The 72,089-nt window shown below is 37.9% G+C and overlaps 1 long non-coding RNA gene across 3 annotated transcripts; it reads left to right on the top strand.

Annotated features, from left to right (window-relative positions):
• Positions 1-41,889: 41,889 nt before the first annotated feature.
• Positions 41,890-66,288, top strand: LOC132043158 (uncharacterized). Of its 3 annotated transcripts, XR_009411687.1 has the most exons (4): positions 41,890-42,097; positions 54,121-54,341; positions 54,706-54,881; positions 66,018-66,061. It is a non-coding gene; the product is annotated as an uncharacterized LOC132043158 (long non-coding RNA). The 3 variants fall into 3 exon arrangements; XR_009411689.1 differs by lacking the exon at positions 54,706-54,881 and having other exon boundaries at positions 41,895-42,097; positions 66,018-66,062; XR_009411688.1 differs by lacking the exons at positions 54,706-54,881; positions 66,018-66,061 and adding an exon at positions 66,262-66,288 and having other exon boundaries at positions 41,896-42,097.
• The last annotated feature ends 5,801 nt before the right edge of the window (positions 66,289-72,089 follow it).

The following is a 72,089-nucleotide window of genomic DNA, read 5'->3' as shown; positions in this document are numbered from 1 at the left end:
AAAGATCCTAGCTCGAGAAGCTATTAAGCTAACGACGCTCAAATGATATGATTGTGCCAAGTTCCTTATGTGACGAGTGGTACTCCACGGATGGAAAGTAATGAATGACGATAGTAATAAGATTAAGGATAGATATGAGCTTGTGTGTATGTATGCCCATGTGAGGCTATTGTAAACCTCGAGCTTATACGGCCGGGTAGAATATGATAAATATGTATATGTATATATGTATGTGTGCCTATGAGAGGCTATTGCGAACCCCGAGCTTATATGGCCGGGTAGAATACGACGAATATGTATATCTATATATAACGACGCGCGCACACCACTGCAGTTGGGTACGAATAACACTGAGCCTTGGTAGGGCCAGGTACATGAAACATCGAACCTTCGTAGTCGGGTACGCAATATAAAAAGATGTGTACGACATCTATACGAGTACGGTTATGCTATATGTATGACATCTATATGAGTACGAATAAGTTAAGTATATGACATCTAGATGAGTATGAAAGGAGATATGAATATGAGTACGAAAGGTAAATGAGCAAGGATGTGAATGTATGTACGCGAGTACGAAATAGAAATGAGACGCCCCTATGGGAAGCAGGTAAGTGCTATGACGATGATGTTATTATTCCCCAGCTTATGTTATTTCATATGTTACCCATTATGCTTCCATATTGATATTGATCATGCTTTACATACTCAGTACATTCTTCGTACTGACGTCCTTTGTTTGTGGACGCTGCGTCATGCCCGCAGGTGTGGCCGGGGAGACAATTGGACCCGTAGCGGTATTTTCTCGGGGACTACATAGCGAGCTCCATTTCATTCGGAGCGGCTTTTGGTATAGATTCTTTTGTGTATATATTTATGGGCACGGCGGGGTCTGTCCGCCCATATGTTACGATACGATGTACCCTTCTTAGAGGCTCGTAGACATTGTGTATATAGTTAGATATGCTCGGCCTTGTCGGCCTATATTTTGGGATGTTGTTTTGATCGCCTCGTCGGCGTATGTACATTTATATGGGCATAGTTGTTATCGATGATATAGATATGTTGTTTCTCAATAGGATTAGAATGACGAATGAAAAGCATGATATAATTACGTGGCTCACTTAGAATGCGATGTATAAGTATGCTAAGGGGTGCCCGGGCGAGCTAGCACCGGGTGCTCGTCGTGGCCCTCAGGGTGGGTCGTGACAAGGGGGGGGGGGGGTCCGTATGACATGACCCTTACAGAGAGGGACTTTTTCTTGGTGGTATTATACGGTCCACTTATACAGACCATATAATATTATACGGACCGTATAAGTCCATCGGGCATCTTTATTTCTTTTTGTATAAATAGAAGACCCTTGTTCTTTTATTTTATTTTTCCACATTTCTAAGTCTTGAGAGCTCCAAACCCTTCTCCAAGCATATCCCACTCTAAATCAAGAGAAAACAAAGATCAAGAGGTAAGAATTAAGATACCCATGTGTTAGAAGTCTTGCTAGGGTTAGTAGACTACAAGAAATTCTTGGGTATTGAAGCTAGGGTTTTCATATAAGTTGATAGCTGCTCCAAAGATCATTTTTATGAGATAAAAGGTTAGTTTTCATGCTTATTTCATGTTATCATGAATGCTTGGTTGTTGAACAACTTGGGTAGAAGAAGAAAGTAGAAAATGAGGTCTAAATGTACCTTTTATGATGTTTTTGAGTAGTAAGCTAACTTGAGTCATGATTTTTAGTGTGATATGGGTATAATATTGTTATGGAAGGTAATAATAGTGATGAGGAAGCATTGTATGAAAATGTGCTAAGGATGGGTGTGGAGTTGTTAGTATAAGTTGAACATGAGAATGAATTTTGAAGACTTAATGAAATGTGATTACTTGATTATGATATTGTGGATATTATTGTGGTTGTTTGGGAGTTGTTTTGTAATATGGTGGAAGTTGATGAAATAGGGGAAATGATGCCCAATTTTCGTTAGAACACGAATTGTTCTAGTTGTATTTAAGAGTATCATTAAGGCTTAACCATAGCATGAAGCCTTGTAAATATAGATTCTCTAAGCTTCGACGGGGAACGTTAAGTAGTTAAGAAGATGACGAGGTATGTAAGGCTAACCCTTCTTTCATTAAGGCATGATTCCTTTGCTATATACCTTCTCATGGGTTCCAAAATGTTTTCTAAATGACTTCATCCCTAGAATTACTAAAGCACACTATTCTCGATATTTTCACAATGTTATTGCCTCCTTTATATGAGAGTTGATCCTCTAAGGGAAGATGTAATTAAAATGATGTTGTTGATGATACTTACGGACTAGTATGTATACGTGTATAAGTATGAATGTCTATTATGTAACACCAAGCTTCCATGGCCGGGTACGATACCTATCGCGCGCACACCACTGCAGTTGGGTACGGATAATACTGAGCCTTGGTAGGGCCAGGTATGTATAACTGTCACGACCCAACCCCGTAGGCCGTGACTAGTGCTCGAGTTGGGCACTTATACGTACCCGACACCCAAAACTAGCATATTAACTCGCATAATCATAATTAATCACATATAGCCTCAGATATCGCATAATAGTCATCATAGCAAAGACATAAGCCGTTGTCAAAAATGTATAGAATCTCCAAATATACACCGAGGGTAAGCCGCGGCGGTAAACCGCCCAAATCATATAACACATACACATAGTTTTACGTATATAGCCATACCTACGTACATATCCATGACCTCTAAACAGAGTAACAAAATCATATGACGGGACGGGCCCCGTCGTGCCCCCCCGAATAAATATGTACATATGCATCGGAGTAGTATATATATACCAAGTATAGCTCACGACGAAGGAACACTCTCGAAAGCGAACGGGTGTCCTAGGCGGGTGGATCGCAAGCCGAGCGTCCGTACCTACGGCATGAAACGCGTTCCCCCGAAGAAAGGGGGTCGATTACGAATATGTACCGAGTATGTAAAGCGTAAAATACGAATCATAATAACAAATTACGGAAAATAGATATGGTATGCAAAATATCAAAATATTTATCAAAAATATAAATCATGCATAGGCTCTTAGAACGATGGTCGCTCACTTTGTCGATGGCGCCATACCACATCATACTCGAGAAGGTTTCAAATCTCCGACACCCGACATATCATGTCACATCATAAAGCCGTACCCCCCGTAACGCCAAACATACACGGTACCCGACCAAAGGGGACTCGGCGTACCGGAACACATCATACTCCGGAATATATCAAAGTGCGCACGAACATAACCGGCCCGGGACCCGGTGAACGATATCATAGTAACACGCACGAGCAGAGTCGTGAGTAACCACATGCATGTAAACAAGTAATTAAATAAGTTACCTTTCGAAATTTAATGACCAAAAGTGTTTATCGACATTCAAAAGTATATAAACAAGTTTCGGGTCAACCCGAACTAGTATGCGGAAGTTACGAGTTTCTGAAGTCATTTTCGGGTGCCTAAACCTATTACGGGATTCACTAGGATAGTCCACATATCTATCGTTTGGTAGTCGTACAAGGGTCACAAGTTTCCCTAAGTAGCATACAAACTATGTTCAATAGAGCGGTGTAGGAAGGCCTTGGGCTTCATGGGCCCACCTCGGTTGAGCCGAGGCAGCGCACCCAAATTATGATTACTAGACCTTAGGGGCTATTTGTGGAAGTTCTAGCGTTATTCGTTTTCATTTGGGCAAGGTATAAGTGGTTATACAAGTGTTTCAGCAAAACAGAAAATGTTTAATTCAATGTCACTGAATGAAAAAGGGCAAACTTTAGGCTCGGATTCCGAAGAGCAGAGTTGTCCCCAAGGCTCGAATCTTGGCCTAACATACCTAGGACATGCCACAAGAATAAAAACAAGGCTTTACATACCTTTATTCGCTTCTTAGGCTCGTCCAAACTCAACTCCCGTTTCGTCCAAAACCTACAATTGGTCACATTTACCAAATGTTAGCCATTAGCTTCTAGGAATCCCATCTTACCCTATTCTTGTCTACGAAATTTGGGCAAGATCTCCTCTCTACACATACGGATCCCCGAGAATTTAACTCGGCCAAAAATATCAACAACGCCCAACAACAACACCAACAACATCAACAATCATCTTGAAACGCTTTCTAGCGTGAATAGCATTTTTCTTATATAGTGCGACAACTTCTAACCTAACTTCGCACTTCCAATCCAACATTAATATTTCCATGTCTATTCGCTAATTCAAAATCATTCCAAGGCAATTCGGAAGCATCACATGACATGATACCAATTATTTGCAAAACATACAAAAATTCCACCAAGACCATAATTCGTCCGAAACCTCTATCCTTCAGCATAAATATTCATAACGCATTTTCACCTTCCGAATTCATTAACAACAATCATGATTTGCACCTTAACAATTCATTCTCGCAATTACATGAAATTACCATAAATTCACTAATTTTCCTACAATCATTTTTCATCCAATTTTCATGCAAATTATAGCTAACATTCTTCCATTTACTCCACAAAGCCATTACAACACAATTAATATAGCAAATGTAATTTAATCTACTTCCTCCCTTAACCCCATTTTCGGCCACACACCTACACACCTACAACACATAATTGTTTTGTTCTACACCCCTTTCCACTTTCTACAACACATATACATATCTCTTTCAAGATGAAAGGAATGAAATCTTACCTTTTTCTCCCTAACTTCTTCACTTGGCCAAGGCGTCAAATTGACGAAACAAGCGGTCAATCTTCCGAAACAGCTACACCACGTTGAAGAGGGTCCTTCAATTAGTAGAATTACCACAAGAAAATAATTTTGGAAGCAAGATTTAAAGGGGGTGAATTTGGGGGTGTTTGGCCGAATGGTTAAGCTTGTTCTTCTTCTTCTCCTTCTTTTTCTTTTTTTTTAGCTCTTCTTTTTCTTTATTTCTCTTGAAACTTCTATTAATACAACATATTAATCACATGGAAAAATTAATTGAAACATGGGCTTGGGCCAAGGCTTGGCCGGCCACCCCTCTCTTTTGGGCCAAATTTTTTTCTTCTTTTGTTCTTTTGGCCCAATTGATTGTGGATCTCATTTTATAATTCCCGAAATTAATTTCCGAAATTTCCGATTTTGCCCCTCGCCATTCTCACTATTTCCACATTAATGGGTCATGAACAACACGCCTATGAAATAAAATCAAACATAACCTTATTTCTTTCAAGCCCAATTTATTTCAAATTTTTCCGAATAGGCAAAAACTCGGGATATAACAATAACACCGAACCTTATCATGGTCGGGTATATAAGACATAATACTTCTAAATGTATGAATGTATGAAATGGAAGTTTCCCATTAGAAAGAGGGTAAGTAAATATGACGAACGTCGCTAGAGGTATACCTAGCTCTTTCATTTCATAACTCGTCCATCTTATCTTATTCCTTATGCTTTCATTATGTTATTGATTATGCTTTACATACTCAGTACATTATTCGTACTGACGCCCTTTTGTTTATGGACGTTGCGTCATGCCCGCAGATGGACAGAGAGACAGGCTTGATCCTTAGATTTCTCATTCAGGGACTGCATAGAGGAGCTCCATTTCATCCGAAGCTACAGCTGTTGGTATTATTCTTTTGTGTACATACATATGGGCATGGCGGGGTCCTATCCCGTCTATATGATGTTACATAATCTTCTTAGAGGCTCGTAGACAGTTGTGTATGGTTAGATGTCTTGTAGCCTTGTCGGCTCATATTTTGTATATCATTTTGTTAGCCTCATCGGCTTGTATATGGATATGGGCATTGTTGTTGATGATGATATAAATATGTTGCTGCCCAATGAGATTAGTACTATTGATGTATAGAAATTATGAGTAAGCCATGTGGCTCACCTAGATGTGAATAGAAAAGTACGATAAGAGGTGCCCGGGTGGGCTAGCACCGGGTTCCCGTCATGGCCCTCTGGTTGGGTCGTGACACCACCGACTCTTCAATCTGTTCTAGTAGTTATTGAGTTTCCAGATGTATTTCCGGATGAGCTTCCAGGTCTTCTGCCAGAGCGGGAGATCGACTTTGCTATCGATGTATTACCAGATACTCAGCCGATATCTATTCCTCCTTCTAGGATGGCGCCCGCTGAGTTAAGGGAATTGAAGGAGCAGTTGAAGGACTTGCTTGAGAAAGGCTTTATCAGGCCTAGTACATCACCTTAGGGAGCACCAATGTTATTTGTGAGGAAGAAAGACGGCTGCTTGCGAATGTGTATTGATTATAGGCAGTTGAATAAAGTGATAATGAAGAATCAGTATCCACTCTCGAGGATTGACGATTTATTTGATCAGTTGCAGGGTGGCAGATGGTTCTCGAAAATAGATTTGAGATCAGGGTATCACCAGGTGAGGTTTAGAGAGAAAGACATTTCGAAGACAGCTTTCAGAACTAGATATGTTCACTTCGAGTTTCGTGTAATGTCGTTTGGGTTGGCTAATGCCCCGACGGTATTTATGGATTTGATGAACAGTGTATTCAGGCCCTTCCTAGATCTGTTCGTGATTGTATTTATTGATGATATTCTAGTATACTTCGATCAGAGGCAGAGCATGCAGATCATTTACGTGCTGTCCTTAAAGTTCTTCAGACTCGGAAGCTGTATGCAAAGTTCTCTAAATGTGAGTTTTGGTTGAACTTTGTAGCTTTTCTGGGGCATATTATTTCAGATAAGGGTATAAGGGTGGATACGCAGAAGATTGAAGTCGTGAAGACTTGGTGGAGACCCACGACACCCACGGAGGTTCGTAGTTTTCTAGGCTTGACAGGTTATTACAGGAGATTCGTAGAGGGTTTTTCTTTCATTTCTACACCACTGACGAAGCTGACGAAAAAATCAGCTAAGTTCCAGCGGACCGATGCTTGTGAGCATAATTTTCAGGAGTTGAAGAACAGATTGACTTCGGCACCGGTTCTGACACTTTCAGAGGGATTGGAGGGCTATGTTATTCATTCTGATGCTTCAGGCGTTGAGTTAGGCTGTGTGTTGATGCAACACGGTAAGCTTATAGCTTATGCTTCGAGGCAGTTGCGAAAGGATGAAAAGAACTACCCGACCCATGATCTAGAGTTAGCCGTGGTGATTCATGCATTTAAGATGTAGAGGCACTACTTGTATGGCATTCATGTTGATATCTTATGGACAATAAGAGCCTTCAGTATATTTTCAAGCAAAAAGAGTTGAATTTGCGTCAGAGGTGATGGTTGGAGCTACTAAAGGATTATGATGTAAATATCTTGTATTATCCTGGGAAGGCGAACGTAGTAGCCGATGCCCTTAGCTGCAGATCCATGGGTAGCTTATCTTATGTTCATCCAGAGAAAAGGGAGCTAGTTTGTGAGCTTCAGCAGTTAGCTAGCCTAAGAGTTTGATTATTCAACTCGGGCTATACGGGGGTTACTATTCAGGATTCAGCAGTCTCATCTTTAGTAGCCGAGGTTAAGGAGCGCCAGTACGAGGATCCTATGTTAGTTCATCATAGAGATACAACCCCTCAAAAGAAAAAGCCACCATTCGAGATTACTGTAGATGGAGTCCTCAGATATCAAGGTAGGATATGTGTTCCCGATGTTGCAGGGTTACGTCGACAGATTATGGGAGAGGCTCAATACTCTCGCTATTCTATTCATCCAGGAACGACTAAGATGTATGTAATGACCCGTTTGGTTGTTAGCGTGATTTTTCCCTTATTGACCGTTTTCGAGCCTCGTTAGTGTTTATTTTGACTTGTGAGAAATCTTGACCTTAAGTGAGAACCTTTGACCGAGAGTTGAATTGGTCAACGCGACCATATTTGGCAAATCCGAAGCCGCGGGTGAGTTCATAGCGCGTTTTTATGTATATCTGCATATTTTGTTTGTGTGTTTTGGGTCTCGAATGATAATCGAGTTTCGGGGTTGATTTTACAAAAAAGTTGAACTGTTTTTGGTTTCTGAATTACTGGTGTCCACCGCAGCAGCACCAGGACCGCTACAGAGGCACCGGCGGGCGGTGAGAGATGTATGGCTAGACCACCATAGCGGTCTAGGCAACGCTAGTGCGGTACCGCTAGGGCGGCACGATGGCCGTTGCAGCGGTATCGCTGTACCCGAATACATTTATATTTGTAAAAATCGTAGACACTTAGTCATTATTATTATTTCATTCTAAGGGCTAGAGAGAGGCGAACTGAAGGGTTTTCTACCTATTTATCCACTAAGGTAAGGTTCTTGGCTCCATAATCATTTGGCTTCATCTCCTAATCCTTAATCTAGCCATAGAATCCTTAGAATCAAAAGAGGGTTTATGGGGTTTTTCTTGAAAAGGTCTTAAAAACGAATTGGCTCCTAAGTTATGAGTAATTGTTGTTATTCATGCTAGATAATGTTATATCTAGGCTTGCTAATCAATAATCTTCCTTCTAGAGTTGAATTTCTTGAATCAAAGTTTGGGTTCTTAGACCCAAATTTGGGGTTTTTATATAAATGATGATTTTGAGAATTAATTGAGTATTCCTATGATTATAGTAATGGGTTTTGACCTTTTGGTAGTGAATTTAGTATTTTGACCATAAATTCCCGTTTTGGCCTTGAGACCCGTTTTTCCTAAATTAAAGGGTGAAATTTAACCCGAATAGAAAGTAGTCAATATGGATATCATTCTTCATGGTTCTTACATAGAATTTACATGTGAATAGAGTTTGATTATTTGGAGACAATTCGAAAGACAAGGCAAATGTGTGGGTTCGTGGCACCTGTTCGGCCGCCAAGTAGGTTACGGCTTTCCCTTCGGTAGACTCTGGTTAGTTTTCCATATTTGTGTATTAGAAGGAACGGAGAATGCATGTGTAGGAATTGGAGATTCGGGATGGAATCCTAGGATGGTATTGATGTGTGACTTGTATGTTCGGGCTTGTGGCCTATAGATTCTTTAGGATGTTTGATTGGGTTTCGTAAGTACCGGTGGATTTTATGTGACTTAGAAGTAGCGAGTAATACCTATTTTCTGTGTCTAATGATGAGAATTCCCGTAATATATGATTATTTGTGTTATGCCATTAATGGTGAATCTAGTTGATAAATGGAAGGATAAAATGCACCAACGATTGTGACTGAGTTCTAGATCGAGTTGTGACGAATGATTATGAGTGTAGGGTGAGACTATTTGTTATAAGTTAATAGGCTGATTAGGGAAGTGGTAATAATGTATATCGATTTGATTAACCTGTTGTGTGTTTGGGACTAGTCACCCCATTGTATTCTGATTTGATTGTTCTATTGTGCCGACTTGATGCCATGAGTTATTGATAGATATGGGATTCTATTTATCGTCTTGATTACGATATTATTGGCATACCCACTATTGATATTTGTAATTCAGATATATTGTTGGCATACTAACTGTTGGTATTTGTAATTCAGATATGTTGTTGGCATACCTGCTGTTGGTATTTGTGATTCGAATATATTGTTAGCGTACCCGACTGTTGGTGCTTGCGATACTGATCAAACTATTGATGTTGACACATGCATTGCACGCATTCTCATCCATTTATGATACATTTTTGATATCCTGATTATAATGGATAAAACTCTTTTACTTGAGTGACGTGAGATGGGCGATGTCCGATGTTCATTCCGGAATCGTTGATTAAGTGAAATTGATACTTGATCAAACTCTTTTACTTGAGTGACGTGAGATGGCCGATATCTGATATTAGTTCCGGAATTGTTGATTGCATGGCCGCTATCCGATGTTAGTTCTAGAATCGTTGATAGTGCATGGACTCCTCGGGTCCCCCAACGTGGTGCCGGTGAGAACCCCCCGTGGGCAAAGATCTGGGGGCCGATCTATCTGTTGGGCAAAGATCCGGGACGGGTGGCACTTAGACTTCGCGAGTCACACTAGGTTGTGCTACTGAGATGTCGATATTTCCGTCCGGAGCATATGTGTACACAACATTTGCATGACATTACATTGCATTCATACATCTTGCATTGCATTGCATTACGGCTTGTTTAAGATGGTTTGGTGTTTACTTGTGATGTTGGATTCGGATTGATATATTGAGACTTGACACAATTAGGATTAGAGGCCACTTAGGCGATGACGTATACCTGTCTTCGATTATCTGTGACTTTTTGTTGGTTGGTTTATCTTGTGGAACGCTCGTAGGATCAGTTGTATGTTTGGCCTCTAAAGGATGTAGTCTAAAGATAACATAGTGAAGAGTCGACTCCTAGACTAAAACGATTGGTATTAATGATATATGATTTGTTGTGATATTATTGTGGATCTGGCATGTGGTTATTAGCGGAAGGTGAATGAGTTAAGGGTCTGGGAGTCATATTGTGCGGTAAATAGACTGTAACACCCCATACCTTTAACTTAAACTTTGACCATGATTCTAGACTAAGAAAACTAGATAGAGAATGTGGGAATTGGAAATTTCTCTTCAGTTGTCAGATGGGGATTTACGCCCCAGAATATAGGCCGTATTTCAGTTTATAGCATGTATTTCAAATCATAATTTGGCATCGAAATCACTGAGCATTCTGGAATTTGGCTTGAGGGTTATACATTGTTAAATACGTCCCGTATTTTGAAATATGTCCCGTATTTAACAATTGTATTTGGAATTTGGGAAAACTTCCTTGATGAAAGTTGTAGAGCTTTGAAATACCCTGCCAACGGTATATTATGGAGTTCAAACGGACATCTGTGCAAAGAGTTATGATTATTTTACTGAAGAGTCACAGAGCAGTCCAAAATATGACCCGAAATACGACCCATATTATGAAATACGGACCGTATTTAGTGGTCATATAATTTACGACCCAGGACAGTATATATACTCGTCCATATCTGTGCAAATCATTATTTTTCATTCCGTCAAGCCCTAGAACGACCTCCTACCCTCTCCCATCATAAAGAACACTAAGGTAAGCCTATTCTAATAATTCCAAGTCAATTCTAATATGTATCCTTGTAATCTAAACAAGAAATCATTGTTCCTAACCTAGGGTTTTCAAGAAAACCCATCTCAAGGTTCAAGATTCAAGATTTTTGGAAATCTTCTTTAAAGTTCAAGTCTTTAATTCAAGTTTTGGAGTGATTAAGGTATGTAGGGTTGCTATCTACGTATGGAACATCATTGTTCTTCCCCACGCTTCTTCTTCTCTAAAGTATGAGGCTTTACGAAAACTAGGGTTTTTAACTATGTTCATGATAACCCTAGGTCCATGTCCCATCTTATATTATGTATTAAATTGTTACAAATACTTCATTGTGGTCTTGATACATCATTATGATTGTTGAGCATCTGTCTGTAATCCATGAAAACCCATACCTTGCATTCCATGGGTTCTTACATGCAAGTTTATGAACTATTATGATATTTTCAAGAAAAGCTATATATACGTTTTATAAGTTCATGCAAGAATAATATAAAAATGATATCCATGTACATGCAAGTTATGATTCATGAAAAGCCATGGGCAGCAAGTGCCACTTATTTTCCATGTTCATGTTTTTGGGAGTTGCATTAATTATCTAGAAGGCTTCAAACAGCCTGAAACTACGTAGCCACCGTAGGATGAGGATCGCTCCACCCATTCTTAGGACGATCTCTCATAATGACTGGATCCTTTCATAATATTATTAAATCTCATATCCCTGGCAAGGTATGAGTGTTGTATTGGTAGGACGCAAGTACCAGACCATGTTGTTGGTTATATTTACAGCTCTCCCTACTCACGATACTTTACACATGTTATATATGTATATGTACTCATGTTCATGATCATGTTTCAGTTCAGTCTCTATTATGTTATTTCCATGTCTCATGTTAATTCATTCAGTTGCTTTACATACCAATACATTCAGTGTGCTGACGTCCCCTTTTATTTGCCCGGGGGCCTGCATTTCATAATGCAGATTCAGATTTACAGGACGACGCACCTGCTCAGTAGGACTTCAGACTTATCAGCTTATTGGTGAGCCCCATCTCATTCGGGGTTTAGTCAACTCTTTATTTTATGATTAGCTATGCGTTTAAGGTATGTTGGGGGCCTTGGCCCAGCAAGTATTTTTTTCAGTCAGACTCATGATGGAGGTTTCATAGACTAGACAAGTCGGTTATGTTATATCAGACTTTCAGAGTTGGTTAGCCATTTTGGCTCGTTTATGATAGTATCTGCATTCATGATTTAAACAAGTATTTCTATTTAATATTATGCCTTACTATGTTTTACAAAGGCTCACTATGCATTCATGTCTTATTTCGCTTATGATACGTCTCATGATGATTTAGCAAGCCCTGTGGTTTGCTCGATCACATAAGTAAGGCACCGAGTGTCGTGTTTCGCCCAGGCCATGATTCGGGGTGTGACATAGACGTAGGACTTGATTTAGTTGCTGATCATGTTTATTTGTGACTTCTCTTACTGATATGTGTTTCTAACCATTGTTGGCCTATGATACTTACTCAGTACTCGTTGATTGTACTGATACTACTCTTGCTACACCTTTTTCGGGTGTAGAGTGTTTTAGGTGATTAATTGCAACAGGTTCGGAGATGTGCGGTGCCTAATCTGAAGACCTCCTTCCACTTCGTTCCAGGACGGGGTTGGGTCTTATAGTGTAATCCGTATCATTTAGTCGCTCTTGCACTAGTCTAGACCAGGTCGTGGGAACTTGAAAGGAGTCTTTATTTATTTAACGGTTGTAAATATTTTTAACATTGGAGTTTATTAGATAATTGATTTCCGCTGTTAATTGTACTTAGTTATTGGAATATTCAAATTGTCTTACTTGATTAATCTGTTATTGATTGAGGGTTTGCCTGCCGATGAGGGAAAGGTAGGTGCCCGCGCGATCCTAAATTGGGTTGTGACAATGTACCAGGACGTCAAAGAGGTTTATTGGTGGGATGGAATGAAGAAAGACATAACAGAGTTTGTAGCCCAGTGTCCTAACTGTCAGCAGGTGAAGATTAAGCATCAGAAGCCTGATGGATTATTGCAGGCTATCGAGATTCTGACTTGGAAATAGGAAGCAATTAATATGAATTTTATTACAGGCTTGCCCCTTTCTCAGCGTATGTTCAATTCCATATGGGTGATTGTTAATCAACTTACAAAATCAGCCCATTTTCTGCCTGTCAGAACTACTTATATAGCAGAGGAATATGCGCACCTATATATTAAGGAGATAGTACGACTTCATGGTGTTTCGGTATCCATAATTTTCGACAGAGGTGCGCAGTTTACAGCTAACTTCTGGAGGTCCTTCCAGAAGGGTTTGGGGACTCAGGTGAGTCTTAGCACAACATTCCATCCCCAGACAGATGGGCAGGCTGAGCGTACCATTCATACACTCGAGGATATATTACGACCATCTGTGATAGACTTCAGAGGTAGGTGGGGTGATCATTTGCCGCTTATTGAGTTCGCGTATAATAATAGCTATCATTTCAGTATCCAGATGGCCCAGTATAAGGCTTTATATGGGCGAAAGTATAGGTCACCTATCAAATGGTTCGAAGTGGAGGAATCTAAGTTAATAGGGCCAGATATGATTCAACAAGCGGTGGAGAAGGTCAAGCTTATTCACGATCGATTATTAGCTGCTCAGAGCTGTCAAAAGTCTTATGCAGATAATCACCGATGAGATTTAGAATTCCAGGTTGATGACTGGATATTCCTGAAGGAATCGCCTATGAAAGGCGTTGTGAGATTCGGTAAGAAGGGCAAGCTTAGCCCTCAGTGCGTTGGGTTTTACAGGATTGTACGTAGAGCGGGTCAGGTGGCCTATGAGTTAGATCTACCTTCAGACTTAGAATTAGTCTATCCGGTTTTCCATATGTCAATGCTTCATAAGTGTATCGAAGATCCTTCCAGAGTCGTACTCGTTGATGATGTTCAAGTTACCGAGCAATTATCATATGAAGAGGTTCCCATTGCTATACCAGATAGACAGGTTCAAAGATTGAGGACTAAGGATGTAAGTTCAGTTAAAGTCCTTTGGAGGAATTGAAATATCGAGGAGATGACTTAGGAAGCTGAGGAAGATATGAAATCCAGGTATCCGCACTTGTTTCAACCCCCAGAGGAGGTTCAATTTGAGACATCATTACCTTCAGGTGCGTAGTGTTTTATTTCTTACGATTACTGGTCGTGTCAGGCCCTTATTGTTATTGCTTGTTGTGGCCCTGTATGGCGTTGTATATCTTGGGTTGCTGTGTCACAGGTTGGTAGTGGTACAGTTACAGAGGAGACTCTGCCGAAATTTCTATAGGACCCTAAGAGTTCAACATTCGAGGACGAATGTTCTTAAGGGGGAAGAATGTTACATCTCGTCCTTCGTGTATGTTAAAGTTTCGTCTTAAGTCATTTGTCATAGGCTCGTATTGGGAATCATTTAGGAAGTTGTGTATGAGGCCTATGGGTGAATCTCAAAGCTATATGAGTTCTTAGACATGTTTGGAAAAGAGTACGAAGGTTAGACGTCAAACGAATCGGAAAGAATACGTTACATCGAAAAATTGGAATAAGGCCATTCCACGTCTATTTTCACGGATTGTGAATAAATTTACGAACCGTGAAAATGTTGGTTGGCTACCCTGGAATGGGTGGCAGCCTAGTGGCTTACTGGAAGTGTTTCACGGCACCTTTCACGGTCTGTGAAAAATTTCACGGCCGTGAAAGTGAACCGTGAAAATAAGGCGGTGGAGATTTGTCCATTGGCTATAAATTAACTCCCATGACTTGGGGCTCATTTGTTTCATAAAAACAGAACCCTATTGACCCCTTAAGCCCTCTCAATCATCCATAATCTTCCCAAACCATTTCAAGATAAGATCAAGCGTTAAAACCTCAACTAGTTCATAGAAGGTGTTTGTTCTTGCTTCTTGTCACGACCCAACTGGAGGGCCACGACGGGCACCCGGTGCTAACCCATCCGGGCACCTCTTATCATACTCTCTCATTTACATCTAGCTGAGCCACATAGCTAAATCATACTTTTCATTCATCATCATACTAATCCCATTGGGCGACAATTCGTTTATATCAACATTAGCAACTATGCCCATATCAATGTACATAAGCCGACGAGGCTAACAAAATAATATCCCAAAATATAGGCCGACAAGGACAAACACATCTAACCATATACACATATCTACGAGCCTCTAGGAAGAGTATATCATATCATATAGGCGGGACAGGACCCTGCCGTGCCCATAAATATGTACACAAAAGAATCTATACCAAAAGCTGTAGCTCCGAATGAAATGGAGCTCCGCTATGTAGTCCCTGAGAAATAAAGCTATGGATCAAGTCTGTCTCCCTGGCCACCTGCGGGCATGACGCGAGCGTCCACAAACAAAAGGATGTCGCACGAAGAATGTACTTGCGAGTATGTAAAGCATGATCAACATCAATAAGAAAGCATAATAGACAACATGTGAAATAGCATAGGATGGGAGATAATAGTATCATCATCATAACACTTACTTGCTTTTCATAGGGACATTCCATTTCTATTGCGTATCCGTGTACATACATCCATATCCGTATCGTATACGTATCCGTACTTATTTACATTTCGTGTCCATTTTCCTATTCGTAGTCATATTTCCATTCATACTCATATTCATATCATATACATATCACATATATTGCATAAACTTAGCATATTCGTACTCATATTGATATCATATACATAGCATTTACATACCTGGCCCTACCAAGGCTCAGTGTCATATATACCTAGCCCTACCAAGGCTCAGGGTTATCCGTACCCAACTGCAGTGGTGCGCGCGCGTTATATATATATATACATATCTACTATATTCTACCCGGCCATAAGCTTGGGGTTTCATAATAGCCATACATAGGCACATATACATATAAGCTCATAAGCATCTTTAGCATCATTACTATCATCGTTCATCACATTTATCCTTAAAGGATTACTCGTCGTATAAGGAATTTAGTACCATCGTAACATATCGAGGATCATGAGCTTAGTAGCTTTTTAGAGATAGAATCATTGGAGCATATTATAGGCTCAGATATTTGGCCAGAGAACCATGCCTTATGAAAGAAGGGTTAGCCTTACATACCTTTCCGTTCAACTATTCTATCACTTGCACGTACTCCTTCAATGCTCACGTTTCTACCTTCATTAGAGTTATACTATCATTAGGAAATCGATGACTTAGCATACATGACTAAAGCTAGAGAAAATTGGACAACATCTCCTTTATTTATACGACTTCCTCCATATCATATATCAACTCCCAAACATCATTAATAACATTCACAACATCATAACAATAGCCTTTATTCACCTACATTATCCTTACTTCTCAATTCACTTCCAATCATCCATATTCATAGTCATAACACACGATTACGTTCATTCATATACAACGTCTATCCCATGTTCTCAATATCATTTATAACATGATTATAATCATAATGTATCAAGAATCATGACTCAATCCAACTATTATTCAAAAGTGACACTATTCCCACATTCATGACCCATTTTCTATATCCTTCTACAATCCAAGTGTTTCAACTTTCAAATACCTTAAACAACATGGAAATACCATAAAACTTACCTTAGATGGTGTAGAAATGAACCTTGGGTGGAAACACCTCACTTGAACAAAACCCTAGTTTCACCTTCACTTGGATTTCTTGTAGTCTTCTAACCCTTGGCAGTTTTTTTTTTTTTTTTAACACATAAACACTTGATTCTAGCCTTTTGATCTTTGTGTTCTTTTGGACTTGAGTGGAAGGTGCTTAGAGAAGGGTTTTTGAGCTCTCAATACTTGTAAAAGATGAAAAATGAAGTAAAAGAACCCAAGGCATCTATTTATACAAAAACTAAAAATTAGCCAGTCGGGTACTATACAGACACTTATACGGTCCGTACAATATTGTACGGCCCGTATAAGTGGCCGTGGTTCACCAACCAGAAATTCATATCCCTGCTGGGAGTTATACAAACCCCTTATATGGACCGTATAAAGTTATACGGACCGTATAAAGTTATACGGACCGTATAAGTGGTCGTATAACTCCATTTCCCTGAAATGGATTCCGTCGTTTCGTTCGATCTCCAATCCTTATGGAACATTCTTAACACTTGTTTAACACTTCATTAACTATCTAAGGGAAATTATAACTCTTCTTCAAAGCATCATTAAATCATCATTAACTTGGTACTCGTAAATCTTTTCCGATACATAACGTATGCCTTGCCTTCTCTTGGCAAACTTTCTCGTCAAACATCAAATGTCTTTAAGATCTTAATTAGGGTCATCAAATCTCATTTCTTACTTATTGCAATACCTTATACTTCGTGCTCTCGTTAGTCTATTCACTGTGTATCAACGGAAAATTTTCCAAGATGTAACACTTCTAGTTAAAGTTGTGGTGACTAAGTCTTGAAGTAAGTTTTGTGGGCTGAATTTATTCAAGTTATAAGGTAATTTATTCATTATATCTCTTATGTTGAGTTGATTTGAGGGTTTAGCAAGTCTTAAAAGTGGAAAGAGTCATGCCGGAAAGGTATTAAGGTGTTGTGTTGAAGTATTAGTTATAGACTGATTTTGTGTTACACCTCGGACTTTCAGAGCATGAGCACGCCACGTATTTCGTCATATTAATGGAGTATCATAGACATCCCATGAAGTTTTGGAAGGTACAATCCATGGGAAGTACGTAATAATGAAGTAGAAGATGAATTACGATCTCGTAAGTCATCACTGGGAAGGACAACTTTGGAACCAAAGGACATGACCCTTATCAAGTATAATTAATGATAAATATCATGTATGGAGAGTTTCAGAAGATTCTGGGATCAAGCAAATCAAAGAAAATAAGTTTGTTGAAAATTTAGAAAAAGTTGGCAGAATTTTGCACAGAAATTTTGGGTCAACTTTAGAGGGTTATATCTCCTAGTATATCAGGAGTTTTGAAGTAAAACAAAAGCCTAAATTGAAGTTTAGGAAGTCTAGTTTCCAACAAAACAAACCGTTCATCAAAACGACATCGGAGTAGGGAGTTATGGGCATTTCAAGATAAGCCTCCAAGCTGCCAAATGGCTCTCCGCGGGCCCCACTTGGGAAGTCGGTGGAACATACTCTCAAGGGGTATAAATACCCTATTATTCCACTTTTTTCATCATTTACACTTCTTGGGAGTTCTAGACACATCCATATACTTCTCTTAAACACTTATAACCCCTTAAATCAAGAATTCAATAAGGTTACACCAAACTAGTTCATGAAAAGTGATTCTTCTTGTTTCTACTTGATGTTGTGGTGAGTTTGGTCTTGAATAAAGTTGGTGTGGCTAAATTTCTTCAAGTATAAGGTATGTTCTTCATCCTATTTCTTATTTTGAGTTGATTTGAAGGTTTAGCAAGTCTTAAAAGTGAAAATAGTTATGGAGGAAAGATCATAAAGTGTTGTGTTGTAGTTGTTGAGTTTATGGACTGTTTTGAACATGTTGTAGCCGTGTTTTTGGGCTAATTTTCATGTATATGGATGGTATCTAATGTTGGTGGTGTGTTGATGAGATTATTCTCCTTGATTGGGAAGAAAGGAAGTTTATATTGTTATTGTATGTTGATAAACATCGTGTGGGATGTTTTATGGAATATTTTGGTATTGATGATAATGTTGTTGGTGTTAGTGTTGTTGTTGTTGTGTTGGTTGTTAGTATTGTGATTTCGAGCTAGGGATATAAACAGGAGAGATGCTGCCTGAATTTCGCCAGATTCTAAAAGTGTTTAATTTGAAAGCTTAAGATAAGCATATGACGATAAGCCTAACAATAATATGAATTCTCTCGAATGTAGATTTACGAGCTTGGGATGATAAGCGTTAAGTAGTTAAGGAGACCAAAAAGGTATGTTAAGTCTAGTCCCTTTCTTTCTAAAGGCATGATTCCTTTCTTATGAACATATATATGTTTTCCATAACATTCTTATTCCCAAAAGTTAGAAGTTCATGATTCTTAGAGTTTCTTATGATGCTAAAGATAAGTATGTTCCATGATGATAATGATGATGATTCCATTTTTGGAGATTCCAAAGCTTATGGATTTGATGCTATTATGAGATTATTGAGCTTATTTCATGATTTCCTTGATTTTATCCATTGTTGTTGATCTCACCTCATAATAATTGTTCCTTCAAGGTGAGATATAGCGACGATGATAATTCCATTTCCAATGCTATCCAAGTTCATCGTTCTTGATACTCTCATGACATTATTGATCTCATCTTATGATAGTTGATCCTCTAAGGAAAGATGTGGTGATAATGATAATGATGATGATGATGTGTTTTTATTTATGTACTCTTATATATGTATATATATATATAGTCATGTGTGACATCGAGTCCCGAAAGGGCTGGGTACAGATATGACCGAGTCCCGAAAGGGCCGGGTACAGATATGATCGAGTCCCGAAAAGGCCGGGTACAGATATGACCGAGTCCCCAAAGGGCCGGGTATAGATATTACCGAGTCCTATTATGGTCGGGTACCGATATTGTATAAGTATGTATGTGGATATATGAAATGTTCCTTCTAGAAAAAGGTTAAGTAAGCATGATGAATGTCTTAAAAGGTATCATGAGGTAAAAACGGTTCCTTTATCTTACATTATTCTTCGTGCTTTTATCATGTTACTATTCATGCCTTACATACTCAGTACATTATTCGTACTGACGTTCTTTCTTATGGACGATGCGTTCAAGCCCCCAGGTAGACAGGTAGACGGATCTGACCCATAGGAGCTTCATCAGCGGAATCTCAGGAGCGCTCCATTTGCTTCAGAGCTGCAGTTTATTGGTATTACTCTTTTGTGTATATACTTGGACATGGTAGAGTCCTGTCCCATCCTTATGAATTCCTGTATTCTATATAGAGGCTCGTAGACAGATATACGTAGCTAGACGTCCCATATTGTTGTATAACATTTTAGTAGCCTTGTTTGCTGGTGACGATAGGCATAATTGTTGAAGATTATATAGAGATGTGTCGTTATGTTGTGATATATGTCCTTACAGATTATGATATCTATGAGCTATCTTTATGGTCTACCCAAAAATGATTATGAGATGTATGTTTAGAGGTGCTCGGTGTGTTAGCTCCGGGTGCCCGTCATGGCCCTCCAGTTGGGTCGTGACATTTTGAAAGGAAGTTTTAGACTGATTTGAGTCTAGTTTTGTAATCTCTTGGATATGGTATTTTTGATATTGTTATTGATGTTTTGGAGTTGTTTTGGAGTTGGGTGGAAGTAGGTATTATAGGGGAAATGCTGTCCAATTTCCGTTAGCTCACCTATTAGTTTAATTTGACCTTATAAGTGTTTCAACGACTTAACCTTAGTGTGAATCATCTTGAATGTAGATTTGCAAGCTCGGGAAGATAGACGTTGAGTGGTTAAGTAGACAACGAGGTATGTTAAGTCTGTCCCTTTCTTCTTTCTTTTGGCATGATCATATTGATACGAACATATACGAATGATAACCCTAATGACTCCACTCTTAGAAATATTAGGAGCTTATGTTCTTGATCTTCCTATGATGTTATTGATCTTGTGTCATGGTTATTGATCTTGTCTTATGATTATTGATCTTTCAAAATAAGTTACGTTGATGATGTTATCTCCATAAGTGGAAATCGGAGGTATGACGACCTTACGTCACTTCGATAGGGTCGTAACACTTCTTTATGCTATCATGCATGCTTTATATATATATATTTATATATATTTTTTATTTTTTTATGACACCATGCCATGTTATAGTCAGCCGGGTACGACACCTATTGTGCACACCACTACAGTCGGGTACGGTATGATAATGATGTCCCCAAGAATGGCTTAATAATGATGATTTAGCCCCACAAGAATGGCTTAATAATGATGATTTAGCCCCACAGTGTGGCTTATATATATATGTAAATGTTTTTTTTAAAAGGAAAGCATGCATGTCATCCGCCTTCAGATGTACAGGTTGTTTCTCTTTTATCTCATGTTACCTTCATGTCTTTAGTATATTATTCTTCATGCCTTACATACTCGGTATATTATTCGTACTGACGTCCTTTTATTTGTGGACGCTGCGTTTATGCCCGCAGGTAGACAGAGAGACGATTCACACCCTTAGTTGCCGTCCTCGCTCGCCGCTTGTATCGGGAGCACTCCACTTGTCGGGAGTCATGCCTAGCTTGGTATGATACTTTTGTGTACATTTGGGTATGGCGGGGTCCTATCCTGTCCTTGTTATGTCTTGTATTCTGGTAGAGGCTCATAGAAAGATATGTACAATTAGATGTTCTATGGCCTTCTCGGTCTATATCTTGTTGTATCATCATTTTTGATAGTCTTGTCGGCTTGTACATTTTGGTTCAACACGTTTATGTTTGTATATATATCTTTTGGGCTTGTGTCCCTCTCAGCTTATGATATCTATTAGTTAGCAGGTTGTCTCGTGACGACCCTCATGGCCCACACTCAGGTATGACTATGTAATGCATGTATGTCCTGTGGTGCTCGGTAATTCAGATCCGGGTGCCCGTCATGGCCCTCCGATTGTGTCGTGACAATTTCGGCCTTGTATTGTATGCATAGTGCCTTTTGTACACATGACACCAGTCTTGGATGTTATTTCTATTGCGACACTTGTTTATATGTCAAATACTTTGTATTTGGGCATTTGACTTATCGCTTACTTTCCGCATATCTAACTTAATTGAATTGGTAAACGGTTGGGTTGGCTTACCTATCGGGTGAGAATAAGTGCCATCGTGACCTTGGATTTTGATTCGTGACACAAAATTTGTTCGCTGAAACTTCAAGCCAAAATGTCGAGGTTCAGCCAAATATATACCTTAACCGGATGCCAAAATGCCTGAAGTGCGATGTTGCACGTCTGAAGTTTAGCCTTGCCAATGCCTAAACTTCAGAAAAAAATGTCTAAAGTTAGGCCTTATCAAGGCCACGACTTCTATACAATATTACTGAAGTTGGCCTTGAAAAGTCATTATTATCTGAAGCCTTGCCAAGGCAACCAATTTGTCAAAATGTCTGGTTAGGCCTCGCCAAGGCATCAACTTCAGTAAAAAATAATGGTAGAAAACGACATAAATGGTATCTTATGTTTGAGGGTAGGTTCAAAATTGTCTCTTAAGATGCATTTAACAGTTTTGGTCCTTTACGTCTGTCACAAGTTAACAAAAATGGCCCCTTATGTTTGATAGTAGGTTCAAAACAGTCCCTTAAGTAAGCACTTCACAGTTTTGGTCCTTTACGTTTTGCAAAAAGTAAACACTTTTAGTCTCTGGAAAAATATTTTTCGAATTTCGTCTGTTAGATTTGACGGGAATTAGTAAAAAAAAAAAAAAAGGAAATTGGTGAGAACTCATATTTAGAGATACACTACTAAAAAAGGGTCAAATACCTCGGGACATAACCCAAACATCCTTCGGTTATAGGGCAAAATTAGAAAATACCGACGGACTTGAAAATGTCATAAAATAGTACCTCAGAACACAAAAATTGGCTGACTCTGTCGATTAAAATCGAGGGAGTCCATCGGCTAGGTAAAATACACAAATCTCAATTTTTATTGAAAACCGGTATAAAAATAGATACTTCCATTGTAGAGAATTTTTTTACAAAAAAAATAATTTCCACACATTATTGTGTAGAAATCCTTTCGTCGATTTTCATAAAAAATTAAAAAGAATCACTGCCTTTCCGATAGTGTCCCTTGGTTTTGTTCCTCAGTTTTCGTCCATCGGTTTTCGCTAGTTTTTAGTAGCGACTATTCGTGTAGTTTATGATATTTTTAATTATTTCTAAAGTCCAGTATGAATTTTTTAGGTGTAATTTCTGTTATTTTTTTTTTTTTATATATTTTTAATGTCTAGTGTAAGTTTTTCTGTTGCAGATCTTAGAATTTAATGAGACTTTCTTGGTATTTATAATTAAACATTTTCTTCATAGTTCATGTCAAATCTAACAGAGTTCGGTAAATATTTAGCTGGAGACTGAAAGTGTTAACTTTCGGAAACATAAAGGACCAAACATACTTAAGGGACTATTTTGACCCTACCCTCAAACATAAGGGACTTTTTTTTTCTAAACGTGTGGCAAACTTAAAGGACCAATACTAGATAATTTTGAACCTACCCACAAACATAAAAGACCATTTTTGTTATTTCTCTAAAAGAAAATGTCCGAAGTTAGTTTTGGCAAGCCAGGCCAAACATCAGACAAAAATATTCGAAGTTTGGTCTTGATAATGCCATATTTCAGACAAAAAGTATCTGAAGTGTACCAAACTTCAAAACAAAATAAATTTTTTATCACTTCAATCAAAAATGTCTCAAGTACTCTAAAAGTAGTATATATGTAAAAAAAGAACCTCAGATAACCACAAAAGCGAGTATTTAGGCACTTGGGCCCGATCATAAAGGCTAAAGTGAGAGGCCTGAGCTATTAGCCCACCACTTGCTTATTGGCAAGACGTTTTTCCACTTGAAGTCTCAAAAGCCTCGAGTATTTTGTGACTTAAATTGGAAAGGGAAAAAGACATACAATGGCCAACAGGCCAAAGTAATCCCACATTTGGCTCACATTTGGGCCTAATACCATGAGCTGGCCGGCCGACCCAAACTATTCCCAAGCGCTGGCCGGCCCAGCAGCCCAAACGCCTTTAAAAAAAAAAAAGACTTTCTGTGGCGACTATAGTCGCCACTAAAGGTCCGCTGCAAAAAAAAAAAGGACTAAAGTCGCCGCCACTAAAGATCAATTTTTTTTTTTAAAGTGACAATTAAAAAAGTCTCCACTAAAGGTTAAAATTCATATTGAGCCTTCAACAAATGTTTCAAAACATGTATAATATGTGTATACTTATACAGTGATTGAACTTTCAAAAAATATTCCAAAACATGTATAATATGTGTATATTTATACATTGATTGAGCTTTCAAGAAATATCTCAAAACATGTATAATAATACTTATGATACATTTTCTATACGTATACAGTAGGGATACATATTCTATACAATAATGATACATTTTATATACTAAAGTAACCATCATCGAAAACTTAACGAACTAAAACATATCAACTACAAACTAAAAAAATTAGTAAGTATACATTAATTATATATTTATTAAACATAAGTTATACGTTAATTATACATTTATTATACATAAATTATACGTTAATTATACATTTATTATACACATATTATACAATAATGATACAGTTTCTATACGTATGATACATTTTCTATACATATACAATAGTGATATATATTCTATACAACAATGATACGGTTTCTATATGTATATGTATGATACATTTTTTATACGTATGATACACTTTTTATACAAGAATGATACAGTTTATATACATATGCTGAAATTATATATTCACTCTCTATACAAGAATGATACAGTTTATATACACTTTCTATACAAGAATGATACAGTTTATATATTGTATATGTATGATACATTGTCTAGACGTATGATACACTTTCTATACAAGAATGATACAGTTTATACATAAATTATAAAACAATGATACATTTTCTATACTTATGTATGGAATATGTATAATAGGTGAATCATTAGTGTATAACCAATGTATAACAAATGTATAATATATGTATGATTAGTGAGTATACGTTGATGATACATTTATTATACACAAATTACACAATAATGATACAAACCTATGATACATTTTCTATAATATACGGTAGGGATACATATTCTATACAACAATGATAATTTTTTATACATATGAAACATTTTCTATACATAGTTGATCTTTAGTGACTTTTATGAAAAAAAAAAAAAAGATCTTTAGTCGCCACAAATAGTCCTTTTTTTTTTTTTTTTTTTTGTGATTTAAAAGTGCCACAAAATGAAAGATGGATTTTTTACCACACTTCGGGTTTGGAGAAACATGGGCCATCCGGTGGGAATAGTTTGGGCCGGATGGCCCTTTGTGTACTTTTCTGAACAAAGAAAATAATCGAACAAAAAAGAACATAAAACATAGAAAATGATCGAATTTGGAAGATTGTCACATCAACGGGTAGGTTTTACACAAGACGACATTTGCCGACAGGTTCTCCGTTTCATATGGGCCCTCACTTTCTTCCAACCCTTGCCTCTGCTTTTATATTTTATTATTTTTCTTAGTTTATTCTGCAGTCTTTTTAAGTTTAACTATATGGCATATTTCAATTTCAAACACACCAAACTCTCAAATATTTTATTTTTGCATATAAGTTCTCGTGATTTTCCCCATGGACTCAAACTGGAAAAGAAAAGTAATATTTACCAGAAGAACAATTTAAATAAACAGAAATTAGTGGTTTAGGTCAGAAGCGGAGCTAGGTAGGCTCCAGGGGTTCATCCGAATCCCCTCAGCGAAAAATTACAATGTATATACAAGGTTAATTTTTATTTTTTATTTTTATATATAGTAGATGTTGAACCCCCTTGAATTCTTCGTGTATTTACTTCTTCATAATTTTAAACCCCCTAAGTGAAAATCCAGGTTCCGCCACTGGTTTAGGTATAGGAATAATGATGTGAAGATTTTAGCTTCTAATTTTAGTGCACATATTTACGAAATACGAAATATTGTAACAAGTTGTCTGATTTATTAATTGATGTACAAAACTGTAAACCGAACAATAAAGTAGAATCATCCATCCAAATATAAATTAGATATAGAAGTTACAAGTATAAGCAACTATAATATATAACGACTAGCAAGTTTTCTAGGAGTGGTGAGGGAGACATTTCAATAGAGAATTTAGGTGCCTCCATACCAGAATTTTAGTTGAAATATAGAAAAATGTTATGAATCCATTTAATGGTGGATGTCCATAACAAGTTTTGGATGGTTTTGTATCATAACAAGTTTTTGATATGTTGTGTAACAAATGTTAATTTTGGAACGTTATGTAACAGGGTAACAAACCTTTGGTTGCTATAAATAGGTTATTTAATAACCGATTGAATACACCAAGAAAGAAGAAATAAGATTTCTCTCTCAAGTTCCTTGTCTACTTCTCTTACTTTGTTTACAATTTCTATTATTTTATAACACGTTATCACCACGACCACGAGTCTCTATATCATTTCATTTTTTTCAAGTTGAGCTTCTGGTATGTATTCGTAATTCTATTTTATATTCTAAACAAATTTTAAATTTAAGTTGTCTGCCAATTTTACTTTGACGCAAACTTTTGCTACTTAGTACCACAGACCTTAAAGTGTAAAGCTACTCTTTGTGCTACAAACTATTCTACCAAAAAAAAAAAAAAAAAAAAATCTTGGATTTATTTACTTTCTGAAATTGGATAAACCACCTTACTTGTTTGGATTTTTGTGTACATTTGATTAATGAATGGGAACCAATCAATAATGCATACCTAATAATGAAAGTCATATTTTGATTGTTGTTGCTTCCGTTTGTTTCTCTGAGAAATGCATATTTCCTTAGGTGGGAAACTCCTTATCTTCCTTCTACATATTAATGTCTTTTTTAATCGTATTTTGGACTGTGTAAAACAAAAAGGTAGTATTCTTCCTCTAGTCGGTCAGTAACAGATGTATTTTTGTAGCGATCTTAAATCTGCTATCCTAAAACTGATTATGAGCTTCCTCCTGGGTCTTGCTCCACAAAATTGAGAAACACTAAATCTATTTTTTATAGTAAAGGATACTAGTCCTCGTGATGTACTGCCCACAATTTTCAGTTATAATCTTTATTTTTTTTTTTTTTTTTTTTTTTTTTAAAATTTCTAATTCAACTATTTTTCTATGCTAGTTTTACTATATCGAATTTGTCAAAGCTTGAGTTCGTGGCACTTGATATATCTTGAAAGAATTTTTTGTCATAGGTGCTCGATGCTGAAATTCACCTAGTCGCTAAAGGTCTTTGTTTCACTATTACTCAGGGTAATGCAACATCGAACCAGGACAAAGCAAAAGCTATATTTTTCCTTCGTCATCATCTGGATGAAGGATTGAAGGCCGACTATTTGACAGTGAAAGATCCACTTGAATTGTGGACAGGTTTGAAGGAAAGGTATGACCACCTTAAGGCAATGGTATTGCCGAGGGTTCTTTATGAATGGATTCACTTACGGTTACAGGATTTTAAAATTGTATGTGATTAGAACTCTGATGTATGTAGAATTACTTCCCAATTTAAATTATGTGGGGAAGATGTAAAAGATCAGTATATGTTAGAAAAGACTCTTACGACTTTTCATGCCTCTAATTTGGTATTACAGCAGCAGTACCGTGAAAAGGGATTTAAAAAGCATTTTGATTTGATCTCATGCCTCCTTGTGGCTAAGCTGTTATATCTCGCATTTTGTACGTCGGAATATTTTTTTTTAGTTGGTTGCGACGAGTTATGGATAAGGTTATTTTTTTTGACTTTGTTTCAAGACATAAGTGCTTATGAATTTGGTTAGACGGAAAGTTAGATGTTTCATGAAAATTTGGGGCCAAAAGTGAAGTGTTGGAATTTTAATTCATGAAAAAAAAAAGGAGAAGATCATGTGGCCATGCACATGACTTGTGGGCCATAGGCCACATGTATGAAGAATATGTGAAGTATTGGATGACTTATTAAGTCACCTTCATTATTTTCATCTCTTGGAAATTTCTAGCAAATTGGAGGGAAAAGAAAAAGAAAAAAAAAAAAAAAGAAAAGAGAGTGCACATGACCGGTACATATATATATATATATATATATATATATATATATATATATATATATATATATATATATATATATATATATATATATATATATATATGATTAAGTCATGAATTGGAAGACCAATTCATCATTTGTTGTCTAGAAATTTCAAGAGAAAAGAAGAGAAAAAAAAGAAGGAGGAGAACCGGCCAAAGAGGGGCTGGCCGAATCAGCTCCTAAAGTTGATCGTGGAAAAATTATTTCTTCTAGCTTTATTACCAATTGGAAGGCCCTCGTCAACATGGGATAGTTGTTGAAGCAAGCAAGGCGCTCGTTTGTGCGGAATATAGTTCTAGCCGAGTGAAGAACAAGTGGAAAAAGGTATGGTTCAATCCTAGTTTTCATGTTTTATGGATGATTTGTACATGTTGTAGCATGTAGAAACGAATGAAACTCATGAAATTGGGGTGTTGTGTGTGTGGCCGTGTATGTGCTATATGGTGTAGGAATGATGGATTATTGCTACTTAATATTTTGATTGTTGTTGTTATGTGTTCTATGATGAGAATGAAAGTTCAATGACTCAAGCGGAAGTTGTAGCCGTTTGTGGGCTGTTTTGGAGGCTAATGAAATTGTAATATGGTTTGTAGTATTTACGATAAGAATGTTGTCATTGTGCGAATTGTTGACATAGCGTATGAATTTGAAAGAAAAAGAATGTATTGTGTTGCTCTTGCCAAGTTTGGAAGGTTTCGGGTGGAGTAGTACCTTGTTGGAGTTGTTTTGAATATTGTATGGATTACTTGGAACGTTCTTGAATCGTGTTCGAATGGTTTTGGATTATTATTTGAATATGCGATCGTTAATATTAGTTTGAATATATGTAGTTGAATTGAATAGAAATGAATGTCGTCGAATTATATGGAAAGGAGTTATTAATGTTAGAATGTGTTTGGAATTGATTATCGAGGTTGTTATCATGTTGGTTGGTATTGTTGATAATGATTTGGCCGAGTTGAATTCTCGGAGGTGTCCAATTACAGGGGAAGTGCTGCCGAAATTTTTGTAAATAAAGTGTTGGTTTAGTATTGGATTCTTAAATGATTATGATTGATGGTTAATGCTTAATGACATTATTGTAGATTGTTGGAAGCTCAAGACGTAAGTTTGGACTAGCGTAGGAAGCGGATAAGGTATGTAAAGCTCACCTTTCTTTCTTTTGGCATGTCCTAGTTGAAAGTAAGTTATGACACGTTTCTCGAGGTAACTCTATTCCTGCAATCCGAGCAGGTTTATGATTCTTATTTGTTTCTCGATGTCCATATTCTTAATGTAACCAAGATATGGTTTTTATGTCATTAGTAAGATTTGGATTTCAAAAATTGCATAAAAGTTATGTTTCCAAAAGAATGATGTTTTAAATGACTCCGTAACTACGAACGTCCGTATCTTTCATAGAAAGGCTCGGATTGCTTCGATATGTTCGTATGTGATTCCATAATATGTAAGGTCCGTAACTTTCCGAGGCGGGCTCGAATTGATTCGATATATGACCATGATCTCTACGATATTTTGATATGCTCATGATATATGATATGTTTCCGAGTAATGTCCGAAAGTTATTTGGTATAATATTTGTCCGGATTTTCAAGATGCCTCGATATGCTTACGTTATATGATTTGTGTATATTCTGGAATATGATTAAGTGGTTTCAGAGCCGGTGGTGGGGCAAACCCAGTGGCGAGGTAAATTCCGCACTGGTTTAGGCGAATCCCACATTAGTATAGGCGAATCCCACATTGGTTTAGGCGAATCCCACATCGGTTAATGTCGGCACTTCATTGAGTCTCGAGATGGTTTATGTGCATGGTTTCTCATATATATATATATATATATATCTTTCGGCTATATATATATATATATATATATATATATTATATATATGTTCATCGCGTCCCTCCATGGAGGGCGGGGCACGTATATTTACCGCGTCCCCTTGCTAGCGGGGCGGGGCACGTTATATGATATGATGATATGGGGAGGTGGCCGGGATGGCATATGATGATTCCATTTTACCGCGTCCCTCCGTGGGCGGTCGGCACGTTGCATGTTCATGCATATGATGGTTTTATTTACCGCGTCCCTCATTAGAGGGCCGGGGCACGTTACATGTACACGTTATATTTGCATATTATGATTTTACTCACCGAGTCCCTCAATAGAGGGCCGGGACACGCCATATGTTTTTATGATGATTTTGTAACACTGATATGCATGATATATGATTTCAAAAGCAAGTCCTATGATTGTCTGTACTCTTTATTTTGGTATGATCCCGCTTACTACATTTCATGCTTTACATACTCAGTACATATTTCGTATCGACCCCTTTTTCTTCGGGGGGGCGCGTTTCATGCCACGCGAGTACACCCGGTGAGTCAAGATATTAGTAGAAGATGTTCCGGCGGAATTGGCGAGCTCCATTTTCTCCGGAGTCTTTGCCGAGTCGGTTATCATGTTATGGTTTCATGTTCCGGTCGAGACTTTGCGGTGACGTGTCGTGTGGTATTAGATGTCGGTTATGTAAATGGCTATGTAAGCCGGTATATTATTATGCGTGGTGTTATAAATTTCATATGTTGCAAGATTTTATTTGATTTGAGAAAAGCAAAAAGCATATTAATCTCCGATACATTTTTGTTATGTATATTTGTGTCATGACTTGAGCGCCAGCGTGATTGTGAGTATTATGTGAGTCAGCGGGTTCGCTCGACCCTAAATAAGGGTCGGGTGCCCATCACACCTTATCGGATTAAGGGTGTGACAAATTGGTATCAGAGCGGTTCGTCTTGGGGGTTGTCTGCAAAGTCGTGTCCGGTAGAGTCCTGTTTATGGTGTGAAGCGCGCCACATTTATAAACAGGAGGCTACGGGGCATCTAGGATGGTTACTCTTCTTTGACATCTTAGATCGTGCCATAGAGCCAAGTCATAGGAAATGAGATTATTTGCGCTAACTTCCGATTTCTGCAGAGAAATGGCATCGACGGAAGAAAACGACTGGCGACATTGGAAGCTACGAAGTACGCAGGTAAGTAATGGTATGAAAGATATATGCCGGGCAAGATAGTGAAGTACGATTGAAATGCAGGTGAAGGTTAAAAGGAGAAGGTAAACAAGAAAGTGTGACAAGTGCCGATTGAGTTGGGCGCTAAGATATGTTTATTATTTTGTATCGTCAATATATATATATGGGAGCCGCGTGTTGGGACTACGTGATATGACATGAAATGTATATATATATATATATATGTTGGCCAAAGTGAGGCATTGTTGGTATTTTTGTGTACGGATTTGAGATAATAACGATTCTGAGAGGAAACTCTGTCGAAATTTTCCCAGAAATAAAGTAAGAATGAGATATAGATTTGTAATATGTCTCGGAAGGTCGCGCCATTAGCAATGAAAAAAGGATTGATTGACTAAGCTACGAGTACGGCCGACACCGAGAAAGAAGCTAATTATTGAATCGGGGATAATAATAATTATAAGGTCGATGTTGATATAGTACAGAGAAATTGAAAGGATTAAGAAGTGTTATACTATCGGATTGATTACGAACAGGATGTAATATGAATATAGCGAGATGAATCGTTATGGAAATAAGTAAAGCCTAATGAGAAAGCGGCTAAAGCTATGACGTGGTCTACGTAGCTAGAATGTAAAAGTAAGTGTGAAATGGAAAAGTGAGTTATGGAACGAGTAAGCGAGACTTATTAAGTTTTGTAAGGAAAGTACGAAATAAAGGTTATATATAGTGGAAATGATAGCGAGTGTAAGGAAGAGAAGGTAATCGGAAGGAGGAAGTAAGAAGAGAGTGAGACAACGGCATAGTAATAGACCATGATACACGTAGTTAAGGATCCGGTGTCGAAGTGACGGGACGGTAAAAGACTCGAATATAGAGAGGACGAAAAGAATGAGGTAAAATGAGAGCGAAATCAAGGAAGCCGCGTGGCCGGGGATTTATAAGTAACGGCGGTCGAGGTGTGTTCATCGTCATCGAGAATTTGGAAGCCTAGAACGAAAAGTAATTATATCCGCGGTGAACGGCGAATATCGAGGACCAAAGGAGGGGTAAAATAGTAATTATGCTATAAGAGCGCTTCGAAATCCCGTTAAGACTTCGACTTACTCCGGATCACGTGACGGAGGTCATGCGATGAGGTGGACGCGATTATACGGCGTTAAGGCATCATATTTCATCGAAGCTTCAAAGTTAAGCGTGCTGAAGCGAGAGAAATCCTGGGATGGGTGACCCCCTGGGAAGTTTTACGAAGTTCTATAAATTCAGACGCAAGAAGGAAATGAGAAGCTAGAATGAGTCTAAGGAAAATTAAAGTTTGCGAGTGAGCGAAACTTCAGATCGCGCGAACGGGGGCAAATTAGACCGATAAAGAGGAAAAGAGGTACATCACAGCTCTAGAATTAGGGAATTGGAATAGTGTTTGAAGATAATTTGTAAGCAAGATAGTAGGGACTATATGTGTACATGGGTACGCACGGATATCACATATATGGTTAGATCAGCGGATATATGTATTAGGTAATCAACGTGGCGGTATATGGAAGGCATTAATTGGACAAGGTAACGAGGTTCGAAGTGGAGAAAAATATATATATAAAGTACGGATGTTCGGAAGGCAAGTTGATGTTGTTTTCATTACAAGTTAAGTTTGGAAAGTGTTAATACAACGATATTTGGAAAGGAAAGAGAATGAGTAAATGAACGGTAAAGGGATCAAAATGTCGGGATAAAAGTACCGCTTAATTGAGATTGGAAATACGGATGTAGGGCAAAGCCTAAACGGGAAATGGTATAAGCACACCCCTAAAGCGAGGAGAGAGGTGCAAGAAATAAGATAGAAACAATTGACACGGTAACGTGTTTGATATGGATGCGGAACTACAAATGAGACCTTGCATCGAAATAAGCTAGTAAGATCGAAAACCAACGATAAGGGATAAAAGTCGGGATAATAATTAGTGAAGCGAGAAGTTTGCGGAACTAAGTGAATGACAAGACGCTAGGAAATGGAGACTTAAAGAGAAAATATGAGAGACGATATTGTACAACCTAAGAATAGTAGAGATAGTACGAGTAGCTTACGGAGATCATAAATGCGTAACGAGAAAAGTTTTCCTATTGAATAACAACACGGGATAAAATTTTGGGTATGCGTTAAGGAAAGATGTTAGGATGGTTTGAGATAGATTACCCGTGGAACTGGAGTTAGGGAGAACGAACAAGACATGCTTATGGTTGAACCCAAAAATGTATTCCGACACTATGGTAGGTAGAAGAAAGGCAGATAAAGTGAAATATAAGGATTAAAGGTACGTTGAGGTGGTTCTTAGAATAATGCGACCCCCTTTTTGTATATTCGGGTAAAGATTGCAACATTACGTGTGACGGGAAAGTTGAGGAGATCGTTAGGATTCGAGATTAAAGATAAGGTAGTTATCGAGGTATAGAATAAGATAAGACATAAGCTTAATGTGTTGAACCAAAAGATGCGTAAGAAAAGTTGGGGACGATTTAAGCAAAGATCGAAACTAGTTGGCCACAAAAAGGAGGGTGAAGATGTTGACTTCTTGGAATGGTGTTGACCGATAATGGTTAAATTCGGGGAACGACTATTAGTAGCTCAGAAACGACAGAAATCATTTGACGACAATCGGTATCGACATTTAGAATTCCAGACTGGCAAATGGGTATACTTGAAAATATCATCCGTAAAGAACGTAATCGGATTCGACAAGAAGGAAGAGCTTAACTCGAGATGCACCGAACCTTATTACACTAATCGTAAGGCAAGAAGGTTGCGTGCTTAAGACGTAGCTTCCGTTAAGGCACCGTGTTATATAGGAAGGAAATGACCTGCGGACCAGAGGAGGAAATGAAAGAGAACTATGATTGGTAAATGAGATTTCATGTTGTGGCAGTAAAGGAAACCCCCCTCGAGATCCTTAATACCCTATACGACTAGTTGAACATTCGAGGACGAATGTTCCAAAGGGGGGAAGGATGTTATATCTCGCATTTTGTACGTCGGAATATTTTTTTTAGTTGGTTGCGACGAGTTATGGATAAGGTTATTTTTTTCGACTTTGTTTCAAGACATAAGTGCTTATGAATTTGGTTAGACGGAAAGTTAGACATTTCATGAAAATTTGGGGCCAAAAGTGAAGTGTTGGAATTTTAATTCATGAAAAAAAAAAAGAGATCATGTGGCCATGCACATGACTTGTGGGCCATAGGCCACATGTATGAAGAATATGTGTAATATTGGATGACTTATTAAGTCATCTTCATTATTTTCATCTCTTGGAAATTTCTAGAAAATTGGAGAAAAGAAAAAGAAAAAAAAAAAGAAGAGAAAAGAGAGTGCACATGACCGGCCATGTGCACTCATGTATATATATATATATATATATATATGATTAAGTCATGAATTGGAAGACCAATTCATTATTTGTCATTTTAGAAAGTTCAAGAAAAATGAAGAAAAAAAAAAAAAGAAGGAGGAGAGAAACGGCCAAAGAGAATTTGGCCGAATCAGCCCCCCAAAGATTGATCATGGAAAAATTATTTCTTCTAGCTTTCATTACCAATTGGAAGGTCCTCGTCAACATGGAGTAGTTGTTGGAGCAATTGAATCGTTCGTTGTGCAATTAGTTCTAGCCTAGCCGTGAAGAACAAGTTAAAAAAGGTAAGATTTAATCCTTTACATTTTCATGTTTTATGGATGATTTGTACATGTTGTAGCATGTAGTGTGGAAACGAATGAATTCATGAAAGTTTGGGTGTGTGTGTGTGGCCGTGTATGTGGTTTAATGTAGGAATGATGAATAATTTTCTTAATATGTTTGGTTGATGTTGTTATGTGTGTCTATGATGAGAATGAAAGGTTTAATGACTCAAAGTTGAAGTTGTAGCCGTTTGTGGGCTGTTTTGGAGGCTAATGAAATTAAATATGGTTTGTAGTATTTACGATAAGAATGTTGTCAATGTGTGGAGTTGTTGATGTAGCGTATGAATTTGAAAGGAATGAAATGTGTTGTTGATGTCTCTATGGAAATTTGGAAGGTTTCGGGTGGAGTAGCATATTGTTGGAGTTGTTTTGAATATTGTATGGATTGTTGGAATGTTCTTGAATCGTATTCGAATGGTTTTGGATTATTATTTGAATATGCGATCATTGATATTAGTTTGAATATATGAGTTGAATTGAATATATATATGAATGTCGTCGAATTATGTGGAAAGGAGATTATTAATGTTAGAATGCGTTTGGAATTGATTATTGATATTGTTATCATGTTGTTGCCATTGTTGAAAATGATTTGGCCGAGTTAAATTCTCGGGGATGTCCAATTATAGGGAAATGCTCAAATTTCGGTAGATAAAGTGTTAATTTGGTATTGGATGCCTAAGTGCTTATGGCTAATGATCGATACTTAATGACATTATTGTAGATTATGAGAAGTTGAGACTTAAGGTTGGATTAGCTTAGGAAGCGACTAAGGTATGTAAAGCTCACCTTTCTTTCTTTTGGCATGTCCTAGTTGAAAGTAAGTTATGACACGTTTCTCGAGGTAACTCTATTCTTGCAATCCGAGCATGTTTATGATTCTTATTTGTTTCTCGATATTCATATTCTTAATGTAACCAAGATATGGTCTTTATGTCATTAGTAAGATTTGGTTTTCAAAAATTGCATATAAGTTGTGTTTCCAAAGAGTGATGTGTTTAAATGACTCCGTAACTACGAACGTCCGTATCTTTCATAGAAAGGCTCGAATTGCTTCGATATGTTCGTATGTGATTCCATAATATGTAAGGTCCGTAACTTTCCGAGGCGGGCCCGAATTGATTCGATATATGACTATGATCTCTACGATATTCTGATATGCTCATGATATATGATATGTTTCCGAGTAATGTCCGAAAGTTATTTGGTATAATATTTGTCCGGATTTTCAAGATGCCTTGATATGCTTACGTTATATGATTTGTATATATTCTGGAATATGATCAATTGGTTTCAGAGCCGGTGGTGGGGCAAACCTCAGCAGGCACGCTGAGTCCCAAAGTGGGGGGTGAGCGTAAGGCCGCCTTAGGCGAATCCCACATTGGTTTAGGCGAATCCCACATTGGTTTAGGCGAATCCCACATCGGTTAATGTCAGCTTACTTCATTGAGTCTCTGAAATGGTTTATGGGCATGGTTTCTCACTACTCGCTCGTGCGAGCCGTAGCCACTCTTTTTCATTGCGTCCGGGCAGGGCATGTATTCATGCACATTCTCTCGCATTGTTCACCGCGTCCCTCCATGGAGGGCGGGCACGTATATTTACCGCGTCCCTTGCTAGCGGGGCCGGGGCACGTTATATGATATGATGATATGGGGGAGGTGGCCAGGATGGCATATGATGATTCCCTTTTACCGCGTCCCTCCATGGTGGGCCGGGGCACGTTGCATGTTCATGCATATGATGGTTTTATTTACCGCGTCCCTCATTAGAGGGCCGGGGCACGTTACACGTACACGTTATATTTGCGTATTATGATTTTACTCACCGAGTCCCTCGATAGAGGGCCGGGACACGCTATATGTTTTTACGATGATTTTATAACATTGATATGCATGATATATGTTTTCAAAAGCAAGTCCTATGATTGTCTGTACTCTTTATTTCGGTATGATTTCGCTTACTACATTTCATGCTTTACATACTCAGTACATATTCCGTACCCCCTTTCTCGGGGCTGCGTTTCATGCCACGCAGTACACCCGGGTGAGTCAAGATATTAGTAGAAGATGTTCCGGCGGGATTGGCGAGCTCCATTTTCTCCGAGTGCTTTTACGGTCGGATTATCATGTTATGGTTTCATGTTCTGGGTTAGAGACTTTGCAGACAGTGTCGTGGGTATAAGACGTCGGTTATGTAAGTGGCTATGTAAGCCGATGTATTATTACGCGTTGTACTAAAAGTTTTATATGTTACCGATTTTCTTGATTCAAGAAAGGTAAAAAGCATGTTATTCTTCGAAAGATTTTCGTTATGTATTTGTGTCATGATTTGAGAGCCAGCGTGATTATGAGTATTATGTGAGTCAGCGGGTTCGCTCGGCCCTAAATAAGGGTCGGATGCCCATCACACCCTATCGGATTAAGGGTGTGACATAACAAATTATGGACAACATTTCCCTTGTAAGCTTACAACTCTTCAAATTCACATTCCATCCAACATAAACCTCAATATCCACAACAACAATAACAACACTTACATATCAAAATATACTCAAGTCCATCCCCAGTCATCTCTTAAAATAGCCCCAAGTCACTATCTTACCCTTCATCCATTTACCACTTCCATAAATATCCGCTCATCACTTAAAACTACTAAAACACTTGATAATTAACTTAAATACAAGGGTAGAAATCAGTTATATACCTTGAGGGTTCTAAGATTCAGAGGATTAGCTTCAACTTCAACTTCCCAAGCTTCACAGCTTTTATGAAACCCTAGGAGCAACCTTCTTCTTCACAAGCTTGGGTTTACGGGGCTCGGACCATACCAAATCTCCATTATAATGATAGAAGTTGGGAGTAAATATACTAGGGTTTTCTCTGACTTGGAAGAGAGAAAATGAGAAATAAAGTCGTGGGACCATATATTTATACTTGGAACTAAAAAGTTCCAGCGGCGCGGTTTGACAAATGGGTCGACGACCCGTCGACGTGTCGACCGTCCATCGACTTGCTTCGTCGACCTACGCCTGCAGATTCAAGGCTGTGGAACCATAATGACGCCGCACAAAGATGGTCCGTTGACATGTCGACGGCCCGTCGACGATGACTGTTGTCTGCAGATTTTCCTGAATCAGTCAGGTTGCGTCGATTCGATTCGTTCAACTGCTAATCCTGTAAATTGCCAGGAATACCTGCTGGTACCTTTGTACACGGGATAAGATACTTTCTATCTCCAAAACTCGGGCTCGGGTCTTTATTCCAAAGATATACCCGACTAGGAAACCATAGGTTCTCCTACGATGAAAACGAGAGGCGTAACAGCAGCATTACCCTTCCACTCTAAAACTGGCTTGCCTAGGAACTGGAATCGGACTAACTTCGTTCTACAATTGACATTAGCATAGCAAGAAGCCAACTAATCCATGCCCATAATAACATCAAGATCGATCATATCTAAATTAATCAAATCTGCTATGGTATGACGATTATAAACTATGACTACACAACCTCGATATACTCGCCTAGCTATGACCGGGTTACCAACAGGGGTAGACACCTCAAAATGTTTAATCGACTCAGGCTCTATCCCAAACTTACCAGCAACAAATGGAGTGACATATGATAAGGTGGAACCAGGGTCAATCAGCGCGTATACATCATAGGAGGAGACTGATAATATACATGGAACAACATCAGGAGACGACTCATGATCCTGTCTACCAGCTAATGGATAAATGCGATTCTGAGGACCGCTCAAACTAGATGCTCCACCCCTTCATCTACCACATCCTACTGGTGTCTGAGAACCTTGCCCTGCAGGGCGTACAGATAAAGAAGAACCAGCTGCGGATCCTGTAGGCTGAACTATAGCTACACCACCCTTTGACGGACACTCCCTCATCACATGACCTAGATGGCCATAAGCATAGCAAGCATCTGATCCCAATCGACATTGTCCAGCATGTAATCTACCACATTGGGCACTCATACTGCTTAGCTCAATATGCAAGTATCTATCTGCTCAGGCCCGTCGAACTTCTGGCTGTAAGTAATGATGGATAAAGACCTCTGAAAACTCCTGCCAAACTGCTAGAGGGGCATTCTCTCCCCTGGATAACCCCCAAGTCTGGTACCACTGTACCGCAATATCACAAAGCCTGTAAGAAGCCAACTCTACTGACTCGATCTCGTTGGCATGCGTGACACTTGGAGTCCTCTGCATGCCATCAATAAAGTCCTGGGGGTCCATGTTCTACCTCAACCCGGAGAATTTTTGGGGATCTAAACCAAGAAAATCTTTAACCTTCGCACTAACAGCTCGGTCTGCCTGACCAACACCAACTCCCTGACGCCGAGCCTGAGCGGCTACCAATCTAGTCAACAACTATATAGCATCTCGCATATCCTGATCCGGTGCATCTGGCTAAGGAACTGGATGCATTGGGGTAGGTGCTAGAGCTTGGGCTGGGGCTGGCAGCCCCCTAAGCTCCTCTGGTGCAGGCGGAGTATGCGAAGTCTGAGATGGGGTCTCACTCTGAGACTCACTCAGGGCCTTGGTAGTCCGCAGAGTACGTCTAGTAGCCTCTCCAGTCACTGTCTTACCCTTCTGGGCAGCTGTAGCTTTCTTCGGAGGCATCGCTGAAATCAGAACAATTTAATAGAAGGCGAACTCTTACCACATAACTCCATCGCACGATCTAAGATAGAAAGAGCGATAACATCCTAAATGCCCTGCAGCTTCCTGTCTATAAGTATGGTGCACAACACACCCATAAACAAGACTCTACTGGACACGGTCTGTAGACAACCCTAGGACAGAACTGCTCTAATACCACTTCTGTCACAATCCAAACCGATGAGTCATGTCGAGTGCCTGACTTCTACTGACCAGACACCCTTATACTTGTACTTGGATCTTACTGAATAACAGGGTGGCCCATATATGACTAATAACTGAACTATACTGACTCCAGTAAGAAAAACATAATAGACTCTACGTCCAGAACTCACAATCAACATATATACATACGTGCTGAAGGTAATAGTGCAAGTTGAATAGGCCGCTACATATACTGTACAACAAAATAGGAGCCGACAAGGCTACATAATATCCCAACAACACATAACTGTCTACAGACCTCTAATGCAATACAATGCTGTAGAAAGGACGGGACAGCGCCTTTTCATACCCATATATACATATCAAAATAGCATACCAAAATTAACTGCAGCTACGAACCAAGTGGAGCGCACTGACTACTGCTGAGTGGAAGTCCTACTAAGCTAGACCGCCTGTCTATCTCCCTGAACCTACGGGCATGAACATAGCCCCCCGAGCAATAGGGGACTCAATATGAATAATGTACCAAGTATGTAAGGCATAAGAACAACATGTACATAAGAACCATGAAAGACGTCTGAACATGAAAGCTAATCCAATATCTGGAAGTATCTTTGTACTATATATAACTGAAAGTGCCTCTGCGGTGTATGATATGCATGCTTTCTCCCAAAACTATATACATATATCATAGTGTCATTGTTGATGCTATGGAATGTACAACCCGATCCATATATCATGTCATCCCGTGTCCGGGGTAATCTCATAATGTGCCGCCACTGCAAGCGGGTGTGCACATCTACGTGCCTGCCCGATCGACTATAGCGAGGCGCGGTGTAAAAAAATAGTTGTATATATATATATATATATATATATATATATATATATATGCATGAAAGACTCGTAAAAGGATGCTCTGAACTACTTAAGATAACATAAGATCTCCCAGTAACATAAGAAGCTAATATGACAATATAATGGATCTCTGGAAGCTGTAGATATGGAACATATGAAATCAAGGATGCAATGAATCCTATACTATCTAGGATTAGAGTCTTTGGAACTCGCTCGTTTACTTCTTTCGTTCGTATCATAAGGATCATGCCAAAATAAATAAAAGGGATAGCCTTAACATACCTGGAAGTCTATCTAAACGTCCAATGTCTACTTCTCGAGCTCGTAAGTCTACAATTAAGATGACATAAATTACAATCAGGCTATTTACATCTCTTACTATTCAACCCAAGTATGAATAATACTTAATGAAATTTGGGCAGCATTTCCCCTATAATTCTTACTCCAATCATAACTCCAAAACAATCCATTATGTACACAACATCATCAACCACAACAACATCACATATCAACATAAACAAGTGAGAATCTCTCCAAAACCCCAATCAAAAACAGCCCACAAGGCAACCATATCAACAAACTAGTTTACGCCTTCATAGCACAATTTTCGTTTGCTTTAAACTAGGGAATTCTTCCGTAAACAACTTAATTATCCAAAGTAGAGGATAGAACATACCTTAAACTCCATTAAAATCCTAGCTCCAAGCTTCCAAATCAGCCATATAACAAGGCACCGATACTATAGTTCTTTCCTAACTAGTTTCCAATTTTACAAGACTAAGTCTTGATCCAATTTGAGAAAACTCACTTTGAAGGTTTTGGAGAGCCTTTAGGGAGTATATGAATCTGTTTGGATGAAAATATGAGGACGAAATCATGCCCAACTTAATATATTAAAGAGAGAAGGTGGCCACTGCCTCAAAAGGACGATGGCGTCGAACTGCTCGACGACGGCATCGACATGGTCGACGACTGTCGTCCTTCTACCGTCAACCTGCCACAACCCCTAATTCTTAGGTGGTTGGGTGTCAACTTGCCTCTGATCACCATCAACAATGTTGACGACGGCGTCAACATGTTGACGGGTCATCAGCTTGCCTCGTCAAGTTGCATTATGCATTTTTTCCTTTCGTTGTCGATTCGTTTAATCTCTAATCCTTCCAATATTTGTAATACTTAAACTTAGCTATTCATATATGAAAGTTAGGCTTGTCTACTTTTCTATAACCTTGAAGACGAATCACTACAAGAAAAAGGCTTATCTGCGACCAACATTTAGGGACGAGTTAATAATCCCGTCTCTAAAAGTACATTTTTTGGGATGAGATTTTATTCCGGTCCTGAATTCTACATTTTATTGCGACGGGACTAAATCTAGTCTCAAAAGAATTTAGTAACTGGTCCCAAATTGTAATTTATGGGCCATGAGAGGGATAGATGCCAACAAATATAATATTAAAATATTAAAAAAACTACTATTTTCTCAAGAATTTGGCGCCAAATCAAGTGTAGTGAAATAAAAACTTATGTTTTCACCAAAAACAAAGGCGCCAAAACTAATTGAGCTATATATACCGAAATAAAAAATTCCAAATATTAATCAAACTCTCTATCTTTTGAAAACACAAGCACACCTAGTTTCTACACATCGCTCCTGTTATCTGCTCTGCCCTAGTTCTACCAATTAATTTCTTATCTCCTCAGATTCTTCTCTTGTTCATCAAAAACCTCTCAAGGTATTATAGATTCTTCTCCCTCTTCATTTTATTTTCTATAATTTGTGCTATTTGTTCTATTACTTCTTTGTTTAAAATCAGAAAGGTAAACACTCAATATTTTGACTCAGTTTCAATGTTTTGTATATGCTCCAAGTTGAATTTTTGAGCTTATTGTTTTGGGTCTCGTGTTTATGAGGTGAAAAACCCGCTATTTCTATTTTAAAACTTAATCTTCTGATTCTATTTCATGTTTTGTGTATGTACCCGCTGAATTTTTGAGTTTATTCTTTTGGGTATGTGTTTATGATACAAAAAACCTTTTATTTCTATTTTAAGACTCAATCTTGATTTCATTTTATAGCTTTGTACAAGCCGAGTTGGATTTGTGTGCTTATTTTGGTTGTATGAATGTCTCTTTGTTTAGTTTTTGATAATTTGTGCTATCTATTTTATGCGTATGTGTTAGGATCAAGAAGACCTTTTCGGTGTTGTGATTTTTCGAGCCACATAGGGACTTGTCTTGTTACTTCTATTGCAATTTTTCTTATTTTACATCTGTAAAGGTTTAGACTAAATTCATTTATACCTCATAGCCTATCTAATCTCTAATGTCATTTGTATTTAGCATACCTGGAAATAATAGCATATTGCAAGATAGCAATTCCCTTTCGCTGTGTTTAACTCTTTCACTTTCGATAGGAAAAAAATTTGAAAAAGTTATGGAACCCGTGTTTTGAAGCAAGGCCTAACCAAATATGTGAATTTAACTTTTATGGCCAAACTTAAATAAATTTCTACCTCCACTATGAGCATCTGTAAATCCATCACATAAGTTAGCTTTAACGTAAATCACAAAACCATTAGTTCTAAAGAGAAGGTACAATTTGTAAATTGGAACGATTGAATAATCACAACTATGTGAAGGATTTCAAAGAGTAGGATGTCGCTGCTGCTGTTAGATCTAATTATTATAACATCAAAGTTAAAATAAGAAAAAATTATTCCTTTCTTGCATTTTATATGTTATTGAAGAACTATATAGCTTCCATTTTCCCTTTTCTTGACAAATTTCAAATTACTATTAATTGTAAAAACTACTCTCGTTGTTTTAAAAAGAATGAGGAGGTTAAGAGTACATGGTCAAATTCTAATTTTCTAGTATTAGAATAAACATTAATCCTTAAAATAATGTTCTGAGTTTGGACATATAGCCGATATAACATGTAAATCATTTGTTTTGCTACTCAATGGCAAGGGTAATGTTATGTAATGAGATGAATATGTTGGTGTATGTTTATTAATGTTTGTTGTTCTTTCTTCATGTATTAGTTTCGGATCGAGAGTAGCATACGAACTATGGGGAGAAGTTGGATTATGAGCCAAGTAATGTCAAACATACAACTACCAGTGTATTCATAGATATTGTTCTTCCATATAACTAAGCAAGAAAAATATTGGTGCGTATCTTTTAAGAAAAAAGAAATAGCAGGGAGCATGAATCCTGATACATTTTAATAATTTAGGGATTCATGATCTCACATCAACCACCAACAAGCAGTACTATTTAAGGATAGATGTTTACAAAATTTGTACTTCTGGTGTAAAAGTAACTTATAGATAATTTGAACAAATATGTGGTTTTCTTGATATGCTAGGAAGAAGAGTGTAGTAGGCTGTTTTTTCTTTTACGTTCCTGTACTATCTTGGTACTAATTTAATAAAATCTGTACTTCATAAAAAAAATAGTACTCTTTTAGTCGTAAGCGAGTATTTGGATGATCTCCATGAGAAACTTCAAGTAAGGCAGAGTTGTGTTTTTTTGGGTCGTAAAGTATACTGTTTTCATTTTACGTTGGTGTAAGTACTTAACGTGTACATGTTTTAGCAACCAACATTTTAATTAAAAGTTAATTTTTAATCTTTATTCATCTTAGCCCCATCTGATTGTATAGTGCAATGCTTTAACGGATAAAGGAACCTAAATCCACTAGAAAGTACGACCTTAGAGTTCAACTTAGTTGTGTGTATATGATCATAACAAGTTGTGTGCATCTAAGTTATTTTATTATCCTTTTTCTTTTCTTAATCTAATTGTTTTCTACTCTCTAAGGTTATGGCACCTAGTAAGCAATGAATGCAACTTGTTGATAATCGGCTCAATGAAGCCTACTTAATCGGGGTGCAAAAGTTTTTGGATTATGCTTTTTGGAAAACAGGAGAAGAATATGAAATACGATGTCCATGTATCAAATGTTGTAATACAACTTTAGGAACCCGTGGGACAGTTGAGACACATTTGAAAGTTTATGGAATAATTAAAAATTATACTTTTTGGTATCATCACGGGGAAACTTTAGGTGAGCCACAGTCACAATCTGAAGATGAAGACGGTGATGAAGCAGAAGAATGTGAGAGTGAATATGAAGTGCAAGAACTGTTGAGAGATTTATATCCTAATCTTAATGAAGGAACCACACACCCGTTGAAGATGAAGTACAAATGCCAAAGCGAATTTTTTTTGATGAGAGATTTATATCCAAAAGCTTAATCTTAATGAAGGAACCACACAAAAGTATTGTAATGATTTACTTGTTATTAAAAATGTTAAAAGAGAACCAAATGCCAAGCGAAGATAATTCAAGTTGGGTGATGCTTGTCCTAATGATTGCATAGATGGAAAATAGATACACATAGCGGGGAAACAAGGAATAAAAAGGGTAAAAAGATCGCATCAAAGACTTTACACTATTTTCCATTAAAGCCTAGGCTTCAGAGGTTGTTTATGTCTAGAAAGACATCTACTCTAATGACATGGCATAAGGATAAAAGAGTAGATGATGAAATAATGAGGCACCCAGCTGATTCGATGGCATGGAAGTCATTTGATGAACTTCATCCTTCATTTGCAGCCGAGCCTCGTAATGTTTGACTTGGACTTGCTAGTGATGGATTTCAGCCATTTCGGAATTCAAAAATCTCATATAGCATTTGGCCTGTGGTTCTTATTCCTTATAATTTACCACCTTAGTTGTGTATGAAGCAGGAAAATTTTATTTTGTCAATGCTTATTCCTAGTCCAAATGGTCCAGGAGATGCAATTGATACATATCTTCAACCTTTAATAGAGGAACTAAATGAGTTGTGGGATGTTGGTGTTGAGACCTTTGATGCATCATCTAGACAGAATTTTAAGTTGCATGCTTCTTTGTTATGGACCATCAATGACTTTCCAGCATATGGAAATTTATCTGGATGGAGTACAAAAGGAAAATTGGCATGTCCATGTTGCAATAAAGACACTTCTTCATTTCGATTGACTAATAGTAAGAAGCAGTGCTTTATGGGCGATCGGCGTTACCTTCCTCTTAGTCACAAATGGAGGAAGGACAAGGACTCATTTGATGGTACAAAAGAGAAAAGGCTCCCACCAAAAATCCATTCTGATATTGAGATACTTAATCAAGTGCAAGATCTTGAAGGGCTACAATTAACAAAGGAACCAAAGAAAAGGAAGAAGATATCACATGAAAATCGAGAGGATAATTGGAACAAGAAAAGTATTTTTTTAAACTTCCATACTGGAAGTCTCTCTTATTGCGACATAATGTGGATGTTATGCATATTGAAAAAAATATATGTGATAATATTATGGGGACAATCATGAATGTCAAGGGAAAGACCAAAGACACAATTAAAACTCGGTTAAACTTGCAATAAATGAACATTAGGCCGGAATTGCACCCCATCCAAAGAGGGGAGAAAGTCGAAGTTCAAACTGCATGCTATACATTGCATCCCGAAAATAAGCACAAATTTTGCCTTTTCTTGAAGAATTTAAGGGTCTCTGATGGATTTTCATCTAATATTTCTCAACGTGTGAGCCTGAAAGATCACAAGATATCTGGATTGAAGAGTCATGATTGTCATGTTCTTCCGCAACATATACTTCCTCTTGCACTTCGTGGTATGTTGTCCAAAGAAGTATGTGAACCTCTTGTTGAGTTGTCTTTATTTTTTAATGTTCTTGGATCAAAGGAGTTGAGGATTGATGATTTGGAACAAATTGAAGAGCAAATTCCCATAACACTGTGCAAGTTAGAAAAGGTCTTCCCCCCTTCATTTTTTGATGTCATGATGCACTTACCTATTCATTTAGCTAGTGAAGCTAAGATTGCTGGACCTATTTATTATCGGTGGATGTATCATGTGAAACGATGGTTATACTTTTTGAAATCTCTCATTGGTAACAGGGCATGTCCAGAAGGTTTTATTGCCGAGAGCTACATCGCAAATGAATGTATGACCTTATGTTCAAGGTATCTGCATAGGATCGACACTAAATTCAATCGGCCTGAACGAAATTATGATGGGGGTTTAAGAAAATCTAATGGAGGTTTATCTGTGTTTTGTCAACCTGGAAGTGCTCTGGGAGTCAAAGATCCATTCGATCTTGAAGCAAATGAGTTGGAACAAGCACATATATACATACTAAAGAATTGTGATGAAGTCATACCATATCTCGAGTATGGAGAGTACTTTTATATCATCTCATTTTCCTTATTTTCTTTAGTATAATTTTTTTCTACATGACATTTACAGTCCACTTCAATTTTGTAGGGAGTTTGCGCAAACTCATGTGGATACTGTGCAAAGACTTGTCTGATGCAGAATGAAATCGACAATTTATTGAATGGTTTAAAGTTAGGGTAAGTAATACATAAACATTAAATTTGACATTTTAATGTTGTATTACTCATTCTAAAATATTTAACTTAATTTGTTTATAGGTTTCACAATTGTATAAGGAGATAATAGTCGGATCATGGAAGATTTGCTCTCACTTTCATGTGGACCTACTGGATATTTTACACATTGTAATGGTTACATTGTTAATGGATATAGATTTCATGAAGAAGATCATGATAAAAATTAAGGATTCAAAATTGTGGTGTTGTTGTAGTTGGTGAGAATGATAAAGATAGTGAGAACCTTGATGTCACACCCTAACAATGGTAGGGCATGACAGGCACCCGACTCTCATCAGAGTCGAGCGAACCCTTAGACATTCGCTCTATCAAAACCTGTCATTTCAAAAACTTTTAAAAACAAGAAACTTTTCCAAATAGAAATCATTATCTTTATAACGATTATGAAAACTTTCAATCAAATAAGTACTTTAAACCAATTGAAATCATCTAAAATACATACTCTTTTAAAATCCACAAATGACTCAACTGACATCACTTTGTCGACATCTTGTCAAATATACCACAGGACACAGCATCGTGCAGAAGCCTCTAAGAAGTAAACTGAACATTATGAGTCGGACGGGGCCCGACATACCCATAATCATACTTATCTATACATGACTTAGCACGGCTCCGTAACAAGGTGGAACTTGCCAATCCCGGTGACATCAAGCATCCTAGCTATACACTTAACCTCGCCAAACAATCGGCGCGGCGGGCATGAACGCAATCCCCGAGCAAAAGGACGTCGGACGCACAATGTGCCGAGTATGTAAGGTGGTAACGAATCATAATCATAATTTGACTTAGGACAGAAGAAATCACAATCTAACTCAATACCTGCATCCTTCGCTGGAAGAAACATAAATGTGCACACGAAATCTCAAAACAATATTTAAGTAAATAATGCAATCCAACACACATGCCGCTTCCGACATGTTAACAGAATGGTCCCTTCAGACAGCCGCATCTGGCTAGTATCAGAATAGTCCCTTCGGACGGCCGCTTTGGGCATAATAATGATGGCCCTTTCGGGCAGCCGCTTCCGGCTTAGCTAGGGTGGACCCTTCGGGCAGCCGCTTCTGGCTTAATATCACCATCAAATCAACACAAATTTAATCCAAAAATATCAATTTCAAATTCATATCATAAGTCACTAATCAATTCATCACAATCCAGTTATTAGCCTTAGTCTTTATAAGAAGTTATCAAATTTGTATCTCACTAGACTTAGGAGGACATACTTTCAGGTTTGAGGGTAGAATTGTTATGAAATTCTTACAACTTATATTCTACTCAATTTCATCTTATGGCCTTACCCAAAGAATAAATGATCATGTCAATACAAAGGGATGATACTATGGAATGTAAACATAAATCGTAAATGAAATGAAGTAGTAAAATCTCGCACCCCCTTCGGAATGGTTTTGAAAATCAAACTTTATATTTCCTTTAGTATAAAACTCATTTCCTCGAAATCATTAGTAAAACCATATACACAACTCAACGTGGCACCTTATGGGTGTTCCTTCGTAACATAATAGGAGTATAATATCAATAAGCCATCACAAGAAACATTTAAACCTTACTCGTCTAAGAATGGAATCATATGGAGTACATATAGAATGAATAACAACAAGAATCATGCCAACATGAAAGAAGGGATAGCCTTAACATACCTTGTTGCTTACGTGATTAGCTTAACTTATGCTTCCAAACACTTGCCAATCCACAATCAAGGTAAAGAAAATCGTGGACAAGTTGAAAAAGGTTCATATACTTCTCTAAGCTCGTAATTAACTTCCGTAAGTTCGGGCAGCATTTTCTTTGAAATTTTCGTTTCCCTCTAATTCCAATTCAATTTAACAACGCAATCAGCAAACAACAACAACAACAAACATCTCATATAAGCCTCTTTAAACTCAAAACATCAACTCCCAAAGATATACACCAAAACAGCCCAGTATACGCTTTGTATACGATATCTACATTCACTTTATTCTCCCAAATTCAAGAACACCAACTTATCAACAACATCAACAACAATATCAAAAATAATTTTATATCAATATCCAACTAATTCTATCCATTTAACCATACCAAAACAGCCCCCAAGTCATTTGATATCCAAAAATTATAACCAAACTTTCAACGTCATTTTCTCTATTCTAACCCGTCAAATCCATCAATGATCATGGTAAGAACATCATTAACATCTTAAACATACCTTATATGAGCAGCCACCATGAAAAAAACATCCCCAAAGTTTAACTTTTAGCTTAAATGATGATGACAACTCGTACTACACTTTATCCTTCACGAGCCTCGGGATTCGGGGCCTCGAACTTGATCGATTCTCCACTTTCTCTCTCTAACTCTCCTCTCTCCCTCTCTAAAATATTCTGGACCTTTGGTATGAAAATGAGGCAGATAAGGCTGAAAATTTCCCTTAAATAGCAAGGGAAGTGGGCCTGACCCGACTTAGAATCGGGTTGGGCCGAGCCCACTGCCCAGCTTGACCTTTCTGCCTTAAAACGTCCATAACTTTTTATCCCTATGTTGTGTGAAGGCCCACGACCTATGGTTGGAAAGGTATTTCAATTATCTACAACTTTTAGTTTTGGAGTTTGCCCAAATTCCGAAATAATGATGGGGTTATGGCCTCCGAAGTCAGATCACCCGAAAACGTAACTTAAAAACATCTTTTTGGAGGGCTTACACTTGGATTTGGCTCAAGGATCCTTCTTGAGTTGTGTTTAAATTCACATATATTATCCATATAACTTGTCATATGTCCTTTATAAAATTTCAACATGTGGACCCCACTTCGGCTTACGATTACGACGGCTATATATCTTTTAACGTATCATTCCAATCATACTGTACGAATTCTAAATATCATACTCATGCTATCCTCATGCTACTACAGTAGAATTTCATCCTTTGTACTTGTAATATTTGCTCCTCCTTGAGCTCACATTAAGCCGTCTGTGACCTTAGTAACGCGAAATTTTAAAGGGGTGTAACATCCTTCCCCTCTTAGAAACATTCGTCCTCGAATGTTAAATAAAGACTAATACTCGTATCCAATTCCTATGCTTATTAATATCACTTAACCCTTCACAATTCCTAAAGTCCTTTTCAATACTTATCTTTCCTCTATAAGCTTCAACTTCCCTTAACCTCATTGATGCTTTCAGTTATATTGATTTCTATAAGGGACACATTACTCCATTTCCTCAAACACATATAATCATGTTTCTTTCTCTTCCTTGTTTCATTCTTTGCTCGTTTAAGCTAACTCTTTTTTTTTTATACTGACTCACCTCTCGAATGACTCCTTGCTTATCATTGCTTCCCCTCTTAAGTCTCTTCTCATAATCTTATCGCATTATTCGAATCACATTAATCTTAGTTCATCCACTTTACTTCTAATCCCCGAGAGAACGTATCTTAATCCTTGACTCACTTCTATATCCTCGAGTAATTTCAACCTAACTCTCAAACTCATTCTGAACCCATCTTATAACCCTTCTCTGTAATTTGTACTACCCACCTGTATACAGCTAACCAACAAGCCTCAGAGGGCAACAATCAAAATATATCAACTTGCCTCACAGGGCCACAATCAAAATATATCAACTTGCCTCACAGGGCCACAATCATATTACAACACCCTATACATACCTGTACAAATGCTCTTCACAATGACATTCTCAATTCGATAAGAAGCATACCTTTCTTACTGCAATCCTTAACCTGCAGCACTTACCTTAAATAGCAATCATTAATCATCAGAGAACTTACCTTTCTTACGAGCAATTCCAATTTCGCAATCATAGTTGCACTTTACAATCACTTTATCAAAATTCAAATCTTAAAGTTAGCGGCAAGGATTCAAGGCCTATAGCACAGCTCTATAGCATAATCTATGATCTGAATGAAGGTAAACCATCCTAGATGCCCTGTAGCCTCCTGTTCATAATTGTGGTCGATAACACACCCATGAACAAGACTCTACTTGATACGACTTTGCAGACAATCCCTAGAACGAACTACTCTGATACCACTTTGTCACACCCTAACAATGGTTGGGCATGACGGGCACCCGACTCTCATCAGAGTCGAGCGAACCCTTAGGCATTCGCTCTATCAAAACCTGTTATTTCAAAAGCTTTTAAAAACAAGAAAATTTTCCAAATAGAAATCATTATCTTTATAACGATTATGAAATCTTTCAATCAAATAAGTAATTTAAACTAATCAAAATCATCTAAAATACATACTCTTTTAAAATCCACAAATGACTCAACTGATATCACTTTGTCGACATCTTGACAAATATACCACAGGACACTGTCTGCAAAAGCCTCTAAGACGTAAACTGAACATTATGAGTCAGGACAGGGCCCTGACATACCCATAATCATACATATCTATACATAACTTAGCACAGCTCCAGAACAAGGTGGAACTTGTCAATCCCAGCTGATGTCAAGCATCCTTGCTATACACTTAACCTGCCAAACAATCTGCGGCTGCGGGCATGAACGCAACATCCCCATGCAAAAGGACGTCAGTATGGACAATGTACTAAGTATGTAAGGTGGTAACGAATCATAATCAAAATTTGACTTAGGACAGAAGAAATCACAAGCTAACTCAATACCTGCAGCCTTCGCTGGAAGAAACATAAATGTGCACACGAAATCTCAAAACAATCTTTAAGTAAATAATACAATCCAACACACATGCCGCTTCCGACATGTTAACAGAATGGTCCCTTCGGACAGCCGCATCCGGCTAGTATCACAATAGTCCCTTTGGACGGCCGCTTCCGGCATAATAATGATGGCCCCTTCGGGTAGCCGCTTCCGGCTAAATATCACCATCATATCAACACAAATTTAATCCAAAAATATCAATTTCAATTCATATCATAAGTCACTAATCAATTCATCCCAATCCAGTTATTAGCCTTAGTCTTTATAAGAAGTTATCAAATTTGTATCTCACTAGACTTAGGAGGACATACTTCCAGGTTTGAGGGTAGAATTGTTATGAAATTCTTACTACTTATATTCTACTCAATTTCATCTTATGGCCTTACCCAAAGAATAAATGATCATGTCAATACAAAGGGATGATACTATGGAATGTAAACATAAGTCGTAAATGAAATGAAGTAGTAAAATCTCGCACCCCCTTCGGAATGGTTTTGAAAATCAAACTTTATGTTTCCTTTAGTATAAAACTCATTTCCTCGAAATCATTAGTAAAACCATATACACAACTCAACGTGGCACCTTATGGGTGTTCCCTTCAGAACATAATAGGAGTATAATATCAATAAGCCATCACAAGAAACATTTAGACCTTACTCGTCTAAGAATGGAATCATATGGAGTACATATAGAATGAATAACAACAAGAATCATGCCAACATGAAAGAAGGGATAGCCTTAACATACCTTGTCGCTTACGTGATTAGCTTAACTTATGCTTCCAAACACTGGCCAATCCACAATCAAGGTAAAGAAAACCGTGGACAACTTGAAAAAGGTTCATGTACTTCTCCAAGCTCGTAATTAACTTCCGTAAATTCGGGCAAAGATTTTCCCTAAAATTTTCGTTTCCCTCTAATTCCAATTCAATTTAACAGCGCAATCAGCAACCAACAACAACAACAACCATATCATATAATCCTCTTTAAACTCAAAACATCAACTCCCAAAGATATACACCAAAACAGCCCAGTATACGCTTTGTATACGATATCTACATTCACTTTATTCTCCCAAATTCAAGAACACCAACTTATCAACAACATCAACAACAATATCAACAATCATTTTATATCAATATCCAACTAATTCTATCCATTTAATCATACCAAAACAGCCCCCAAGTCATTTGATATCCAAAAATTATAACCAAACTTTCAACGTCATTTTCTCTATTCTAACCCGTCAAATCCATCAATGATCATGGTAAGAACATCATTAACATCTTAAACATACCTTATATGAGCAGCCACCATGAAAACAACATCCCCAAAGTTTAACTTTTAGCTTAAAATGACGACGACAACTCGTACTACACTTTATCCTTCACGAGCCTCGGGATTCAGGGCCTCGAACTTGATCGATTCTCCACTTTCTCTCTCTAACTCTCCTCTCTCCCTCTCTAAAATATTATGGACCTTTGGTATGAAAATGAGGCAGATAAGGCTGAAAATTTCCCTTAAATAGCAAGGGAAGTGGGCCTGACCCGACTTGGAATCGGGTTGGGCCGAGCCCACTGCCCAGCTTGACCTTTCTGCCTTAATACATCCATAACTTTTTATTCCTATGTCGTGTGAAGGCCCACAACCTATGGTTGGAAAGTTATTTCAATTATCTACAACTTTAATTTTTGGATTTTTCCCAAATTCCTAAATAATGATGGGGTTAAGGCCTCCCGAAATCAGATCACCCGAAAACATAACTTAAAAACATCTTTTTGGAGGGCTTACCCTTGGATTTGGCTCAAGGATCCTTCTTGAGTTGTGTTTAACTTCACATATATTATCCATATAACTTTTCATATGTCCTTTATAAAATCTCGACATGTGGACCCCACCTCAGCTTACGATTACGAGGGCTATATATCTTTTAACGTATCATTCCAATCATACTGTACGAATTCCAAATATCATACTCATGCTATCCTCATGCTAATACAGTAGAATTTCATCCTTTATACTTGTAATATTTGCTCCTCCTTGAGCTCACATTAAGCCGTCTGCAGCCTTAGTAACACGAAATTTTCTGGGGTGTAACACTTGATTACTATGGAGTTTTAATAGATGTGATTGAATGACAATTTGTTATGGATAGAAGAGTGAGTTTGTTTCGATGTAATTGGTTTGGTGTGTATGATACAATAAAAGGAGTTAAAAAAGATGAGTATGACTTTGTGAGTGTTAATCCAGGGAGATTTTTTAAAACAAATGAGCCTTTTATTTTAGCGGAGCAAGCATCTCAAGTGTTTTATGCTGATGATAGTTTCAACAAAGGTTGGCATGTAGCAAGGAAAACTCAACCTCGTGATTCCTATGAGATTGTGAAACAAATGGATGATGATATTGTAGAATTAGGAAATCCTTCTCAAAAGAAACGAAAAAGAACTAATGAGGTGAAGTATCTCTTTATGAATTAGTGCATTGTTACACATTCTGATGGAACTTTTCTTTTATTACTACATTGTCACACATTTTCTCTTATTGTTTTTTTTTACTTTCGCTATTTGCAGGTTTAATATGAAACCATCAAAGACTGAAAATGAGGTGGGATCAACTATGAAGACTACTACCAGATATGCATTCGTCGCGCCAAGTGCTATAGGTGCTATAGGAAAGGGACGAGGATGAGGAGGGCTTAGATCTTTGATTGAGAAACAGAATATGCCAACTAAGAGTTTATTTCCTCAATCTAGTGATATAGTTAAGCAATACATCCAAGAAATTGAAACAAGTAAGAATTTTTATTAATCTACTGTTTTAATTTGCGTTACTGAATTTAAATGCTTAAGTATTAGTATTATGATTTCTTTTCCTCAGGTGCTACAGGGAAGGGATGAGGACAAAGGGCTTTAAAGCTCTACGAGGTCTGCTAGTCAAGGAATGGGAATGATACATAAAAATTCCATGGTTCTTGAGAAAGAGTATATGCAATTTGATAGTCCATTGCCTCCATATGCTGATCAAGTTAAGCAATACACCCAAAAAGTTGAAATAAGTATGTTTTTTCTCCAAATTAAATCTGTTGTGGTTTTTAATTGCATATATAACTTAAACTGAATTTCAAAGCTTTTACTAATATGATTTATTTTCCTCAGGTGCTACAGGGATGGGATGATGACAAGGTCCTAAAAACTCTACGGTGTCTGCTAGTCAAGGAATGGGAATGATAATAAAAATTCCATGGTTCTTGAGAAAGAGTATATGCAATTTGATAGTCCATTGCCTCCATCCACTGATCAAGTTAAGCAATACACTCAAAAAGTTGAAATAAGTATGTTTTTTCTCCCAATTAAATATGTTGTGGTTTTTTTTTTTTTTTTTTTTTTTTTTTGTAATTTTTTTTATTCACAATCCAAGTAAGAATTATGTACATGTATCCAAACCAAGGTTTAAAGTTTTAGTGCCCTTGCCTGCAGACTTACTCCTTACTGTTTGCCAACCATCAGTATTTGGTTCAACTATACTCTCAATAGGATGCTCGGGTTCTATGATTTACATCCCTTGTCGTTTAGCAACATGCACCCCTATTTTCCTATCTGCTTGCTCACCTTGTATTTCAGTCACAACTACTAGTTGTACCACTTGTACAATCCACATATGATGTTTCGTCCTGTTGCGTTTAGAAGGTTGGTTTTTAGTGTTTTCTTGGAAAATGTTTCCCAACTGTAGACATTTTGGATAACAAAGTGGCTTTCAATTATACAATGGAATACCCAGTGTACTCCCTATCCTACTCAAAAAGTCAATTCCCCAACAACTCAAAGGTAAATTTGGCAACTGAGCCCCTAGAGGAACTATTTTCAAGACTTTTTTATTGAAATCAAAATCATCAGTCCACATTTTAATAATCATTGGTCTGTTGTTCAGCATATAAGGCCCTGACGGGGGCCTTCCTGTCATGACCCGACTAGGGCCATGAGGGGTACCCGGGGCTGACCACCGAGCACCACTCATTCTATTACTCATCCTGCGTTCATTCATATTTCTTATGCTCATAATCATAGAAAAACTATTTTCATTTGAAACATATTTACCTTTATATACACAAGCCCTTCGGCTATCAAAATAATATATACATACGAGGAGAAACTGTGAGACCATACTACCCACACATACGCATCTACGAGCCTCTACTAGAGTGCTAGACATTGGGACGAGATAGGACCCTGTCGTGCCCAAAATATATATATATATACACAAAATAATAATCAATGGCACCTCCGAAACAATGGAGTGCTCTCAAGTCAGCTAATAGCTCCTAGGAGTCTGGATCACCTCCCTGTCTACCTGTGGGTATAAACACAGCGTCCAAAGAAAACGGACGTCAGTACGTACATTGTACTGAGTATGTAAGGCATGAATGAAATGAACATAATAGAGAAATCATAAGGCATAGGATGAAGATATAACCTGCGTACTTTTTAAGTGTGGATAATTTCATACATGTATCATACATAAGCATATCATATGTATTACCATAGCGTATACATCATCATATTATATATACATCATCATCGTTAACCCCCGTCTGGGTAACCATCATATGCCGCCCACTAGTGGTGATCATGTCCGTCCTTCTAGGCGCAATGGAATCATAAGCAGCCCGCCTTAGCGATGACATGTCCGGCCATTTGGGCACGGTGGAATCACAAGCAGCCCGCATTCGCGGTGATATGTCTGGCTATTTAGGCGCGGTGGAATTACATCATCGTGCATATCATAGACTTATCATAAACTAGCATCATTATACATTTATCCCCAAAACATACATTAGAACTTGAAGGCAACTATAGCAATGTCGGGGTAACATAAGGTCGTAAACCCCCGATTGCATTATGGAGTGATCATAATCGTTATATCTCACCTTGGAGGGACTAACGTTTTAAGGTGAGTGCACATAAGGAAAACATCAATGGAACTATATTTAGGCCAATTAGATTGTGGAAACATCATATCGTATTCATAGGAAGAACTTTATTGAATTAACATATCATGGACTTTAGAACTTTTAGGCTCAACTCATAGTCATCATCATCATGCTCACATCGTATCTCTTTTCTTTATCTTATGAAAATCTCTTTATAACCATAGACTCATAATTTCCGATGAGTAGGAAAGTCATGGAAATGTAGGAAAATTCATGCCATGGAGTCATGCCTTAGAAAGAAGGGACTAGCCTTACATACCTTTTTTGTTTAACTATTCTATCGCTTGCTCGTTCTCCTTCAATGCCCACGTTTCTACCTTCAAGAGAATTCGCATTAACATTAGCTAATCGATTATATGTACGAGCTTACTAATGCTAGCGAAAATTGGGCAGCATTTCCTTTGTTTATACAACTTTCCTCATATCACATATCAACTCCCAATCATCCATAACAACATTCACAATACTATAGGCAACAATCATCATTCATCTACATTATCCACATTTCTCAATTTCACTTCAATTTCTCCATAATCATGGTCATAGTTCACTATTGCATTTTCTCACATATAATACTTATCCCATGTTCTAAATGTCATTCATAACCTACTTACAATCATAGCATGTCAATATTCATGATTCACTTCAAACTACTACTCAAAAATGACACTATTCCCACATTCGTGACCCATTTTCTATATCCTTCTACAATCCAAGTGTTTCAACTTCTCAATACCTTAAACAACATGAAAATACCATAAAACTTACCTTAGATAGTTTAGGAACAAGCCTTGAGTGGAAATACTCTTCTTGCACCAAAACCCTAGTTCACTTCCAATGGGATTTCTCGACTTGAATAAACTCTAATGAATTTCATACACTTAATTTTGTTGGTTTGATGAAGTTGATCATAAGTTTCTCTTGGGTTCTTGTGGATGAAGAGTGGATAGGATTCTAGAGGGTTCTTGAGTTGTGGAGAAGAGAAATGAAATGAATTAAATGACAGAGAGAGTCCTTATATCATTTTAGAATCTGACCCGACACGAACATGCGGACCAACATACTGTCCGTATATTTTATACTGACCGTATGTCTGGACCGTATGTTTGGTCCAGTGAAGACGCTCAATCTTGGCAGAACATACGGTTGGAAATACGGCCCGTATGTTTTATACGGCCAGTATGTTTGGCCGTATAATGCCCAGCTTTCCGAAATTTGTTCTCGTCGACTCGTTTGATCTCCAATCCTTATGGAACCTTCTTAACACTTGTTTAACACTTCAATACCAATCTAAGGGTCATTATCACTCTTCCCCAAAACATCACTAAGCCACCGTTAACTTGACACTCATAAATCTTACCCGACACACAACACATCCCTTGCTTTCATTAACAACTTCCTTCCCTTACCTCAAATGTCTTTAAAATCTCGATTAGGATCATCAAATGCTATTTCTTACTTATAAAAACATCGTATACGTCATGCCCTTCGTTAGTCTATTCACTGTACGTTAACAAAAAATTTCCTTGATGTAACATTCTTCCCCCCTTTTGGAACATTCGTCCTCGAATGTTAAGTCATCGAGGATTCTATAAAAATTTCGCCAGAGTTTCCCCTGTAATATAGCACTACCATCCTGTCACAACAGCCCATAATAACATTGCCTCACAGGGCCACAACACAATAGCAATATAAGTTGGCCACACATGACCCATATGCATAAAAAGAAAACATACATACCTCATAATCTCGATGTCTCATCATGGATCTCTTCCGGGGGCTGAAATAAGTGCGGATATATGGACTTCATCTTCTCTTCCGCCTCCCAAGTCATCTCTTCTCGGTTGTTATTTCGCCATAAGACCTTAACTAAGGCCACTTCCTTATTTCGAAGTCTCCGTACTTGCCTGTCTAATATGGCAATGGGCACTTCTTCATAGACTAGCTTTTCTGTCACCTGAACATCATCTATTGGAACAATCCTCGTAGGATCTCCAACACACTTGCGGAACATTGAAACGTGGAAAAATGGATGGACTGATTCAAGTTCTGGAGGTAAGTCTAATTCATAAGCTACTTGACCCATCTTGCGGATAATCTTATAGGGTCCAATGTATCGAGGACTTAACTTTCCTTTCTTATCAAATCTCATCACCCCTTTCATTGGCGACACCTTCAAAAATACCCAGTTGTCAACTTGAAATTCTAAATCTCGCCAGCGGTTGTCCGCATAAGATTTTTGGCAACTTTGGGCTGTCAACAATCGATCTCGGATCACCTTGACTTTTTCCACTGCTTGTTGGATCAACTCAGGGCCCATTAGTTGTACTTCTCCTATTTCAAACCATCCAATTGGAGACCTGCACTTCCTTCCATATAAAGCTTCATACGGAGCCATTTGAATACTGGAATGGTAGCTATTATTATATGCAAACTCAATTAGAGGTAAGTGGTCATCCCAACTACCATCGAAATCTAGAACACATACTCGTAGCATATCCTCCACGGTCTGAATGGCACGTTCGGCTTGCCTATCGATGCGGATGAAATGTTGTGCTGAGCCTTACTTGAGTACCTAAACCTTCTTGGAAAGATTTCCAGAACTTGGCTGTAAATTGCGCTCCTTTATCTGTGATAATGGATATCGGAATACCATGGAGCCTCACAATCTCCTTGAGATACAACCTTGCATAATCTTCTACTGAGTATGTGGTTCTGATAGGAAGAAAATGAGTCTATATTATATAGTCTGTCCACGATTACCCATATGGAATCATACTTGCTTCGGGAACGAGGTAATCCCACAATAAAATTCATGTTGATCACTTCCCATTTCCAAGTAGGGATCTCCATTGCTTGCAATAATCCTCCTGACTTTTGATGTTCGATTTTCACTTGCTGGCAATTTGGACATTGAGCCACAAATTCTACTATGTCTTTCTTCATTCCATCCCACCAATAAATTAACTTGAGATCATGATACATCTTTGTCGTTCCTGGATGAATAGAATACCGAGAAAAATGAGCTTCTTCTAGGATTCGGCGATGCAATTCTGCAACATTCGGAACACATAGCCTACCTCGGTATCTAAGAATTCCATCCATAGAAGTTTCAAATGGAGACTTCTCTTTTTCATGAAATGTGTCTCTATAATGGCTCAACTGAGGATCTTCATATTGACGCTCTTTCACTTCCATATTCAAGGACGAAACTGTGGGATTATTAATACCAATCCCTGCACTACCTGAATCAATTAAACGTACTCCAAGATTAGCTAGTTGGTGGAGCTCATGAATTAATTCTTTCTTTTCTGGAGGAACTTCACACCAACAACCGCCCATCGATCGACGCGAGCTAAGCGCATCAGCTACTATATTTGCCTCTCCGGGGTGGTATAAAATACTCACATCATAATCTTTCAATAATTCTAGCCACCGCCTCTGCCGTATATTCAACTCCTTCTGTTTAAAAATGTATTGAAGACTCTTGTGATCTGTATAGATATCGATGCACACCATACAAGTAATGTCTCCACATCTTTAATGCATGAATAACTGCAGCCAATTCAAGATCATGAGTTGGGTAGTTCTTTTCATGTTTCCGCAGCTGTCTCGAAGCATAAGCGATGACTTTACCATGCTGCATTAACACACATCCTAACCCAACACCGGAAGCATCACAATATACAACATAACCATCTGGCCCTTCTGGAAGTGTTAAGACTGGAGCTGAGGTTAATCTGTCCTTCAACTCTTGAAAGCTGCGTTCACAAGCATCATTCCACTGAAATTTAGCTGACTTCTGGGTTAGCTTCATCAATGGGGCTGAAATAGATGAAAATCCCTCTACGAACCTTCTATAGTAACCTGCCAATCCCAAAAAACTACGGACTTCTGTAGGCGTCGTAGGCCTTGGCCAAGTCTTCACAGCCTCAATTTTCTGAGTATTAACTCGAATGCCATCATCTAAAATAACATGACCCAAAAATGTCACAGAATTCAGCCAAAACTCGCACTTTGAAATTTTTACAGACAACTCCCGAGTTCGAAGAATTTCAAGAACAATACGTAAATGGTCTGCATGTTCTGATTCTGTGCGAGAGTATACCGTAAATATCGTCAATGAATACTATTATGAATAAATCCAAGAGAGGCCTGAATACATTATTCATTAGATTCATGAACACTGCCGGAGCATTAGTTAACCCAAATGACATCACTCGAAATTCGTAATGGCCATATCTCTTTCTGAAAGCTGTTTTGGGAATGTCTTCTTCTTTAACTCTCACTTGATGATAACCTGACCTCAAGTCTATTTTGGAAAACCACTTGGCACCTTGTAATTGATCAAACAAATCATCAATCATGGGGAGATGATATTTGTTCTTTATAGTCACCTTATTCAACTGCCTATAATCGATGCACATTCGTAAGGAACCATCTTTCTTTCTTACAAATAGGACGGGTGCTCCCCACGGTGATGAACTGGGTCTAATAAACCCCTTCTACAGCAAATCTTTTAACTGTGCCTTTAGCTCTTTCAATTCTGCCAGAGCCATCCGGTAAGGAGGAATAGAAATAGGCTCGGTGTCCGGCAACATATCAATAGTGAAATCAATTTCTCTTTCCGGAGGAAGGCCTGGAAGTTCATCTGGAAATTCATTCACTACCAGAACGGATTGGAAAGTTGGCGACTTTGCTTCGGTGTCATGAACTCGGACTAAGTGATAAATATAGCCCTTAGCTATCATCTTTCTTGCCTTAAGGTAGGAAATAAACCTACCTCTTGGAGATGCGGTATTACCCTTCCATTCAAGCACGGGCTCTCCCAGAAATTGAAATCGAACTACTTTCATTCAGCAATCAACATTAGCATAACATGAGACCAACCAATCCATACCCATAATCACATAAAAATCTAACATTTCCAGTTCAACTAAATCAACTTTAGTCTAGTGGCCACATATCACAATTACACAATTTTTGTACACTTGTCTAGCTATCACGGGATCACCAACCGGAGTAGATACCTCAAAGGGTTTAATTGGCTCGGGTTTTACCCCAATACGACCAGCAACACATGGAGTAATATAAGATAGGGTAGAACCCGGATCTATCAATGCATACACATCATAGGAAAATACGGATAATGTACCTGTAACCACATCCGGGGAGGACTCAAGATCCTATCGTCCGGCTAAAGCATATATGCGGGGCTGAGTGGCACCTAAAGTAGATGCTCCCCCTCGGCCTCTACCTCGGCCTACTAGGATCTGGGGAGTCTGCCCTATCGGGCGTACTGAAGAAGAACCAGCTGCTGATCCTGTGGGCTGAACTCCACCTCTACCATACCTCGAGGGACAATCACGCATTAAGTGTCCAGTCTGTCCACAAACATAGCAAGCATCTGCGCCCTGGCGACATGGCCCCGAGTGTAATTTCCTACACTGATTACATCGTGAGACTGGTTATCTGGCTATAATCACCCCCAAACTGGGAACCTGAAGCTCTCGAACTCTGACCCTATCCTGAAGGAATGGAGCGATCAAATCTCCTACCTGCAAATCGTGGAGGTGCACTAGTCGCCGACTGGCCTGAGTGTCTAGAATATGCCTGCCTTGATCCCCCTCTATAATCACTACCTGCCCCCATAGATCTGGCCCTCTTGCTTTGCCCTCTATCAATATCACGATCACCCCTTTGCGGATGTTGTTGTCCTTCTAAATTCTGGGCATGGGCTTGAATGTGGAAAATATCCATCCCATCTTGCAACGAAGCAGTCAAGTAATCCTTAAATAAATATGCCCCTAAGCCACTCACAAACCTATGCACCTTATCTCCCATATCGGCCACCATAGTCGGGACATATCTAGCCAATGAATTAAACTGAAGGCTATACTCCCGAGCACTCATATTTCCTTGTTTCAAATTTAAAAATCTATCCGCTCTAGCTCAGCGGACCTCGGGTGGCAAATTGTGGCGGATGAAAGCATCTACAAATTCTTGCCAAACGGGAGGAGGCGCATTCTCTTTTCTTGATGACATCCAATTATTGTACCATAATACCTCCACATCTCGGAGTCTATAAGATGCCAACTCCACAGATTAAGTTTCGGAGGCATGAATAATCTTCAATGTCCTCAACATTTCATCAATAAAGCCTTGCGGATCTTCATCTAGCTTTGACCCGAAAAACTCCGGAGGATTCAAACTCATGAAATCACGGGCTCTGGTACTAGCTGACCGATCACTTGGACCCGCATTCTGCCACTGTGCCTGGGCGGCAACTAACTGCGTCAATAGATGAATAGCCTCAGTGACTTATTGACCCGAAGTAGCCGGTGGAGGAACTGGAGGCATAGGAGCTGGAGCTGAAGCTCCTTCTTGTTCTTCTGTAATAGGCGGGGTGGAAGAAGCATTAGACGGAGCCTCATTATGTGATTCACCCTCTTCTACATTCATTGGCGGCTCTCTTTCTACCTGCCTTTTCATCGTAGTCTTGCCCTTTTGGGGGGCTGTAGCTTTTCCCTTTGGTGGCATTTCTGAAATCATAACACACTATTAGGGAGGAGAAAATCATATACACGGCTCTATCGCACGATCTCATAAGAAGAAGAATGGTCATTTTTCCTAAATGCCCTGTAGCCACCTGTTTATTACCGTGGCGCGCAACACACTATAAACAAGACTCTACTAGATACGGCTCGTAGACACTTCCTAGGACTGAACTGCTCTAATACCACTTTGTCACGACCCGACTAGTTCCATGATGGGTACCCGGGGCTGACCACCGAGCACCACTCATTCCATTACTCATCGTGCGTTCATTCATATTTCTTATGCTCATAATCATAGAAAAACTATTTTCATTTGAAACATATTTACCTTTATATACATAAGCCCTTCGGCTATCAAAATAATATATACATACGAGGAGAAACTGTGAGACCATACTACCCACACATACGCATCTACGAGTCTCTACTAGAGTGCTAGACATAGGGACAAGACAGGACCCCGTCGTGCCTAATATATATATATATATATATATATATATATATATATACACAAAAGAATAATCAATGGCACCTCCGGAACAATGGAGTGCTCTCAAGTTAGCTAATAGCTCCTACGAGTCTAGATCACCTCCCTGTCTACCTGTGGGCATGAACACAACGTCCAAAGAAAACGGACGTCAGTACGAACATTGTACTGAGTATGTAAGGCATGAATGAAATGAACATAATAGAGAAATCATAAGGCATAGGATGAAGATATAACCTGCGTACTTTTTAAGTGTGGATACATTTCATACATATAATATACATAAGCATATCATATGTATTACCATAGCGTGTACGTCATCATATTATATATACATCATCATCGTTAACCCGCGCCCGGGTAACTATCATATGCCGCCCACTAGTGTTGATCATGTCCAGCCTTCTAGGCACGGTGGAATCATAAGCAGCCCGCCTTAGCAGTGACATGTCCGGCCATTTGGGCACGGTGGAATCACAAGCAGCCCGCCTTCGCGGTGACATGTCCGGCCATTTAGGCGCGGTGGAATTATGTCATCGTGCATATCATAGACTTATCAAAACTTAGCATCATTATACATTTATCACCAAAACATACATTAGAACTTGAAGGCAACTATAGCTATGTCGGGGTGACATAAGGTCGTAAACCCCCGATTGCATTATAGAGTGATCATAATCGTTAGATCTCACCTTGGAGGAATTAACATTATAAGGTGAGTGCACATAAGGAAAACATCAATGGAACTATATTTAGGATCATTAGATTGTGGAAACATCATATCGTATTCATAGCAAGAACTTTACGGAATTAACATATCATGGACTTTAGAACTTTTAGGCTCAACTCATAGTCATCATCATCATGCTCACATCGTATCTCTTTTCTTTATCCTATGAAAAGCTCTTTATAACCATAGACTCATAATTTCTGATGCGTAGAAAAGTCATGGAAATGTAGGAAAATTCATGCCATGGAGTCATGCCTTAGAAAGAAAGGACTAGCCTTACATACCTTTTTCGTTTAACTATTCTATCGCTTGCTCGTTCTCCTTCAATGCCCACGTTTCTACCTTCAAGAGAATTCGCATTAACATTAGCTAATCGATTATATGTACGTGCTTACTAATGCTAGAAAAAATTGGGCAGCATTTCCTTTGTTTATACAACTTTCCTCATATAACATATCAACTCCCAATCATCCATAACAACATTCACAATAACATAGGCAACAATCATTATTCATCTACATTATCCACATTTCTCAATTTCACTTCAATTTCTCCATAATCATGGTCATAGTTCACTATTGCATTTTCTCACATATAATACTTATCCCATGTTCTAAATGTCATTCATAACCTACTTACAATCATAGCATATCAATATTCATGATTCACTTCAAACTACTACTCAAAAATGACACTATTCCCACATTCATGACCCATTTTCTATATCCTTGTACAATCCAAGTGTTTCAACTTCTCAATACCTTAAACAATATGAAAATACCATAAAACTTACCTTAGATAGTGTAGGAACAAGCCTTGAGTGTAAATACTCTTCTTGCACCAAAGCCCTAGTTCACTTCCAATGGGATTTCTTGACTTGAATGAACTCTAATGAATTTCATACACTTAATTTTGTTGGTTTGATGAAGTTGATCAAAATTTTCTCTTGGGTTCTTGTGGATGAAGAGTGGAGAGGATTCTAGAGGGTTCTTGAGTTGTGGAGAAGAGAAATGAAATGAATTAAATGAGAGAGAGGGTCCTTATATCATTTTAATATCTGACCCGACACGAACATATGGACCAACATACGGTCCGTATATTTTATACCGACCGTATGTCTGGACCGTATGTTTGGTAAAGTGAAGACCCTCATTCTGGGCAGAACATAAGATTGTACATATGGTCCGTATGTTTTATACGACCAGTATGTTTGGCCGTATAATGCCCAGGTTTTTGAAGTTCGTTCTCATCGACTCGTTTGATCTCCAATCCTTATGGAACCTTCTTAACACTTGTTTAACACCTCAATACCAATCTAAGGGTCGTTATCACTCTTCCCCAAAACATCATTAAGCCATCATTAACTTGACACTCGTAAATCTTACCCGACACACAACACATCCCTTGCTTTCATTAACAACTTCCTTCCCTTACCTCAAATGTCTTTGAAATCTCGATTAGGATCATCAAATGCTATTTCTTACTTATCAAAATATCGTATACGTCATGCCCTTCGTTAGTCTATTCCTTGTACGTTAACGGAAAATTTCCAGGATTTAACACTTCCCCATGCCATTTTCCCGATGGTGGCGCACAATAGCGGTCAACTGATCATACGCCAAGAGAAAACTTACACCTGTGTTTAATTGCATGTATAACTCAAACTAAATTCCTAAGCTTTTACTAATATGATTTCTTTTCTGCAGGTGCTACCGGGAAGGGACGAGGACAAGGTCTTAAAAACTCTACAATACACAAAAATTTCGTAGTTCTTAAGAAAGAGTATATGCAAATTGATAGTCTATTGCCTCAATCTACTGATCAAGTTAATCAATATACCCAAAAAATTGAAACAAGTAAGTTTTTTCAAATTAAATCTGTTGTGTCTGTAATTGCATATATAACTGAAATTAAATATCCATGCTTTTACTAATATGATTTCTTCGCCAGGTGCTATAGGGAAGGGACAGGAGCAAACAACTAGATCTTTGTGCTCCTCTTTAGAAGTTTCTAAAAATGAGGTGGAATCTCTCCACACGAGTGCTATTGATGCTAATCAAAGTATGCAAACTCCTAAAACCACAAGATCAAATTCTGCCATGTCTTCTAGTCAAGGAATGCGAACAAGGGATAAAAAAACCCTTGATTCTTGAGAAAGAGCATATGCAAACCAATATTTCATTGCCACCATCTACTGATCAAGTTATGCAACACTCCCAATTAGTTGAAACAAGTATGATATTTTGAATCCATGTGTTATTAATTTGAAGAACCGAATTTTATTGCTGTAGTTTTAACCAAATTATGCAGATGTAGATTCATCTAATCCTAGAAAGGTAAAAAGAGTTTGGGGTAGGAACAAGTGTAAAGAAGTTGCATCACTTGAAGTTGGACAAAAACTGAAAGTAACTTTTTACAATAATCGAACTGTTGGAACTAATAGCAACCTATTTTCGAGCCACTTGGGAAGAATAATTCGTGATCGTAATATGTGTCCGTTGGGAGTTCCATCGTGGAATGATATTAAGAAAGAAAAATTGAATCATATATGGGCAGCTGTTGAGGTAACAAATGTAGTACAAAGTATGACTGTGCTTTTGGACCTCTTCTTGTGCATTTCGGCTAAATCCATTTGGTGATTAGCCTTAATATTTTGATCTGCATTCATTTTGCTAAAGATTAAGAAAGGTTTTATAAATAGTTAGTTCTAAAAACAGTGTTAGTGAGTTAAAAAATTAAAATCCAAAGGTTCTACTAAGAACTAGCTTGAACAGTGCAGTATTTTCACACCAGAAAGGTTCTATGATGAACTGATTTCCTAGTTAAAATGTTTAGACTTATGCCATTCAGGTGGAATATTTTAAAAATTAGGTTCCGGACTACTAAAACTTTCATCAGAGAAAACGTGTTTCTGCTTCTTTTTGCCTGTTAATAATATGGTGCTTCAAATCTCCTTGTGTTTTAGTAGCTGAAGCAAAATCAACATGTGGGAACTGAAATGTCCCTTTCTTGGATTTGTTCGACTTTCAGGCTAAGCGTCATCATTTATTTAGAACTGCATCATACATGAGAGTTTTGTTTCGAAATGCCTTTTTTTGTTGGATTATGTGCTTTTAACAGAGACGGATCCGTGATTTTAAAGACTAAATCTGAACTTAATATGAACTTACATATTTCTGTTAAATTTTTCAATAAAAATGTGCATAGATGTTTATTTCGATGAATGTGTATATATTTTTTAATGGCGATTTCAGTTTCTATGCACGAGTACTTTTATTTTCTTAAATGCGGCCAGAGTCGGAATAAAAGTATTTTTTTCCAGCTTTCAAGCTCTTTATGGCCTTTATCTTAAGCAATTCTTTATGGTAAACCCCACAGTTATAAAGCTTTGCCAACTACATTTTTTGATACAGATTATACATAAGCCAATAAAAATCTTGGACATGGCTCTTTTTTTTTTTTTTAATGTGCAATTGTATATAGCTCTTCTTTTAAATGTATATAAGATGAGTTCAAGAATGAACAAGAAACTATTGTAAAAAAAGAACCAAAAAAGAACTGAACTAATATAAATACATGAACAACATCACTTTGTTGATAGTGTCTTGTAAATGCATTAACTCAACCCATGTTTTGATTATTTTAGGATAAATTTGAGAGTCCTGACATGAATGATCATCGTGATCATGTCTTGGAATGGATGAAAGAGTTATGGAACAAATGGAGAGGATACTTGCATGCACAATATGTGAAAAATAATCCAATCCAACAGGCTCTTAAGAATATGCCAAAGGGAGTAGACAAGAAAGAATGGGAGTGGTTAGTAAAAGAACATTTTACTTCAGAAAGTTTTCAGGTTTGTCTAGTGACTTACTAGTCTATTTCACCCAATCATCTGTAGCCTAATTCCCCTCTGCAAAGACTAGATATCTTTTTTCCACTATACTTGAAAACTAATCTATGTATATTTTTTAAGTTTATTACAATTATTACATCTAAGCTTTATTATTTCACACATATAGGTGAGAAGCAACAGGAATGCAGCAAATCGAGCTAAGTTGAAGATGCCTCATCATATTGGTAGCAAGCCTATTCGAGAGATTATTTATCAAAAGGTATTAACATAAAATTTCTATTTTCCTAGAGGAAATATTTTTGAGATGTTATTTGACATGTTTGCTTTTGATGTAAAGGGCGGGAAATATGGCAATCCACCAGATTTGGGGACTGTTTTCTTTGAGACTCGTAAGAAGATAACAAGCTTGTTGAATCGGAAGCAATTAAAAAACATGTATGTTTGGTATACTAAAGATGTAAATTACTTGATAGTATCATAGTTCTGATAGAAAATGTTCTTTTATATGTTTTGCAGGCTCAGATCGAAGAAATGGTTTAATCGGAGCCATCTCTATCTATCATAGAGATTGTCAAAAAATGTTGTGGACCTCAAACTCGTAGCCATGTATTTGGCTTTGGGGGTGGAGTAAAGGCGAAAGACTTGAAAGGTGGAACCTCTTCAAAGGCTGAATTGTTGTCTGTGCTACGTTCGACTCAAGAAGAAAACAAATCCTTGAATGAGAAAAATAAATCCTCGAATGATTGCTTGTCTGCCTTAGAAGATGAGATGAACGAAATTAAGAAAATAAAAGAATTCTTTGCCGCTCAACAATCATATGTCCCGCCTACGACATCGCTCGTTTCAACTGAATGACCATTGTTTTTGTCTGCTAACCAAGTTAGTAACAATATACACGACTTTTTAATTTAGTTTGTTGATTTGCGTATAGTCAATTTCTATCTTACACTGATTCTAGCAGTTGCTTGACCTCACCACTAATGATGCTTGTTTCTAGCTCCGTACATGCTCTAAAAGATTGCTATTACTCCGTGATTTGTTTGACATGTGTGTTTGTCATTTTTGTTTTTTACCTTGTTTCTCTAGCATATCATATCTATTTTAGCTTATTTGTGATACCTGGTCATGGTTGGGCTGTATTTGAAATCTAATCTTTAATATAAGTGGTGATGCCTTAAATTCTTGTGTGCACAATTAAGAAGTGCATACAAAAGAGTACCGAAGAGTTTTCATTAAGTCGGTTACAACTTTACAAAGGCAAAATAAATGCTTTTATTGAAGAATTTTGAGGAAGACCGATAGCCTTCTTTATGGTTCGCGTTTCCCGCATCTTTAAGTTCAAAGTTCGTTTATTCTTATATATATAGTTGGTGCTACTGTTATCCTTTTCACTAGCTCCTATATATTTGTGGCAATTTCGGTTCAAAGTCTATAACATTTGTTGTTTTGCTTCGATGAACATAGTTGTAATTTCATGTTTAAACTTCGGTTATAAAGATAGCAAACAGAACGTGAACACCCTTAGCTCTAGCTCTAAATCTAAGGAATTATTATTAATGAAAGTGGAATTGCTGCTATGATGATGGAAAAAGCTTTATTGAAGGTAGATAAAAAATAATTTTCTACTAAATGGAAGAAGTCTTATTGTTGTTAAATCTTGTTGCCTATATATGTGTTTCTAGTTTAGTTTTTGTAATGCCTGGTTTGGAACCAGAAAGAGTTCAAAGTCTCACTTGATTTGGAATACTTCTTGATTTACAAGAGACTTTAGTGGAAGTTTAAAAGAATTAACACCTACAGCCGATGGAATTTTTTTTAGTTGGGAACATATAATAGATGATATTGCCACTGGTAAATTATTTTGGGGCTTTGCAAGAATACCTTCTTGTTGTTGTTTCGAGTAATTGCCTTAAGAATACTCTCCGTTATATCGTTTGCAAATTTCCACTTGAAGCTTCCGAACTTGTGAATTAGCACTAAGCTGATCCAACCGACTAGTACCATGTATTTTACCACCCGTAGGAGTCCCATCATGCTTCTTAGTATTGGATTGCTTTTTTGCAAAGTGAGAACTTGCCTTTTTGATTTGCATTATCCTTGTGCAATTCCACTTCAGCTTCTATTGGGATCTTGATATGCAAAAGATATGTCAACGTCTCGCTCTCCTTGTCCGCTTTTTGTGTATTGTCATCGCTGATGTAACAACATGCAAATTTCCTTTAGCCTTAGGATCAACCACCGAATGCCATGCTTTTTAGAAGACCGTTGTTGTTGAACTACTAATGAAGTCCGAGTGTGTATATCAACATGCAGAGGATCCCGCACAAGATCATGCTCAACATTCTTGACAGAACCTTATCTTCCTCCACTTGATCACTCTATAACACTCTTTCCTCACTTTCACATCTTCAACTTTATTAGTAGTACTAATATCGTAGCAACAAGAGTATTGGAAGGAATTTCTTGACAAGTCTGATTAGTAGGGACAACAATTGGATTAGAAAATGCCTTTTCAACCCAAGTTTTCGTGCCCCCAGGTGGCATGATAATCTTCTTTGGAATGAATACCTTGGCATTCACATTAAGCTACTTCATAGTAATGTTCTCATCAATAGGAACTGCAACCTCAATTTGCAAGATACTAACCACAAGAACACCCGCATCCTCTATATGATCTCCACTTCCACCAAAGAACAACAGGAGAAACATCCTTTACCAGTGGTGCAACATTGCCTTGCACACCATGCACTGCTTGATTTTTATCAACTGTAGTCGACTTAGTATTATTATTAGTCGACTTGGGATCTGTATAAACCTGAGCCACAAAAGTATCAGGTACTTGAATTAATTGCTTCTACATAACATCTGCATTTGTCTTCACTGATTCCTTCACTGCAACAAGTTGCTTTGAAGTACCTGCCTCCTCCACATGATATTCATTCCCTTCCTCTAAATCAGCAAACTTATTAGTAGTTTGCACATCATTAGTATTAGAACTATCGCTTGCACTTCCTTTCCGTACCACCCGAGACAAGTGCCGTATCCATAGCTTGTGCACCTTATTTTTGTCCATCACCATTGCTCTTCACCTGCTTGTTTCCCTTGGCATCTTTCCACTTGTACAAATCCTTAACAATTCAGGATGAATTTTCTAGCAGCCTGCCTCATCATGACCTTGTAAACAACAATTCTTGCTATCCTTGGGCATGAAATCATAATGTATTCTCGCCCATTTAGCCTTGATTGCACCAAACTTGTATTAGGAATAACCCGAACCGTGCACTTTTAGGATGATTAACAAGCAAGTCAACTTCTACCTCTACTCTAGCATAACTTGGCCTTGTCTTATTCTTAGTAGCCATATCCAACATCAAAGGCTTCCCTATTGTCAGCCGCCATAGAAAAGAGCCGAGATTGGCCAAAATAATTAGGTGCTAGTGGTTGAAACGAGATCCATGCAATGGTTATAGTAGTATCTTCCTCAAAGATTAAACTAAGGATCCCACTTCAATGTACGCATAGGATAATACCATTGTCGTTCTATGGCCCAAGAGGCCATGAAAGGCCGAAAAGAGCTCAAAGCTCCGCGGGGAGCCGTCAAGGTTTTTTCTTTATATTTCTAACTTTGCCACGGGAAACAATGCCTTAAGTTTAAACACTTCCATTATGCTTGTCATAGTTATTGTTTTAGTTGCGTTTTAAAATAGACTTTGATTCTTGGTTAATGCATCTCGAAAATTTTCTAATTAATTTTTCTTATACTTGGCAAGATCGATGATTTTGCTGGATAACACCTAATGAATTTGTTAGATTGCTTTTGGGGTAAGCGATAACTCGCTAGTGTAGAATTTATATATCTTATCTTACCAATAGTTATTCAAGTCTTTCCAAAATTTTTTTGTACTTACAGTGTTTTGAAGAT

Source organism: Lycium ferocissimum, unplaced genomic scaffold, assembly GCF_029784015.1.
Source record: "Lycium ferocissimum isolate CSIRO_LF1 unplaced genomic scaffold, AGI_CSIRO_Lferr_CH_V1 ctg2150, whole genome shotgun sequence".
NCBI lineage: Eukaryota > Viridiplantae > Streptophyta > Magnoliopsida > Solanales > Solanaceae > Lycium > Lycium ferocissimum.
The sequence above is the reverse complement of the archived record's forward strand: the minus strand, read 5'-3'. Positions and strand labels throughout refer to the sequence as shown.